Source organism: Ruditapes philippinarum, unplaced genomic scaffold (assembly GCF_026571515.1).
Source record: "Ruditapes philippinarum isolate M1 unplaced genomic scaffold, ASM2657151v2 ctg3803_1_1_1_1, whole genome shotgun sequence".
NCBI classification, from domain to species: Eukaryota; Metazoa; Mollusca; class Bivalvia; order Venerida; family Veneridae; genus Ruditapes; species Ruditapes philippinarum.
In genome coordinates, this window is record NW_026851545.1 from 1 (window position 1) to 72089 (window position 72089).

General features: G+C 31.5%; 4 protein-coding genes across 4 annotated transcripts; all 4 read left to right on the forward strand.

The window, feature by feature from the left end:
* The first annotated feature begins 6 nt into the window (after positions 1-6).
* LOC132742146 (neurogenic locus notch homolog protein 1-like) lies at positions 7-7883 on the forward strand. Its single transcript, XM_060730501.1, has 9 exons — positions 7-116; positions 482-607; positions 3376-3504; positions 3946-4004; positions 5167-5277; positions 5845-5958; positions 6467-6495; positions 6813-6907; positions 7676-7883. The coding sequence occupies exons 1-9, from the start codon at positions 37-39 to the stop codon at positions 7866-7868; spliced, it is 936 nt and encodes a 311-aa protein (XP_060586484.1). The 5' UTR covers positions 7-36; the 3' UTR covers positions 7869-7883.
* Positions 7884-8101: 218 nt separating this feature from the next.
* LOC132742394 (uncharacterized) lies at positions 8102-25210 on the forward strand. Its single transcript, XM_060730839.1, has 21 exons — positions 8102-8149; positions 8388-8413; positions 9545-9663; positions 10048-10227; positions 10805-10866; positions 11176-11286; positions 12005-12042; positions 12452-12549; positions 15574-15732; positions 15974-16014; positions 16310-16335; positions 16522-16646; positions 16916-17068; positions 17274-17332; positions 18123-18248; positions 19349-19446; positions 20692-20763; positions 21502-21598; positions 22216-22316; positions 24266-24334; positions 24828-25210. The coding sequence occupies exons 9-21, from the start codon at positions 15578-15580 to the stop codon at positions 24975-24977; spliced, it is 1272 nt and encodes a 423-aa protein (XP_060586822.1). The 5' UTR covers positions 8102-8149; positions 8388-8413; positions 9545-9663; positions 10048-10227; positions 10805-10866; positions 11176-11286; positions 12005-12042; positions 12452-12549; positions 15574-15577; the 3' UTR covers positions 24978-25210.
* Positions 25211-38652: 13442 nt separating this feature from the next.
* On the forward strand, positions 38653-49783 carry LOC132742236 (uncharacterized). The gene is made up of 5 exons (XM_060730617.1): positions 38653-38817; positions 40708-40857; positions 41039-41352; positions 42374-42523; positions 49636-49783. Exons 2-5 carry the CDS (start codon positions 40717-40719, stop codon positions 49781-49783), a joined length of 753 nt encoding a protein of 250 aa, XP_060586600.1. The 5' UTR covers positions 38653-38817; positions 40708-40716.
* Positions 49784-62002: 12219 nt separating this feature from the next.
* Positions 62003-67401, forward strand: LOC132742316 (protein jagged-2-like). The gene is made up of 7 exons (XM_060730718.1): positions 62003-62048; positions 62954-62988; positions 63156-63253; positions 64548-64715; positions 65346-65392; positions 65870-65983; positions 67277-67401. Exons 2-7 carry the CDS (start codon positions 62986-62988, stop codon positions 67399-67401), a joined length of 555 nt encoding a protein of 184 aa, XP_060586701.1. The 5' UTR covers positions 62003-62048; positions 62954-62985.
* Positions 67402-72089: the final 4688 nt, after the last annotated feature.

Here is a 72089-nt window from a genome sequence, read left to right on the forward strand (position 1 = left end):
TTTGTACAGGCAAAGATTAAGTTCGTTCAACCAACGATGAAAGACGGAAGTCGAATAATATGTAGGACTTGGGAGAGATGTCAAATATTATTGTACACAGGTTTTGCATCAAACCGGTAAGAATGGGTTCATAAAAAAGCATTACCACGAAGATTTCAGTTGTTTTTGATAATAGATAATTTTACAGTTTATGTACTAAAATAACATAAATTGTATTAAATACGGTATAATATTGTATTAGCATCATTGTCTTGCTTAGAATGAATAAAATACATTTAACAACTATCCATATTTTTTCACAAATTTAGCATTAAACTGAAATACAACTTCTCTAAATCTTTTATCGGACGTGTTCATCTTAATTTTAAACAAGTATACAACATTAATTAATCATTAGCATTGACTTATGCTGAATAGAATGGATATCAATGTGCGATAAGAAATAAGTTTGAAGGGTGTATGATGTATATATTGTTCTAAGGTCTTCTTGTCATGCGAGAAACACAACTGCTCCAACTGGTACTGTAAATGGCAATTGTGACACAACTGATAGAGATAACGATGACGATGATTTTGACTTAGCAAGAAGAATTGCTTCGCCATGCTGGTAATTAATTTCCTATCTTTATTTTAAAAAAGACCCATCTTATGAAATTTGATTATCTTAATTTCTAAAGATTTAATTTATACATTAGTGATCTGTTGAGCAATTTATAAAGTATGTAAGACAGGCATTTAAGATATATTTAAGTTTTCTTATTCTGTATAATGGATACTTGATTCATTTTCACTGGTGTGCGTTTTATGTTGAAATGCATTCAGAATAACGAAAGGAAGGAAATTTAGAGCGAAAACAAGAAAATCAGAATTTCAAGGCGAATCCTACAGTCACATATACACATTTAGGCAAAATGAAAATTTTACTTGCAACCTACACTTTTAAAATTTCATTTTAATTTGTGCATATAAGTTAATATGATGAAAGTAAGCCTCCTTGCAAATATTGTCAGGGCCGTCTAATTTGATTTTGTTGGCGAAATTATGGCCCTTTGTTTACCCTACATATGCAGTATATAGAGAAATACTCTTCTGTGAGCAATTTCTCATTATAAATGGATTCCAAAAAAACTATTATTACTACTATTATTGTGTGTGTAGGTGTTCTAGCACATATTGTAAGGGTTTTATTAATTGATAATGTCCTATTTTGTATTGCTGCTTTTTAGCATTACAATATGTAAAGAATTACTCTTTTTATGTACATTTCTCAAGAAATTGCAATCAAATTGTCACCCTTCTAATGTAATGTAATCCCTTACTGTTGGATTTCTTACAGATATACTCTCATGTACACAAGGTCCACTTGTTGACTTTATGACACTTTATATGCTTTTTATCATATATCGTATAAGTTAAAGTAGTCGGTCTAATAATTTTTGCATAAGGGAAAAATTGAATCAATAGCAAAGTTGAACATTAAGAAGATACCTTGAGAAACAAAAACAAAACGAGAATGAACACACTTAATGAAACCGAGTCTGAAGTTCTCTTTTAATTTTGTTGTGATTAATGCTTCCGATGGATCACTTTGTTTCCAGATTTTAATATTCAATGACAAATCAAGAAGACATGTATTTGCCAAATGATTGAAATGAATGCGGACGTATATATTTAACACACTTTTTTACATTTTTATGCTCCTCTAGAGTTTAACATATAGTCGCCGCTAATTCCGTCCGTCCGGTCATCCGTCCGTCCGCTATTCTTGTCCGGGTCTCGGTTACAAAAGAGTTATAAACATGAAACTTTGTAGGTATAGATAGATCTGATTGAGTAGAAGTGCAGTGCAAAAGAACTATAACTCTGCCTCTCCTTATTTGGAGTTATTCCTCTTTGTTCCTTTTTTTACTTTAAACTTTGTCATGGACATAAATCTAAAACTATGAGATATATCAACATGAAACATTGTAGGTCAATGGATCCTTTTGGGTAGAAGTGCAGTGCAAAAGAACCATTACTCTACCATGCCTATTTTTTTAGTAATTGCCTCTTGTCCATTTTTACACTTTGAACGTTGTCCAGGACATAACTCTAAAACTATACGAGATATCAACATGAAATTAGGTAGATAGATCTTATAGGATAGAAGTGCAGTGCAAAAGAACCATAACTCTACCTAGCTTAATTTTGGAGTAATTGCCCCTTGTTCATATTTACATTTTGAACTTTGTCCGGGACATACCTCTGACAATATAAGAGATATGAACAATAAACTTTGTAGTTAGATAGATATCATTGGATAGATGAGCAGTGCAAAGAACAGTAACTCTGTCTTGCCTAATTTTGGAATAATTGCACCTTGAAGTTTGAAACTACAAGAGGTATGCTTTTCTGTGTCCAAAACTTATTCCGGAAACATCACCCGGTTCAACCCGTTCTTGTTGAAAATATTGCGAAATGCATTCAAATACCAGTATTTTCTGCTTAAGCCGGTGCTAGGGGGCGTGGACGGTAGTTTGCACTTGACAGTACCGTCCATGAACAGGCTGAATCAAACCGAGTCTGCAGCATTTTCAATTTTGCCGTGTTGGGCTTTCTTTAGGGATTCTTTTTTTCTCTATTTTATTGCCACATCAGCGTTGTTTGTGCCTTGTGGCGGCTGTAAAAAGTCGCCTCGTACATTCAGTCAGAGATGTTATATTTCCGATCCTTAAAGATCGTTCAGCACGACATTTTGTTGGGCTTGTAATTTAGTTCTTTCTATTCGGCTATTTTTTGTTGGGTGGTTCCAGTATTCCTCACTTGAATACTGTTTAATCACCCTTAGGATATGTGGTCTGCTTTTTAAATTTGTCTGTTGACGTTTTATCTGTGATATGCAGGATTCATAACCTCTAATCCCCTTTCAAAATTCCATTTGATTTAGTCTCGCCCATTGTTTTCTCGTTTAGGGCACACGCATTTTTTACTTGTGGACCTTATGCCGCTTTTCATGGAATGACACTAATTGTCACATTGAAGGTTCCATGATAAACGCCATATGAACACATCTGCGGATGTTTAAAAATTCCAAATTGTACCAGTTCATGTTAAATGTTGAATTCTGCTTAAGCCGGTGCTAGGCGGCGTGGACGGTAGTTTGCACTTGACAGTATCGTCCATGAACAGGCTCATTCAAACCGAGCATGCAACATTTTCAATTTTGCAGTGTTGTGCTTTCTTTAGGGATTCTTTTTTTCTCTATTTGATTTTTTCATCAGAGATATATATATCAAATATCGCGCTTGTTTGTACTGGCTTTGAAATTTTGATTTGTTGAACACATTTTTATCTATATTTGATTTCTTGTTTATAATACCGTTTATTTGGTTAAAGTGAAAATATTATCACATTATCGGCTGAAGTTAAAGTATTTCCCGCCCACGCACGAGGACCAAGCTGTGTAACAGAAGTATCCGCCATATTTGATAGTGTAGGGGAAAAAGAAATTTGCTTCCATTCAGCGTATGCTTTTTAAAGTTTTAATTTTGTTACATAATTCTCCATAAAATAATAAAAATTTCAATTATGGAATGTTTACTTTTATTTTATATAGTATATAATATTTTAATAGAATTTTGTGACCATTGTTGAGATAGTCACGTTTATTTAATACAACGTTGTCTATTTCGAACTGAAAAAAGAAATGACAATTTTTATTCTTACTTTTGTCAAGCTGTTTTCTCAACCACTTCTCGTATTACGTCATATAGAATGACTTTTTATAAAACACATTTTCGAAAAGTATTTTGTTAAAACTGATACATTTTTACTTAAATACATTGTCGGAAAATCGCCCCAAAACAAAACATTTACCTAGAACACTTTCATGTAATTTTGCTGCTTTTAATGCTCCCGAGGGATCACTTTTTAAGATATTTTCAGCGTATATCTTTTATTTTTCAGCACGTTTGAATACCAAAAACTTTGTTACACATTTCTTGTGTATACCAATGACAAACGAGGTATTCTTATATTCACTCAATCATATTTATTTGTTACTTTGTTATTTTTAACCAGCAATATTTGAAAGAAGATGCCATTTTTGTATTGTATTTAATTTTAAAAAAGTATTCCTGTTGTTTAAAGGGACTCCACTGAGGTTTTTGGACATAACGGGATTGGAAGTATTTTTTGAGATAATTGCTCCATTTGATGTAGATCTATACTAATGACTTATGTGCAAACTTTCAGATCATTAGCTCGCTCCGTGTTTCCAGAATAATTATTATAATAGTTTAAAATGACCCAAAATTGAAAAGCGTTTAAACGCTTTTCAATCAAATCGGACTGAGAATAGCACAAATATACGATTTCCAATGTATTTCTTGTATATTTCTTAGTTATCTATTTAATTTATATTTCTGTTAAAAGCGCTCGTGTTTATCTATGTGAAAAATTAAAATGTTATGTTTTCAGGCTTATAAACCTCAATGGAGTTCCTTTAACTGTAATTTTATTGCCGAACTTCTCTGAAACAAAACAATTTGCCAAACATTGTCCATTTATCTAACTGTTATGATTTTAACATTTCTATAAAACATCAGTAAATCATCAAACACATTAACCTAGAATAAACATGGTTGCTATATTTGACACTCGAGCATTTCTTAAGAAAATCCTTCTCTTTGTGAGTTGAAGAATAGTATGAAGAAAATGTCAATTACATTGCTGTCAGTCCGGTTCTTTAAGAATTTTTGTAACATGTCTTATAATTTGATTTAAAAAAAATCGATCATACTATTTTTTTGTTTGAAAATAAAATTGTTGCATACCTTTATTTTGAGGATGAATTAAAAATAAACAAATCCTTCAAAGCTGCATGCTCGTAAGTTTTCTTTTCTGTTCTTTTCAATATTTCTGTAACGAGTAGATTAAAGGTTAGTTATTTCTTAAATCGATCAAACCCATAATGGAAGGCTCAGATATCTGTTAAATTTTTATATTATATATATAAATTTCTCGATATGTAAAGGTTTCTATATTTCTCTAAATTAAACACTAAAAGGTAATGGAATCTCCGGAGCACAGGAAATGCTTTATTACCAATTAAACATAATCAAATCAAAAATAAGGTCATTTTACATTAAAACATTTTTCTCTGTCATTGTGCTTTTCTTAACACAGATCCCTGTTCTAGCTCACCATGTCAGAACAATGGGCATTGCTTTCGCACAGATCAAGATAACTATAAGTGCGCTTGTCAAGACAATTATGTTGGTGATTTTTGCCAAACAGGTAAAAACGTTTCTAAACTTCCTACGTTTTCATGTGTCAAAGCTCTTCTTGCATTATGAACATCTTATTTATTCGCTCTTTACATTATTTCCATTCATACCCCGAGGTAATTTTTACTCAAAGCATCCAGATGTCTACCAAGTATGTGATTATAATTCAACTGAATATATTCTGTTCAACACATCCATATGTGTAGTTCGATTGCAATTCATGTGTCTTAAAATCTATTGTTACCTTTATAATAAATACATTTTTACAGACATTACAAATTGCAAATTTTCTGATAAGATACTTTCATATTCACGATGCAGTAATTTGCTGACAATTAAATTAATTGATAAATTTTCATTTTCATGTGTGCATTTTCTTTAATTTGAGTACTCTGTAACATAGATACTTTGTTGAAGTATAACTTAAAGCTTTTTGTTTTATAAAATACTATCTTTAAACAGATTTTGCTCGCTTCTTTTTTCTGGGGTCATACAATTTCATTTTCAGTTTATTTTATTACTCTAGGTTAAATCGTGTTTTGATTAATTACAGTTACTAAAAATACATTTTATTCAGGTCCTTGCCAGTCAGCTGACAATCGTTGCCAGAATGATGCTTACTGTCAAGTACACGATGGTGTTACAACATGTATTTGCAAAGCCGGATTCTTTGGACCTGAATGCAGTAAAGGTGTTTTTGAATATCTTTTATTACTGTTTAGTCTGTCCACTAAGCTCATTTGGGACACAATTGAATCAGTCGCGCAGGAATTGCTGTTTGTATCTTAGAGCCAGGAGTAATTTCTTAGTGACAATTGATCTCGAACATTGAGTCTTATTGTCATTTGTTCTTCATTGCTGATCCGAACATTATGTGGGATTTGTAGTCAGTCACTTGCCCAGAAATTAATAAGTACTCGTCTGGTAAGTTAAAAAAGTAAGTCCGACAGGTGGGTCGTTCACGAAGATATGACCATAATGTGTTTTAAAATCAGGGTACAATCAGAAATTAAATGTGATTATTATAAAAAGCACTGATTTCTTTGATGTACAGTTTATATTTAAAACTCTAAGTAAAACATAACACAATACTTTTAGATGTTTACGCTGTCTTTTTAAGTTTTGTTCATGTTTACACATTTCAACTGTGCAGTGTAAAATATATTCAAGCTAACACGTTTTTTTATATAACTTTTCAGGTCCTTCAAGTTTACAAAGTTCCTTTCCTGTAAGTTTTAGAACAATATTCAAGTTCCTTGTTAAATAAGGATATGCAACTCAACGTGGTGTGTTTTCGAATTGTTTTCAATATGTATCAGGGTATATCAATAATCACGAACTTGTCCGACTTAGCAAGTAGATGACGTTTCTTGGTCATGTATCTGTATATGTGTCTTTACATTGCACCATTTCTTGATATATTTTATTGATTTGACAATTTTTTATGTAGCTACGATATCATTCAAATAATAAAACCGGTGCAAATTTCTTTTATTCTATTTGTAAATATTTGTACCCAAACCGTGTATCATTTGTATGTTTCAGAAATTCACTGATACGGCAGAGCCTACCTCTTTCTTCTGTGTAATAAATCAAATCTGTAGTTTTTCTCTAGTACTCACCAGTCTGGCAAATATGATGTACGTTTATTTTTATATTTTGCTTGTCAACATTTGAACAAAATAAAGCTTGATTTATATAACTATATTCCTGTCAAATATTATTAGATTATCATGCATTTAACAAATATGTATGAGAGTACATGCAAAAGTCCAACAGGATTTATCGTTTTTCTTTGCATATCTATAGGAGTGCAAAATGAAAATATTAGTTTTCCATATTTCCTTTCGAAATATAATGTAAATGTAATATGCAAGAGAGGAATGAAACGCCAGCTGTCGCCACAGACGGTACTATCTAGCGCATAGGTAACTGTTTAGAGGAAACACTGTAGAGTTTTGGTACCGCCCAATACAGTAACCCTCGTGCTAGATATTCCTGAAAAGAAAATAAGTAAGGACGAAAAAAGTTAAATTGTTATGTTTAAATTGAATAGTTATTCTAAATGCATTGTTTTACATGACTTTATTCCCAAACCTTTGGTGTTGATGATTGAATACCGCTAAAGCCGATGGTAGGGGATGTAACCAAAAATGCACATTTTATTTCATTAACACACTTACTCAAAACGAGCCTGCTATTTCTTATAATTTTGTTGTTTTCGGTGCTTCCGTTTTCCATATTTTTATATCCATAACTAGTTCTTCCAATGATTTATATACTTATTACCAGGCCCATTTTACCATTCAAATAATTTTTAAACAACGTTGAATTTCGTTCTTGGTTTCTTAAAACTAAAACAAATAATTACAGTGTTAAGACCTGAACTAATAATAGTAAACTTTTAGACCTAGAGTATCTCCGGGTTATGTCGAGTCTACAATGTTATTGGAAGAAATGAAGACTTTTGCCAGAAAACCAATTCCAGACAGTTTTCAAACAGATGTGTTTTTGAGAGGCTTACAGCTCGGAGTAAAAGATTTTTGCATTCAGACAATAAATACAAATAAGTATGTGCCATTTCAAGTTGATATTAATTAAGGGTTATTTAAGTTAGTAATAGATTAAATAAAAATGCTTTATGAGATGTGTTATCTTAATCTATAAAAATATTATTCACTATATGAGTTATTCATTCATTTATTCATTCATTCATTCATTCATTCATTTTTTTATTTATTTATTTTGAAATATCTTTGTTTCATTCCTTACATTGAATATTTATGTACATAACATTGCTGTTCTGATTTTTTTAATTCCTTTTCGATATTTTAACAGTGTGAATAAAGACGAGTTATGTATAAAAGTACATGTGGTTTCAGGTATGTTAATTTAATTGTTTTAAAGCAAGAAGAAAAATAGTAATCAGTATTAAAGCTATTGAATCGAGCGTTTTATTAGAATTGAAATCTCAGTTATTTTCTTGATATTTTGAAATATTACTTTCGAATCTGTTCACGAAAAACAATATCTAATTAAATATGTTTTCCACTCGTTACAAAAAAAAAAACAAACAATTTGATTGCCCGGCGTCACAATGCTTTAATTTTCTTGTTTCAGATGTCAGTCTACTGTATAGTTATGAGGTAAATTATTCCCTGCTTATTATCAAGATATTAATGCTTTAATGAAAAATTTGAAGCGACAATACTTTTTTATAAACGAGACATCCGTTATTTCAACAACTCTGTCGGACTTTAACAAATGTTTCCATTCTCTTTTTTTCGTTGACATTCATCGGTTTATGATTACATGCCTTAATGAAAATTCTAAGTTTAGACTCATTTTGTTTGCTTCTTACTTTCTTTATAACAATATTATAACCTATGGGTTAGAGGAAGCACGTTCGCTTAAGATTCAATAGGTCCGGTGTTCAACTCACTTATTTTTTTAATTAATAATTTTTGATGTTGTTCTTTCAGTTATTTTAGCCTTTTTCATAAATTCTATAAGACAACAACGGATTTCATAGATTATTCCTGATTCTAATATTTGAAAAATAAATGTTTTATACGTACCTTGAATTTGACGTCATATTTGCAACACAAAATTTACACACCTTCTTTGCCCATCACTGTTGATAACAAGCTGTTTATTTGCGTATGATGTCATTATTTTCACTAAATATCATGCAATAGTATCCTTTGATGTCACAAAATTAAAACAAGAGTTTGCGTTAAAATTACAACTTTTAGCAACTTATTATTTGTGTAGTTATCGTCATGAAATCAAAGTGCTCCGTAATTCGTTGATCATGTTGCCATGGTATTAGTGCTTTGCGTATATTACTTTTATCATGTTATTTAATTTAGAAATTTGTAGCAGATAAATAGTTAAGCACACTTTGATCATCACATTGATATGACTGCTTATAATAATTTTATAGACTTGTCTTCGAACTTTCTGGACAGCCCTCGTGTCATATATTATACATACTTTTTATTAACTATTTCGATCTTTGAAGGGATTTTTAACGCAAGTAGAACAAATTTATACTTTTACTATGATTTTTATGTTGAGATATCTCTTTTGAATATATTTGGATCATACTATTTTCGAGTAGCTTACTATGCCCATGTGTGTTTCATGTTTAGACCAACAAAACAATGATTAAATAATGAAACAATAGTTGATGATAAATTCCATTTTGTAATCAAAATGTTGCTTACACTATTTATATATTTCTTTACGAAATAAGACATGTTTTGATATGTTAGGATCGACCACACTTCTTGCATCCTAGTCTACCTAATGATGCTGAGGTCAAGTGTTTAGCTGGTGGCCCATGTCATGTTCTTTATGATGTAACACCTGGCAATGGAAATGAAAATGAATGGCAAGTATATGCTACATTTTGTTTATTTACTCAATAAAACATTATTGAGTCAAATATACATCCTAAAAAATTTTATTTTTATATATATCCTCATTTAAAAGTTAGCAAACAAGATTTTCGTCAGCTATGTTGTTTTTTATTAAGTAAAAGCGAAAAGAGTTAAGTCTTAACATGCAGGAATATATTGGTATGCACCTTTGCTTACCTTATTTGTGTTCTTTATAAATGATTTTCTTGTTGTACTTATGCATGTATCATTGTTGATTTTATCGAAGAGTTTTCTACTAAAAAACACAACAAATAATGCTGATTTCGAATTATCTCTAAATGTATATGTGATAAAAAAAAATATGCATCAGTATTATTTGTATTTTTGCCTTCTAGTGTAACATTTCAAACCAACCCACCTGCTGGTTTTGTCAACTATCACCTGTATTCTTCATGTGATTATTGTACTCCCGGCAAGCCTCACAACGGTTATTGTACTGTCGACATCTCAGTGATAAATAATATCACTGATAACAACACCATAAGAAGATTTTGTTTATCTGTTGGACTTAAAAGGTAACATATCTAGGAATAATTGGTAATTAACATGATGATTTCGCATGATGCAATTTGTAAAGACAAATATTACATATAACATTAAAACAATATAGATAACTTTAACAGATTGCTTTTCTTCCTTATAAGATTACTGATTTATGCAAGGCCGCATAGGTAAAATGATGAAAGGTAACAAACATTTAATAGATCGGCGTAGGCAAGTTGGCAGTTATTGAAAGTTTTGTGGTGCATTTGGTCTATTGTAAAGAAACAAGATTAAACTTTTAAAATAAATATATGTTTATAAAAATACATTAAATGTTGGTTATAACCTGATAAGACTGCAGTCTGACGTGGACTGCATTGGGAAATCACACATTATATCTAGATAATGGTTATTATAACGGGACGGCTCTTCATGCTCATAGATCATTCCAGACATTAATAAGGCGAAAACGATAACCCCTTAAATGCTCCGTGTTTATGTCACGTTAGTGTTGCAGTTTTGCCTTTTCAAATTTTGCTTGAATCTGTTTTGCTCAGATAAACATTATGAAGCATTCATTAGCCACCATTTCACTTTTTATCAATTTAGTTATTCAACAGAGGGTGAAGAGCGATGTTTTAACATCCATGTGATTGATCCAAATACTGACGGTAAATATCTAAAGAATTTATATGTTAATTTCGGCAATATGTTCGAAAAATATTAGTTGAACCTCGATTCCGTTCAAGAATGAACACATTAAGCCTAAATTTATAAAATAAAATGAAAATACGTTATATTCAATTTTTATATAGCAATTAAGACCTTTTTAATAGGTTTTGAATATATAAATTATCATTTTAACAAAAAATACAATCTATCTTTGCTTATGTATTAAATGAAAGGACATTTTAGTATAGATTTATTGTACAAGTTTGCATTACTTAAGTTTGCATTACTTAAAATGAAGCATTTTACAGTTCAGAAAGGTTGTCAGACGCTCGAGTGTATAAATGGTGGGTTTTGTGATGGCCATGATACGGCTAATCCTATTTGCTTTTGTGGATTTACAGGACAACATTGTGAACAAGGTGACACCAATTCCTAATTTCCCTACTAACGTAACATAAAGTTGTTCAAGATACTCCTACCTTGGCAATTCATATTTACATTATTGAAACCAGCATTCTTGCATAGCAGACTGGCGTTTCCGCGACTTTCCGTGAGTTTCATCCATGGCGGAAATTTCATCTGGCATGGGGGTGCCAGATGAGTCTCGTGCCAAACAACAACATCATTTTAGCGCACTTTATAAATGAACCGCGTTGAAATGTCGTTTTAGAAGAGCAATATGTGCTTAGGATGACGTCTTTTCGCCGTTGTTATTAAAGTTGTAAATTCATACGCTATTGTAAGAAAATAGTTATGGATAAAATGACATATATTTCCATGAACAAACATGTTATTGAGTTAAACCATTTTTAATATCAAATAATATGGCAGAATATGAAAGAAAAAATATCTTACATATGTTTGCGGTTCGGATCGGAATATCCGTCCCTCTGGTGTCCGCCCATGGGCGGTAACTCGGCAAGCCTCGTTACCACCCAATGGGCGGGGTCCCCTCGGGACGTATATTCCGATCTGAACCGCAACACATGACAGATATTATTAATATTGATGTTAGATAATGTGTATTTTGTATATTTCTTATTTGATATGAAGCTTCGATGTTTAAAATGCGCCTTGCTTATTCATGCATTCATATGTAAGGTACAATATAAATGAATATTCCTTTTTATCCCAAAGCTCAAGTCGACAGTCCCTTTGCACAGAACCAGACACAGGTAGGGGAGGATTCTACAATTTTGAATTACCACTTTGTGCATGTTGTACTACATTGACGATTAAACATACCTTTTCTCATTTTGTTGAACTTATGCTAATTTCCCGCTTTTAAGTTTAGATGAAATTTCATAATATATATTGTTTCAAAGTTGCCTTTTAATCCGAGTACCCAATTAGATATTTTCGAAAAAATACCAAATACTGCCCTAGTAGTTTTGGACTCAAACGTAATCGATAGGTTCTACAAAATGTACACGGAAATCATTAGTCACTTGTGCCATTTGATTATTCATTCATGGTAGAATGCAAATATCAAAACAATATTATCGTGTTTTCGCGTTGCTTACGTGATGATTGTTTTGTTTTTATTTTAAATCTGATATGACTAAAATAGTTTTGTACTTTAAGAGCTTAATTGGAGACCTTGCACTGCCGTCTGAAATTAAATGTGTGATCGGAAAAACATGTGGTATACCATTCCAAATTGTTACAAAGACAGGAATAATGTGAGTAATCTTTTTACAGTTTATTGAGATATTAATTATAAATATTCTTTTCTTTGTTGGTGGAGTACATTACTAAAAACAAGTTTTAAATTTTAAAGGGAGATTACTCAAAACATACATCATAATTAGATTTCGGAAGTATTAGATCAAAATCCTTCCTTGTTATAGCATATAATCATATTGACTTTAAGTATATTCTAATATACCATTTGGAAAAAAACTGTTATTGCTCCGCGCCCACAGGCGCGGAGCTATTTGTGTTTACTATTTTTTTGTCCATGGGCCCGGATTTGAGCAATAAATCCTTTCGATTAACAGCTAAAAGTAAATCCGCATTCAAGAACTCCTTTCGATTTCTATATTGGTTTCCCCGTCGGTGATTCGCAGCATGTCATATTAATGAATGAGAACCGGAATGCAGTTCTGCTGTTACATAAATTCGAAAGCTATAAATAGCTATAAATGTTTTGATTTTTGACACTTAGGTTATAAATTTGTTATTTCCCTTTTTTAGTAGTACAGTACATGAAATTATAATTTGTTACATTTTGAAATACATTTACACACAGCATATCAAGTATACTATTAGTGATTGAATTTGTCAATATAAAGAAGATTTCAGGCAAAATATTTTAACAATTTTGCTTTTGATAATTATTCTTAATTTATATTTATGAAATTAAATGTTTAATAATAACATGTTGATATATTGGTTGTTTTGAAATAATTAAACTTTAGTATATAAGGTTACATTTCATTAGCGTCATTGGTACAGCATACCACTTTGTGATAATGGTATGACTGGTGACATGTTCGGGGGGTCTGTACTCGACAGCGAAAGCTGCATTTTGTAACCTTAAGAGCGGATGGACCCTCATTTAGGTGATTCCGCTTTGTCAGCCAAGTTTGTTTTCACAAAGTCTGTGCAAAGTGAAAGTAGGCCAAAATTTATATAACAACAAAGCTCTTATTGTAAAATGATGAACCATTTGAAAATACACTTTCAGGTTTATATTTGAAGGACAATTATAAACAGGTAAATATTCTTATTGTTATCATTTTTATTTTTGTTTATAATTGTCCTTAAAATATAGCGGAATCACCTTAAGCATAGGCTATAGATAGATATAATGACAACAACAGAAACTTTGATCTGCAGTTTGAACATGAAGTGTTATGTTTTTTATGAATGGTTTTAAAGCAATTCAACAAAAATATATATTGATATCCCTAAAATTAATTAACAATAGTTTTTTTTTATATATTACCAATGTCAATTAGCTTTCATATCTTTGTCTCGCACGAATATGATATTAGTGAATTTCCTCATACCTACCTAAAATTCAGGTTACAGTCTTCTATTATATTGATAAATACTGTATCAACATGTAACGCGTGTATAACAAACAAAAAAAAATCCTGAATTTGGTCTTTTGGAAATTCATCCCATTTTTTCATTCCAGAGTGTGTTCTACTTTCAGTATTGAAAGAAACCTTTTTTTTTAATTTGACATGAAAAAATATGCATGTAATATTACTATATTATAATATTAGTCCCTTTTGTTACTATTTGTATATTTGTTACAATTATAACAGACTTTGATATTTCTATCATCTATCTTCTATTACTGAAACAGAACACAGTACAGTCATGTCACATAACATTTACAAGTCTTGTAAGTCTTTTTTGTATTCAGTGAAATTACTTTCCTTACCAGGTAGGCATCAGTAAAAGCATTTTATATTAAAAAATGTCCCCTCTTTTTAATTATGGACAGTGCATAAGATAAGTATAATTATGCAAAAAAATGGTTTACAAAACATTCGGAAAAAATCTACAATAGTACTTAACCTGAATATAACATGACCTGTGCGTAGGAATAATTTGGTAAGGTATCTGTAATGAGCACATTTTTTTTGCGCGGAGCTTCTCAATTGCTGCATTGCAGCAACATTTGTACTTGTTTGGTATTGAATTGCCCGAGTATTTAAAATACCAAAGGGTCATAATAAAACAGATTTACAGGGATGTTGCACATATTCATAATCTCTCATGTACAGACTCAATCAAACCGAGTCTGCAATTCTCTTGTAATTTTGTTATGATTAATGCTTTCGAGGAATCACTTTGTTTCCAGATTTTTATATATAAACAATAATTAAAACGCACTATATCCTTTCTGTTTTCTACATTCATGCTAGGAGGTTCATTTCAATTTATTACACTTTTATAACAATATGGCTCAAAATGGTAAATGTCTTTTAAAAAGGGCCATAAATATTTTTTGTAATGATTTTGATAATATTTGGTGACCATGACATTTAAAATGTTATACATAAATACTGAGTTTCAATACAACCACTTGTAAAATGTTGCTCAATATCACAATTTTTCTTTAAAAGCCAATTTTTAAGTAACAAAAGGCCATATCTTAAGCAACCCTAAATTGACAAAAGTGATACTCATAATCCTATCTAAGCCCCGTAAAAAAATCCTATATCAATAAACTATGTTCCACAATTGTTTAAAAAAACTTTTGATGAAATGAATACAATTTAATGATCCATTAAAGATTGTGAATTGTCAATTGTTAAGTAACAAAAGGTCATATCTAAAGCAACCCTTAATGGACTAAAATAAAACTCATAATCCTGACTAATCCCCGCTGAAAATAAATGCCTATATCAATAAACTATGTTCCACAATTGTTCAAAATAACTTTTGATAAAATGAATACAATTTAATGATCCATTAAAGATTGTTTTAATAATGGCCTTTTGTTACTTAAAAGAGGGCATATTATCAGTTATAATCTAATAGCTGATTTATTCTTAAAAAACACACACTTAAAACAACTTATAGTGAGAGATATATGATGATCCTATTAATGTAAGCATTCGAACTTACGTTTTGGTTGAAGTTGCAAACCTATTTGGATACTTTTAGAATTGTAACAGTCTTAACTGCAAAATTTAGAAATTTGAAGATTTTTTATATCAGTTTTTTAAACATTAATTTTATAGTCCAATGACATCAGTTGGTTATAACGATCCACATTTGAATTTGGACATACCAATGGTTAAAGCTCTTGGGAAATCCACAACCATATATCAAGGACAAGTTATTGCAAATCCGGATGCTGTTGGGAATTTTAAGTTTTGTTTGCAAGTTATTACAAAAAGGTTTGAATATTTACCTGCATTATTCCAAGTTTTACATACGTATTCTAACGAAAATATAAACTTTTAATACATCCTTTGGAAAATATCGGACTTTCGAACCTAAACAATATTTCATTATTCATTTATGTACCATTGATTGAGATGTACTATTAAACCTGATCTTTAGTAAATGATATAATTAATATCTCTAAATAAAAAAGGCATGTTTCCTTGATAGATGTGTATATTTTATTTTTATTAGCAAAACAGATGATGAAATATGTGTCAACGTGAATGTTTTGAGTACGTATTCCCCTATATTTACTAATTTTCAAAATATTTTACTTAATTTGTATGACCTGAGTTTTATAAATTGTTTCTTTGTGAACTTCATGTAAACTTTGATTTGATATGAAATATTAGTATTTCTAATGCAGAATTCTATATATTGCCAGCTTAACTGAAATAAAAACAACAACAGATACTGAAAGACATATATTGAGAGGGAAAAAATATGATTTGTGCGAATGAATATTTTCAGTCATTTCTGTTCAATTACAAAACTTATATAGTATATTTTATAATTGCAAATTTTCAGGTACAGCTGCAGAGAAAATCAACAAGGTATTTAAACTGATTCATATAAAACGTAAAATAAAAATGTTGACTTAGAACCTTACTTTTTTAATACAATTGATGATTCATTTCATACTCACAATGTTTATTTCAATATTCAACGAACAAATTTGATGTACTTATATAATTTTTGATGTCAAAATATTAATCTATGCTGGTTGATCATATTTGCAGTACTTTCCTTATTTTCTTCCACCAACTTTGTCATCAGATGGTACTGTTCTGTGTTCGACTGGAAAACCTTGTCATTTTGATATGCATTTTACTTCTGGAGATCAATTTGGCTATGTTGGGAGATGGTAATTAAGATTTGTTACAATTTAGCAATCAGAGATATTTTTTTAATAATAATATCTATACGTCAAAACCAATAAATAACAGAAATGCAAATATGAACAAAAGATTTTAATAATGCTAAAATATAAGAATACAAAATCATTGTCATCAAATAACAAATTCCAAATTGACAAGTTAAAAAAGTAACGTTACTAAGGACTAACAAATTACAAAACATTAGAGAAAATTATATTTGTAAATAACCGTTTTCGATGTTTCTATGCTAATGCAGCCCTAGTTTGAGTGTCACAAGTGAAAACGTAGCCAAGAGTGTTCATGTATTTGATATTAAAAGACAAACTACCGAGTGTTATGCTGATGTGGCTTATTTAACACCGTCGAAAGTTGGCGAACATCAAATTTGTCTCCAGGTGTCTTTACCAGGGTATATGCATATTCACTTTATTATTGTATAAACGTTTTAAGTAATACTTCTTATACTTATCTATAACACACACTTTAAATTGTAAATTTTTTAAAGCTTTTAAGTGATTTGTGTATATACATGTATTAAACTATGCTAATGTAATATAAGGTTTCGACATAGCAATTCTTAAATCTGACAAAATTTGTTTAATATCTTCCAACAGGAAAAAGGGTGAAATAATTTGCTACAACGTCAAAGTGGTTACAGACATTAGAGGAGAAGGTAATTCCTGTTACTTTTTTTGCTTTACTTACTTCACGACGAAGGTTATGTTTATTTAGCACACTCCTTTTAAGTTCTTTATTATTATATTAACTTATCGTAAAAGACATATGCATACTGTGAACATCATTTTACTTTTAGTATTTGCCCATATCCTTTAACGTAAATTGAAACAATATTCTTTTTCTATTTTATGTTGTATGAAGAACTATCAGAGAAAGTTATATCCAATCAAATATACGTAAATTCTCACTTTTTATGATATATTATATTCATGTTATATTCAAACAATGAACTTACTTTACTACTATATATAATGCCCTTTTCCATGCTGAGAATGTCGTTTATTAGATTTATGTATAAATTATGACTAAGAAATGCGTTTATTTTCCCCCTAAAATCTTCTAATTTTTCAGTTTCCAAAAAGTTACTCATTGACCGTTTACCTGAACCATCTTTAGCTTCTGTTCCTTTTTCGCAAATAATATAGTGATTTGGTATTTCGTATTGAAGTCAAAATACTAATTTGATTACATTTTGCTATTTCAAATTATTAAAAGAAATTATTTCAAATTCAGTGCTACTTTCTACACAAGATAAATATCTTATATTTCTAAAACAATAATTAAAACATTACAAAACACATGTTTGTTCTTAAAATTAAAATGTGTATTCGATTTAGGGCGTCATGTGCCTTTTTACAAATTCTAACTCCCATAAGATTGTTTATGTAGTCATATATCGGGAAGGCATGCGCAATAGATGCACTTGTTATTTTCTTTTCATAAAGTTTTCTCACCATGTCGTGAAGAGATTTGTGCAAACAGTGGGAATTGTGTAGCGGATTTAAAATTGGCGCCTTTTAAAACGTCTTGTCGTTGCAAACCAGGTTTTTCAGGACCAAAATGTGAAACAGGTAGATATTTAGTAGAGTTAAACATATCTTGATATTGCTGACGTATGATATTGATCTGTGTCCATGAAAAGTAAAATGAGGAAATAATATCGGCCTCAGTGGCTATTCGGCTATTTAACACCGGTTTAAAATTTGTTGTGAAGGAATTGACTTCGTCAAACCGGCGTTAAACAGCCGATAAACACCCCTCAGGCCAAAATAAAGTCGATTCTAAGAAAACAAGATAAGACAATTTACAATAGCTATTTTTCAAACAGAGAATATTATCGCTGCCGATTTTCGTATCTGCACCCCCTACCGTTACTAAGACCAAAACAGAAACGAAATTATAAGAAAGGTTTCCCTTAATATATCTTTCTTATAACAATTTTAGCTTACCTGTCAGACTGGTTGTATAGTGTTTACATCGGTGCTAAATAACCTCATCAATTTGAGTTTATTTGACGTGTATTTTGGGTCGAGGCCTTATTTACAAAATAAAATGGTGTCGTTATTTATCCATATTTTCGGAGGGAGTGCATGTTAACAAGAACTGCCGGTAATTGTACGCATGTTATTTTCCCCAAATCACAAATCTTGTTTAAATGAATGATTAATTTGCATCGTGACTTTTAAGAATTGCCCAAACCAAACATTTCAAGAATTTACAAACTGAACCTTCTTTGTAATATTTTAAATTATGCAGTTTCAATATATGTTTACATCCATTTAAAAAACATGATAGGCCCAGATATGTTTATGTGTAATTGAAAAATAATAATTACGTTAATTAACAATGAATTTGCAAGAAATATTCCATACATGGTGGTTTTGTTTGTTTGTGTGTTTGTTTCATTTTACGCCTTATTCCAACAGTATTTCAGTCATATAATAAATCCTCAACAGGTCTTACAAAGACGACGAGGTGAGGAAAGAATAGACACATCTAAACACTTAATTGTTCAGCATTTTTTTAATGTTAAGTACTTGATGAATTTAATCTTCATATGTAAGGTACCTGTTTAACTGTATTTCAAATTGGATTTTTAACTTGTAGCCAGTTCTGTAAAATGAAATTACCAATTTCCAATATTAATCCTTGCATATATACTTATTTCTAGATGAACTAACAAACAGTACAGATATTGTATGTTTTTCATGCAAGGACCTTATAGATCCTTCATTCTGTGACTTTATTGAACGCTGCCATGGTAACCAGGTATTCATTTCTTTATATTATGAAATTTAATATGTTTATATAATAAAGTTAGGTGTATAGATAAATAAATGACAAAAATGTTGGATCGTTACAATTGTAAACAATTTCATAGTTAATGCAAATAAAACATACACGTTTTATATTTCTATAAATCTTCATATAAATTGCCTACGAGATATTAAAATGTCTCTTTTTACATTTCGGTAAAATCCAATCAAATTCAAATTATTGATTTAATTTTCTCAAAGACATAATCTTAAGTTTTTCACTATACCAGCAAAAAGGTCCTTTCAAACATTTGTCAACAGCATAATTATAAGTATTACAATTAGCAAGGTGAGTGACCTTATACGCAAGTTTTATTCAAATCTATGTTCTTTGTAGTTATAGACAGTTCTATAAGTATTGCCTCGTACCTTTTTATAGTATACTATGTATTATGCAAATATATCATGTATACCATGAGAAGTCTAAATGGCGTGCTAAAATTAACAAAAGTATGAAGATAGTGAGTACCTTTAGCCATTTAGACACAAGCTTCAATAATAATTACCCATGCTGGGACAATATTTTCTGTACGCCCGAAAAGAATTTCGGCGTATAATATTATGCACTTGGTTGTCCGTCCGTCCGTCTTAGAACCGGTGAAAGGAAACTGAACTTCTTTGCAGAAATGTTAACCATAAAACGATGATGTGCAGAGCGCAGGTTTGACCTATCTCACGTCAATGGCACACTTAATCATTTTGTAGCAATTTCAAAATGTTGTGTCCTCTCTGCATCTTTTGAACCAATGGAAAGAAATTTGTACATTTTTGGAAGAAATATTACTTGTAGTAAGTCGGTGTGCAGACTTAGATAGGAAATATAATATGGATATAACATGACCGTGACCAAAGTATGTCTCGAACCCATTATCACTAGGCCAACGCTTCACATTAAACATTGCTTAGTAAACATTTTTTTTTCAGAAAAGTTTCTTGATTTGGTCTTTACTTTGATTACGCAGACAAATTTACATTCGGGCATATATTGTCCTGCCTTTCAGGTGCTTTTGATTTATATGTATTTGCATGTTGTTGAACGTTTTGTAATTGACAATATTATATAAAATATGTTACTAGTATTACAGACAATGTTTCATCCAGAGTTAAATTTCTAAAATAATTTTTTTTTAAATATTTCTTTGTTTGCAATTTTGAAAACTAAAACCATCTATCAAAATTAGCATCACATAAATTACAGGCATGTTTTGTCGAGAGCTATACTTTGGGTAATGGTAAAAAATACTACAGGTCTGGATGTAAAGATAAACAGGTATGCCGTCACTTTATCAATCATAAAGTCTTTTTGTGTAAAATCGACAAAAAGTATATTGAAAAAATGGAACAAATTTATGTAAGGCATTTATTTCCATTTCCTTATGCTGGTTGTAAGCCAAGCGAAAAATGAATCGTTAGACAATGTTGCAAATCGTGTTTGCTTGTTTATGTAAATGTACTAGGTGTTTGATCTATAACTTGAAATTGTCTCTTAACTTTTGAAAAGAATATTTTTCTTATGAATTTTCACCTATGTTTTTGTGTAGGCAACCTGACAATTAATCTGACGAGCATTGCAATACTTGCTTTAGGTCATTTCCCAACACCTAATAACCTTACTATCAATATAAAATAATGATTTTTATCACACACGCGTGCCGATTTTGCGACTCCGTAAATATGGTATTGCACGGCCGTGAATATATTTTGACATGACGTCATTAGTGTTCTACAAACATAGTGTAAAGAAGCGTTATACTATAGGCGCGTCAATGAAGAAATGACTCTTATTTCACTTTAAACGGTCTTTATTTTGGGTATGTGATAAAAAGAATATTTAATTCGTGTAAGTTCATTTATGAATTTATTGCACTCGTTAAATAAATAATATTATGCCCGCCAGAGGCTCGCATAATATAATTTTATTCAACTCGTGCAATAAATTCAGTATTGAACTTACATTCATTCAATATCCTTTATAACTTATATCACACCTTCTCATATAACTTTTAAGATATGTAACCAACACAGCGTGGCATTCAATGGAACAAATAGCTGTCTTCAGTGCTGTGACAACAGTTTTTGTAATGCTCAAGGTTGTGGTGGATTAGGTAAATAAAGTAATGGTGTATTTACAAATACCATTATACAATTTAATTAAAAGATACATTTAAGTGGTTATAATATGGTTATATATCAGTTACAGCAATAAATTGCGTATTCAATTCAATAAAAACTTATTGGAATGGCAAGATTTTGCTGTGATATATTTTTCAACAGGACAGTATTAATTTATAATTTACCGGAATTCAATAAATTTCTGTATAATCAGACGGAATTAGTGGTAAGACTAGCGAAGAAAGTATCAACTTAGAATTAACTTATTTTCTTTTATTTTTTTCAGTTTAATAACACCTTTATTGAAATAACATATGTAGGTTTTAAAGTAACACTTTTCGTTTGTGATACATTTCCAATCTCTCCTTCAATGTCTTGTTACAGATATACCTATCATCTAGTTTTGATGCTAGATATTCTTCACAAGCATGTACTTTATAAGAATAAGTAACAAAGCATAATAGAGTATATGTTCAAACAGTTTATTGTAATGAACTAATGTAAGATTTAAGGCTATGTAAAATAGTATTTATTGTAACAAATGTTGAATGTCTAGTATAAATTCTTGAAAACAATATATTACATTTTTTATTATTATTGTTATAAAAAGCGTTGCCGCCTCGTCAGTCACGAGGTCCACTATGTCTCGACTGTGCTCGTGTAAAAGATCCGGTAGATTGTGAGAAAATAGCATTTTGCTCTTCTGGTGAGGTAGTGTACTTTTATTTCAAATCTAGAATCTATTATTTAAGATCCATGTTAAGCGTAGAGAATCATAATAATAAAACAAGACCGGTTTTACTTTGACCTTAATGTTTATACTCACACGTAAAAGGGCAAATTTAAAATTGTTGCAGGCTCAGTTTGGGCGCAATTAAAATAAGTCTGTTGAAGGATTTTAGTGAAGAATGCAAACTACCATCATACACACAAGGACCCACTTATGCAGAAAACAGCATTTAAATGAGAATATTAAAGTTATTCTTTGATATTTAATTGAAACATTAATATTCCTAAATCGCATTTGTAAGTAAACGATATTCTCAAATGCACCTCAGAAATATTTCGTAATGTCGTTTCTTTCATTTTTTTCATTTAAAAAGTCCGTATTATATAAATAACACTTAGGTTTGTTGGTAACAGAAAAAATATCATCCCAAGGAAAATACTGTTACCCGACGCAGCAGTATTTTTTACAAGGGATGATATTTTTTTTGTTACTCACAAACCTACTGTATAGCGCATTATATCTGCGGTGTCAAATGTTGGCGTTTTTTAAAGTGTTTTGAATTGGCGGGGTCATAAATTGGCGCAAACGCTTTTAGACCGCCAAATTAAAACACTTGTTGGCATAAATATGGGGTCATGAATTGGCGATTACAAATAAAGAATAAAAAAAATAAATAAAAATAACACCGGTCACGCAGTAGTTGACTGTCCTCGTTTATTTTACGGCATACGGTATACCTATGCTTGGTCACCTTTGTATGCCCTATTATCCTGCAGTCTTTAAAGCGTGAACAATTGTTCACGGTCACCACAACTGATTGCTATATAATTACAGTTATCATTAGTTTTATTTCAAATTATGAAACATAACAGTGAAAACGAAACAAATACTAGTTTACTTAAATTCGATAATAAATGACATTTAGATTTGTTTCTATATATAATTAAATGAGTTTCGTACCAAGACTTAAAAATAAACAAATTCTTTTCAGCTTACTTGTAATGTTTATTTTTATTACAAATAATCAAGGGAGATTACTCGGACAAACCAAAGCTATTTTACCATGAGTTGTCTACCTTTCAAAGAATAATGGCGATGATCTAAAATGGCGGTGCTTTAAATTGGCGGTGTTTTGAATTGGCGCTACTGACCCTGACCGCCAATATAGCCAAATATAAACCAAACATATATATACAAACCCCCGCCAAAATAAGTACTTATACAGTATTTGTTATTATTTTATTACCCTGAACAAATACTGTAATGATCTGAAATTTTCAACTTAATGTAATTGTAACAAACTCGAACCAAGAATAACAATAACTCAGCTATCCTTACATTCCAAGCTGTACTTGCCCTTGAGAAAATATTTTACCTTTATTCAATTATATTATACAAGTCATAAAGCATACAATAAATAAGCTGTGTTTGATTTTAAGAAAAATCAAAACACAAACCCATTCTACGTTTATGATCTGAGAAATTTGATCCTGCCCGCCTTTTTATATACTCATCATCATGGACAGTGAAATATCTTTATAGTGTTTAAGATCTGTCTACCATTTGTTTTGTGTTTTATTGATTTAATTCGTTTTCGTTAAATATGCCTTTTTTGCATGCATTTATCGTCTGTTTGCTTCATTTTGACACAAATTCATATGCAATAAATTCCAATAAAAACGGATGTTTACTTTATGACCATTCAACCAAAATATATTTAAGACGCGATAATCTAAGTCACAAGCAACTAAATTCTCTGGCTATTAGTTCAACATGAAGAAACCATGATCGTCAGAAATATACTCACAAAAAGATTTTGTCATTTTCTTAATCACTAAATGAATATAACGTGGTTGAGTTCAACGTGTTTAAATACCTTTTATGTTTATATATAAGAGACAATTGATGCATTTTCCAATCTTCTTTCTAGTCATGTAGTATCGAAAAACTAAAATGGGGCGATGCATATCTGTACCACCTCGGATGTGAAAGTACACCTGTAAGTACATCATCTTTTTTGTAATCATATCACATTTCCATGAAACATTTTTAACACGTCTCATTTTTGTAGTTCATTTTATTCCTTTATGAATAAAATGTGACACAAATTTATTGAAACATGTTTTACGATACATTTTATTTTAATGTATTATTGCTGCTCGATTAACAACGAAGGTAACACTTGAAAGGTGTTTCAGTACATATTAATATCGGTAACTGCAATTTGTTGTGGTTAATTATATATCGTGATTAAATGTTTTATACGAAGTATTCCAAACATACTTTCATTTAACTGAACTTGCAACTTACCTATTTTTATCAATAAAATGAGCATGTTGTTACTGAATAAATCTGTTGCCAATCGGTGCAAGGGTAGATTTGTAACCACAGAAAAGATATGTAGCCACAACGACAACAGATATTCTTAAAAAACATTTGAAAATGTAACATTTGAAAACAAAATTTGATTGTTTAAAACTTTATGTTTACAGCAATGTTCCTTTGAAACTAACAGTAGGGCAAGTGATGTACAGTTTGAGACGAGGTCTATGTCTGTATGCCATAGTTGCTGTCACGATGATTTTTGCAACCGGAATTGTACGACAAAACAAACAGACACACAGCAAATATTTGTTGGATAAACTATGACATATAATGAATAATCACATGTTATTTATGCAGTTAAAGGTCTTTTTTACGTTTTAATCAGATTTAATCGGGTAATGTTTGAATTCATGCAGTACTATTAACTGGTAAATGGCGCTCAAAAAGGTAAAAAATTATATGATTTGTATGTATTCTTTTATTCAAGTTAAATTTCAAATGAAGTATTTTAGTTTTCATGAGCATAGAATTGTAGTGTTAAGACAGAAAACGCCCTCATAGTATAATGAACATTGTAAGAGCACTTTAAAGATACTAGTCGGTTACAAAGCGTTTCTCTTTCTTAGTTGTCTTATGCCCGTCTTTTACAGGTACATTGTATCTGATTTGTAACTGAAAGGTTCTATGTTTAAAACACGTGAATAGAACACAATACGTGAAGAGTACTATCATTTATAATCAGTGTATGTATAAATGTAATCCCGATGATATAGGATTCAAAACATTTAGCAAATTAAAAGGATAAAAACATAACCTCCAAAAAACATTTTTTCATCTCTTGAATGTCTGAAAACGTTGCCAATGGCCATAAAAACATTTAATTTACTCAGTGACAAATATACTTTGCGACAATACCTAATGACGGTTCATGACATATTAAAAAAAATGTGCAAGAGTATAAAAATACAAGGCATAGCTACATTCATATCTACATTCAATGCACACAGCCTTGTTCAATAAATAAAGCGAACAAAAACAAAATCGAAAAAAATGGCTGCAATATGCTATGTATTCTGAGTTGATAAGTACTGTTTCATTTTAGCGTCTGGCAATATTTATATATAGTCTTCCCATAAAGCATAGCAATGTAAGAACATATTAAAATTAGTTTATTTGGACTCTTTGGAACATACTGAAACTAAAAGTATATTTATGTACAAAGAATACAATACAAGTTGCACCTCTTTCTTATTCGGCGTTGTGATATATCAATGTCCAAATATCTGTAAAAGTTGTGGTATAAAGTTTGAATAGTTAAGTACAACAACTACATGTGCAGTTATCAAAGAAAATATGGAACGCTAAATTTATTATTTCTAATGATAGTTATTAGAATTAATGTTTTTTCTCCAAAGGATAAATCATACAAAATTACATCCTGTTGATGATAATTCTAGCAAGGAAGTGTTTAAAAATGGATGATTCAATTCTAGCAATTCTAGAACGAGTTTACGTGTATGAATGTTTATACACTTGGCACGTTAAAGAACCAGGAGTAGTTTCTGGAATTACCCGTATCTTGCACTATCATACACAATCTAAAATTACTAGTACTCTTCTGAAGGACTCCAGTGGTGAGTATTATAAACTCAAATTCATTCAAGTAGATTTTTACCAGATTTCTATATAGAAACTGAATGAAAAAGAACATATTTGTGCTCAGTTTCGATAAGTCGATGTTCTTGATTTGTCGGGAGCAAACTGAAAGTTCAGATATTTTATCCTAAATATGAATGAGCAGAATTCTTATATTAATTATGTGACCGATTTCAATGTCAATTTTAATCGTTAGAAAGTCCGTATATAATAACTCGAGTACATTTAACAATAAACAAGTCGGAGTCCCCCAATTATCTTGATATTTTCCATAGAGATATATTTCACAACTTTTGTTTAGCTGCTATGAGCATTTCTGATCAACTTTTTTATAAAAGTTTTTTTTTTCTAAACACAGTCGAGTCTTTTAACAGCTTTCGGATGCTTATATCTGCGTAAAAATAAATTTTAGCCGTAAACCTTAATTACTATATGATTCAAAAGACCGTGAGAGATTACAGATTGATACTTCTTACTCAACATTCAAGCAGTATATTGTTCATTCCTGACATAACATGATTGTAATTCATTCATGTGTCTTAATATGATACTATGTTGCATGAAGTTCACAATGATCTCTTTTGCAAGATATTATTAATTTACCTCCAGTTTTAGTTATAACGTCATTTGTTATATAAACGTCTGATTTGACGACTGTCATTCAGTAAGATACGTGAGTTACAATATACCTGAAAGAAAGGGAACCCCCCCCCCGGAAGCATTAAAACCAGCAAAATTACATGAAGATTGCAGACTCGGTTTGACTGAGTCTGAACATGAGGGATACTGTAATGCAAAAGTGCAACATCCCTCACGCCAAACACGCTTTTATTGTATATCCTAAATAATTACCATACATTTACAAAAACAGCATGATTTCATCAATTGTTTCTTGAGTTTAACTGAACCAGCTGTTACCTGTAACATATTATTCTTCACTTATCTCGTTTCCTCTTTAAGTATAATAGTTTTTCATGTAAGACAATGGATGTTCAGGAACTTAGCTAGACAGCGGGAGCAGCCGAAACAGCCGCAACACATTTTTGTCCGGCTGTTTCAGCTTCTCCGGCTAGCAGAAATCCAGTTCCGGCTGATTCAGCTAGCTAAAACCTGTGAAAAAAATTGGTTTATTCAAATTACGTATCACCTCGATCTCTGGCTCTTCAGGCTGATCAGAATAACCAAAATCAACGCTACTGAAGATGAAAAAGATATGAAGACAGATTTACGAATATTCGTGTCCTGCAAGGTGTGACTATGTGTCAGCTGGTATAGGTTTGTCCGTCGGGAATGCTTTGGTATTTTGCCGACGTTGAGCCGAAAATCATGCTATAAGTGACCATTTCAGATCATATTCCGCCAATTCCGGCTGGCCTCTGTGAGCCCCAGCCTAAATCCACACAACCCATAGTTAGCGGGGTCTGATCGTGTGTCCGATGGTATAGGTGTGTTCGTCGGGAATAATCTGTTATCCTGCCTATTTTTGAAAAAAAAATCATTTTCATTCCAGCATAGTTTGCCTTTTTTTCCATTGGGTTCAAGTCTATATTATTTAACCTTGAGTAAATAGAATTCACATAAAACACGATATTACAACATATTAAAATAATATTAACATCCATTTTGTATCATAAGCATACTTTGAAAATAATGACCGTTACGTTTATTATATCGTGGATTGAGTGTAGATACACGTGCAATACACGTGCAATGAAAATATCACGAAAAGAGGCTGTTTCGCACCTATCTTTTCACTATTCAGATTGCCCCGTAAACTGTTTTTAATTCCAGAGCAAATTTCTATATCGAAACATGCATTAATCACAGGCTTTCTTTCAAATTATAAAAAACACCATCATTTTCCCAAATTATTTTATAGACGATTCTAACCACAGGCACTTGAAATATAGCATGCATAGATATTTAGAAGCTTAGATATCTAATTTCATTTCAGATCAGTTTCTTATTTGCAAATTCGACACTGGCCAATTTAATAATGCTAGAAAACATGTAGTATAAGTTATTATATTATTCAAAGGGAGATGACAACTTTGCTACCAGGATATAAAAAAGCCAAGCAACCCGCCGGTGGGTCATGATTGAATAGAACAATCACAATGCCTATATATTAAATGACCCAAATAACCATCAATAGAAAGGAGACTGTTTGGAGAGAGCATGCAATTCTCTAGAAGAACATTTGAATATTATACTGTCGTTGTTCAAAATGCCCAGCTATCCGAAGTAAATTATTTTTCAGTATAATTTTGGATATTTTGTTTCCATTTTCCCCTATTGTCATGTATCAAAATTCTATTTAATTATGAAAAACTCGGTTTTGTATTCTTGATTTTCCGTTATTACTTTGTTCATGTTTGCTCTTCACTTCGACAAAATTCTAATAAACCGCAAACTTTTTAAAAAATAAATAAAATAGTTGCTGTTAAAATACATTAACAACAATATGCATATTTAATACATGATTGTATTTAAATTTATTTATTAATCTAAAAACAAAAGAAAATAGCAACTTATTAAATTGAAAAGCCTAACAGAGAAGGTTATCATGGTCACCTTAAAAAATATAAAAAATAACGTCGTTCATGGATTGATTTTATTTGAATAGTTTATAACTTCATCTCTTAAGCGGCAATCCAATTGATATAATTTTACAAATCATATACTGACTGTCCTCCACCCGATAAATAACATGCCTTTAGTCACTAATCGGCTGTTATACAATTGAATGTTTTATAATGAGAGTGATTGCCAGATTATTGGTCTTTATGTTATGTTGACTTGTTCTCAGACATTTCCTATATGAAGATTCAGTTGAATGTCCTTCATAGTAAAAAAGGGACAACATGATTAAACACAATATATAAGTCGATTGTAGCAAATGATTGTAAAATGACACAATGACGTTTTGCTTAAAGGTCGACAAAATAATAAACTTTATCATATGATCAAAAATAGCTGCTATCATTGGTTAAAACAGTAGTCAACAGCACATTTTATAAAATCATGTTAACGGGGTGAAGTATCATATTCACTGGTTGAATTGGATTTTCACAGTCTCAAAATGGATTGCTTATAGACGCGTGCTTATTAAAAAATAATTGTTTCCTTTTGTTCTTTATGGCATATTTCTCGATTAAAGTATCATTACTTTACTATAGTAGTTAAGGTGCATCAAACGGCAGCCATATTGTTTTGTTGAAAATTTTAGGATAAAAATTAAAACTTTCAACTGAAGTATTCTGAGGTACATTTGAAAAGGAAACTGTTGAGGCATTAATCCTTTACCTATAAAGAAACTGTTACATTACCTAAAAAGAAAAAGAAAATTAAAATAAAAACAAAAGCCTTACCTGAAACAGTTTGCAGCACATGTAGCTTGTATGTCAAAATAAAGTTCTTTCCAATGATAAATATTTGATATGATGAATGAAAACTATTAAAGTAACATCTATTTTAGTGACACTATATCTCCATTACCTGAAAAAATTATTTATCAAGTGAAAATTTATATTCTAATAAGGCCAGTAAATACAGCATTATCTAAGTCCAATGTTTACATAGCATGCATACAAAAGTAGTGCAAGGTTAAGTATGGTGTACTATTATGGACATGGGTTACTGATAAAATAAGTTACTGCAATAATCCTTAAGATAAACAGGATAATATTCCTATTGTAATTTGCCATTAAAATGAATTAAAACATGACCTTCTTGCACAATTAATTAATTCAGAAAATAACATTATAATAGTATTAATAATTGCATTCAAAAGCTGTTTTGTAATATGATTTTAATATAACAAAAATAATGTGCATAATGATATTTATATAATTTTTAAATACAATTTTTTTCAATATAAAAACATACAGTACATGGTATAAAATAAAGTGGAAGAGAAATAAAGTATACCATTACAAATCTATGAAAGTTAAGGTGCCTTCATTATAGTCTTTGATCAAGGAATCGACCTCATATACTGCGTCAGGATTTCCGTCTTTTCCAGAAGATACAGAAAGTACGGTGCCTTTGTACCAACTTAGGTAGCCATCTGATTCTGTCCACTGGTGGTTTATTCTCCTTCCAAGGAATTTTAATTTTCTCAAACGTGTTGATCTGCAAATTTGTATAAAAATATTAATTATCCCTTTCAATTACATGTTAAAGGCAATTAAAATATGAAATAAATATTACTAATCAGTGTGCGACTTAAAATAAAGTTGCAAGTTCAAATTGCTCATTTATTTGGATGTTATGCAAAAGAAATCTTTCAAAATAGTAAATCAAAGTTACTTTGACAACACCTTACAGGTGTTTATAGTCTATAAAGGCAATAATATAAGTTTATAATCATCATGATAAGAAAGGATTGCATGTACTGCACCATATCTTGTAAACATTTGTCAATTGTGTTACAGTGCATGGTAAAAAAGTACATGAACATAAATTAACATAACAGCTACATTGAAAAAATATAAAATTAAAGTAAGGGTATATTGAAAATTCTAAACATCATTTAAAATACTTATTTATACATGTATTCAGTGCAATGTAAACAATAATACTGTTATATACCAACTGTACTTAAAAAACACATTTAAATTGTACCTTTCCATGTTTTAAGAAAAAAAAACCTGTTAATTAAGACCACCTGGCTTTCAACAACACTTTTTATGTTTTCTCCATAGTGGTATTTCCTAAACAAGTTTACAGCTCTTAAAAGAGTAAAAATTGGTGACATTTCCTATGTAACAAAATTCTTTAAAAATCTTAACTAAACATAGTTATATACATTAAAATAAATAACCTTTTACTTGATTCTCTTGGTATTAAAGGCGTTTCAATGTAAATATCTGTGTCTGTCTTAATCTGAGTATGCGAGTCTTTTTGGTCCAATTTGTCACATTCACTTCTTAGAGTTCTTTTTCTCTGATCTCTTGCACGATGTACCACAAAACTGTAAAATATAAAAATGAAGGATTAGACAAAAGATACAGGTTACAATAAATATATATTTATTATTATACAAGGTAATTTATTACATATGATGATATATATGTAAGCATATGTAAATATGCTGAACAAAACCAAAACATTACTACTATAAGAAATGAGTAGTACATTTATTGGGAACATACCCATGGTAATTCAGGTTTTCTTATTCCAGATAGAGTACTATGTCTTGGAACTGCTAATTCAGGTAGCATGTGGGTGAAATAGAAAGCCTTTAATATGGGAATTATAACTTTACTCCATCATTCTGTATCACAGTATATGCGCTGAATAAACATATCATGTGGATTTACTCTTCGAATTATTAGATCACACCATTTGTAATTCATAATATTCATCTGACCTTGTATTTTATAAAAATATTTATGATTTTTTTCAGTTGAATAATGCCATTCTGCACTGACAAACAAAAGGCTTTATCATTTTCTGCTGATTCTTTGATCATTGCTTTTTTGTTCTGTTTTTTTAATAAAGTCTTAATTTCAATGAGACTTCAGGACCTTTGGATCCAACCACTACACCATTGCTGGAGGCTGCTAAAAAAGGATTCTCTTTGTCAACAATAAGACCCGGAATATCAATTTTGTATTTAAGATTTTCTTCTTTTTCTTTTAAATTAATGTACTCAATTCTTGCAATATCCTCTTCACTTAACCCTTTCAAAGTATACATGTTTCCTTTAAAGTTGGAATAGAGAAGCCTTTTCACTAAATTGGGACTGTTATTATTTTGAGATCTTGACATCACTTCTCCAAATACAGATCTTGTGAGTCTTTTCTTTCTTTCAGCAAACCAGTTAAGATTACTTGACTGACCACGTTTATGCTGTTCAATTAATTTTTTATTGCATGTAGATATGGTTGATTTATAAAACATATCACATTCCTTTTTTAATTGTGATGGACTGATATCAGCTGTATCTTGCAGCACAGTTTTGCCATATTCTTTTCTTGCTTTCTTACTGCTGCTTTCAACAGATGATTTGCCTTTTCAGATAGACGATTCAGAAATAGAAAAATGTCTCTTAACAACTCATCAATATTAAAAATTTTCTGTGATATTGTCTTACCGCCCTTTCTTAACATTTCAATTTCACTTTCAGAATATTTTTTTACAGAAACAGTCCAGTACTCGCATTGGCTTATTATAATATCTTCTTCATCATTATTGCTATTTTCCATTTTGTTATCATTTGATTGTGTTATGTCTGTATCTTTTTCCTTATTTTTACAAAAATCTGTAGAACATAAATCATGTAAGCCAAGGACATGTCTCCCGGCATTTCGTATATCCTGTTTAAGTTTTTTTTAATTGCTGTCATTTTATTGGTTTCAGAACTTCGCATTACAATAGCGCATCTTACTCAAGAACAAATTCTTCTAATGTTATTTCTCGTGAGTTTACCTTTTCCTTTATAATGGGGCTTTTCAGATATTAAACGTTCTTAATTGGATCTAAGGCATTTAGTGGCATGGTTAGCAAATTCAATTTTTTCTACATATTGCCCCAAACAGGTACATTCTTTATAATATTTGCATAGACGGAAGTGTCTCCATCAGCTATTACATGCATGTATCTCACTCCATGTTGTTTTCATAATTTAAAAAACCTTCTAAAATTATGTCACTCTCCATTGCCTGGGCAGATTCAATCCAGTTTTTAAAGCACTCATGCTGTACTGGTTCTTCATTTACAGTTTCAGCACGGCTACATATGTAACAAATTTTATTTCTGATACCTACATGCAGAAGTTTCTTTGTTCTAGCCCCAAAAATGACGGCAACTCAAGCCATGGCATTGTAGCTATGTTTGTGACTTCGCTTACTCCAGCCTCCATCACATATGACAGTTATTGCTGGAATACCTTCAAAATATTCGTCATTTTCCTCTGCCAATGCACGCTCTTCCTGACCTGCTTTCACAAGTTCTTCATCAAGAAGGGACTTCCACATATGTCCATTCTCATTCTCAATTGAATAGTACTTTTTTCAGTAATGCCCGGAATTCCTATACTTCCAAAACATTCATTGAGCGAAGGGCAACCTCCTCCTGTTACCATGCTACCCCAAACTGATCGAACATTGATATATACCATATTTGTATAACAAACTTATCACTATTTTCCAGTTCAAATGTCTTACCATATCCTTGGCATTTGCAGGTGATGATAGTATAAAAACCATTCCTTTTTTTCTCTTTCCAGGACAACAACATGGTCATTTGAAAGGGCTTTCATGTGAGCTTCAGTGCAAAGAGCGGCATGTGAAGTTATTTCTAAAATGTGATCTTTCAGTTTATGCATGTTAATGATTCTACTACCTTCTAAATTATCTTTCAATGATGTTATATACAGTCTTTCTTTTTCTATATCGAGCAAACATTTGAATTTTCTAGCTCTCTGAAAAATTATTTTATTAAGTGTAAATTTCAAACCTTGTTTTTTCTGCCTAATATAGAATGGGACCACATGTTTAAGATTCCTAAATTTTCTTCTCAATTTTTCAACTTTTATGACAATTTGCCTTCTATATTTCAAACTATGAATTCCAGTGGCCTTATTAAAAACTTGTCTTTTCCCTTTCTTATTTCTTTTTTACCCATCCTGATGGATAAAACTTTCTGGTGCCACTACAATATTTCCTTAAATTTCAAGCGATATGTTCACCACAAGTTATCCAAGTAGTAAATATTTCCAAATTAATGAATACACTGACACAAAATTTAAAATAAATTCCATAATTGATATATCAAAGTAAATTCCAGTAATTTTGAGCACATCAGTACACCATAGCAAGTTACTTGTATATCCACTTTCATTAATGTCATTTCACGCTTCATGAGTTTGAAAATTATTTTTGTAAAACAATATAAATTTCTGGCTTATTTACATTCAAAGCTAAATTAAACTAATACAAATGCAGAAATGTTCCAAAGAAATTAAATAGAATTAATAAAATCGTTTTCCCAGGACATTCGATAACCTGTTGTTTTTGTTTACATTTTTTTGAAAGGAAACGAAAGATACTTTTTTGTAAATGGTAAATCATCGTACAACATGGTTTGATAATTTATGGAATAAAGAAATAGAAGAAAGTACCAGTATATAAATTTTACTAAATACATCTGATTTTACCGGTACTAAGTTAAAAGAAGTTTAAAAGAAGATTTTCCGCCACAACGTGTCTACATCCCCGCAATGTTTGATTACTTGGTACCCATTCTAACAAACTATAGTTATCGTTACGCGTACGACATTGGGGTAACCATAAGAAATCCATATCCGCCTAATTGTACGGAATTAAAAGAACGTACGCGATTGTTCAAAGTTCCATGATATAATACGTTTATTTGAAATACGTTTGTTATATTGATATTTTTCAACAAAGACGAAAACAAAATGATAAAAGAAATGTCACTTTCCTTGATATGCGCCAAAATTACCCGATCATTCAGGTGAGGTCTACTTCAGTGTATGAATATTTTTTACTTCCTTCCGTTATGCGGTCAACAGAAAGCCGAAAAAAGTAAATAAATACAAGAAAGATATTACTATGTCAGGTATAAAGCGATCGAAATGAAATTCTGTGTATTTATGTATGGTCTATGAATATTTTTGTTCATGGGAATATTAATCAGTTAATTTATTTAAAAAAGCGAAGCATAAAAAGAATATCCTTTGGGGAAAAACGACGTAAAAACAGACACATTTGATAAAATGGCGGGTCAAAAATATATGCCGAAGCACGTGAAAAGTTTTGAAAACGTAAAGGAGGTTATTTAACAGAAATTTATCATTCGGGTGCACTAATTTGATATATTGACTAAATGTTTATGAAAATATTTGTATAATTAAACCGAATTTTGACATAGCATAGTGTGTAATTTTCAGTTTCAAACTTGTGCAACACTGTCATATTTTGATTTTTGAATAAATAAGTTACTCCAATGATGACATATTCCTATATATTTATTAAATTTAAACTTTTTTTACTCAATACTCTTCTCTATTTTGCAATTCAGCAACTGCCATTTAATGTCGAGGAGTAGCACATTCACAAGTTTAATGTACCTTAAAAAGTACACCGCAATGATGCGCAGCGTTCGCGAAGTTGTTACACGCTGACACGTGCATCTTTTTTTCCGCTCTTGATTACGGTTGTACCTTTTGTTATTTTCTTAATTCTGATAGTCTATACATATAATAAAACAATTATTTATTAGTGAGCCATTGAATATGATGTGATATTCACCGGCAGAAAATCATATTGACCTCGGCTGTCGCCTCGCTCAACATGTCATATGCCGGTAAATATCACATCTTATTCAATGGCACACTAGTCAATAATTGTATAATATCTAACGGTTTAAGTAAAAGGCTAGTTATCTTTTCAAATAACTCTATAACTCTTCCGGCTGAATAAAGCCTAAGGCTCACAAGACCCAGACGAAAATTCCAAGATTCGTGATAAAATGACATTGCAATTGATTTTCGGCTAAAAGTCGTAAAAATATCGAAGTATTCCCAACCAAACAAATTTAATCAGCAGACACAAGAACAGTCTTATTAAGCATACCGCTAACACTTTTCTGTGGAATTGAGCATTAAGCTCACGTTTGCCAGCCAGATTTTCCAAGATTTGAGGTAAAATGATCTTTTTCGGCCGGTATCGGCTTAATATCAACAAAATACAAGAGTATCCCTGCAAACACATATATATTTACAGATAGATAGTAATCTAAGCATGCCTATCGTGGCATATTACTGGCAACAGTTAAACATATAAATATCGCGTTAACTATCTGACTCACTAGTTGGTTCTTGTGTTTACACAATAAATAAAATAATCAGACTACCTAGATATTTGTCAGTTAGGTAATTAAATAAAGAATAAATATCTAACATCCAAAATCTTTAAAAGTGCCAAGAACATTAAACAGTTCAGTAAATAAATAATGCGAAATATTTCGGAAACATCCAAGTAGTTGTAAAAACAACAACATTCCTCTTTAAACTGTTAATATATATAGTAACAAAAAGTATTTTAAGGCCATCATGCTAAGGTCTAGGTCATTATGTAAAACAATCTGCCGCCATGCTACTCGGTATTATTTTTTAATAATAGGTGAGTGAAAGAGCGCACATGCAAAATGACATGACTTTCAAGATGACTTCCAATGTTACGTAAACTGGAGTCACTTTCAAACAAAACTTTAGATAAGATTCAGATGACATGATCCAGCGGCATCGGGACAGTTTAACATTGAAAATTCTAAATTGAAGGAAAAATCCAATAACTGTGTAATAGCCAAAATGTGACTTGCGGAAATTCCTAAAATAACTTCATATTGAGATTAGATCTGTAGAAAAGAAGACAGCAAATGTAAAAAAATAAATATTCATTAGCCAAATAATTTGTCATGTATATATCTAGACCTAGAGCTACACAATGTAAAACGTGAAACAAATGTAAGAATAAAATCATTTACATAACAGGGAAATACGACGGTTGTCCAATATATATTGAGACTGTGTTCACATCTTTTATTTGATAATTCAACGGTTATACATAATAACAAAATTTATTTATATCTGAATGCAGTATAAAAATATTAAAGTAATCTATAAAACTGTTTTAAAGTTACAGAATTTATAAGAAAGTCATGTTTGCACTATGGCCCCGCACAACAATATGTCGCGACGTCAGCGACATCGTTCGTGCAGTAAACGTCGCTATGATGTCTTATCATATTCAAGGCTTTTCAAAATATGCTTCCGAATGCAGAACACATTTGTGGTGGCCTGCAACCCACTGATTGATGGTAATGTCTTTATATCACTCACTTGTTGTTGACTTTATAATACCATTAACGCCTATCCGTTTCAAGCGCTGACTGAATCAACGCAAAGCTTGACGTTTTCAAGGACTTTTTTCTGCCGGACCTATGTTCGTGTTTCAGGGATGTGTGTCCCTCAGAAAGCTTTTTGTGCCACCTAAATACTAACGTATGAAACACATGTCTTTCTCCTTAACCTCTAGCAACATTGTAAATGTTTCCGTCGCCGGTTTTCCTAAATGCAAGCACAACTTAATGTTCGCCCGCACTTCAAGACGTTCTTGCGTCATAATCTTAACATGACCTCATGTCAAGGTAACCGTGAACAACTGTTGATAACATAAACGTTTTACGACCAAATGACGTAAGTTTTTCACATGACGTCACTGATATAACGTACAAAATATTACGTTATTGCAAAAATTGTTTCTTAGTTTACTTTATATTATAAGTTACGTCGTTGTAAGAAACAACAGGCGGGGCGATAACGCGTTACTATGAATATTGAAAGTATTATAATTTCTATGTCGCGTTATATTTTTTTCTACCAATGCCGGTAATCTGGCCTTGAAAAAGTTATATTTAATAATGATACCACATTTTGTTATATTTCATGTTAGAATGAAAATATATGAGGACAGTCTTATTATATATTGAACAGCCCTCGTATCTATATCCGGGGGAGGGGACTTCTAGAGCTAGTTGGTTGGTTTGTGACACACTTTATCCAAATATTGACAGATCCGTTCAAGCACACAACTTTACAAGAAAAAATAGCACATAACTGTATTCGTACCAATGAAGACCATACACGGTTTGTTTACTTGAATGACAGATATTTCGTTTTTCAAGGCGCTCTGTGACAGATACAATTCACGAGATTCAACTATTTCTACCCGAACACCACCAGCCTTAAGCAAATTAAAACGCAAAATACAACATGATAACAAAATGGACGCCAAACTACCTGCAAAAGGGGAGACGTTTCTTAGAAAGGATGTAAACCAATGTTAGCGACGATTTCTAACGCTGTATTTCATTGCAGACCCGGCATAGGTACTGATCTGTATTTAAAAGTTATTGTATGGTTTCTGCTCGCCATTATGCGATAATTGTCCGAAAATGTCCATAATGGCCTTAAGGCCTAAGTATAGTCATCTTCAGTTCGTTATCGCATAATGCCGAACAGATACCAAATATTACCCTCTAAATATAGATCAGTTTTATATTATTTGCACACCGTGAACTTAAAAACACGGTTAGATATGAAACTGTCATTTTGTTTATTTTTTATTACTTGTCAAATGTATATTGGCTGTATATCTTAAACGATCCTTTTGCGTCTAGATCTTTTAAAATGTGATACCAAAAATGATTTGAAAACTTGACAACAACGTCTTTTTTTGGATTGAATAATCCCCATATGTAAACAATCATCTGATAAGACAGGCATTAGTGCGATGACTACATAATAACTTTAACTCAGACATAGTATAGGTATAATGGTATAAGTTAATGATATTGTGTAGATATCTGATTAGAATAAAAGTTAATAAAAACACATCATTGATGGAGAAAAAATTGTGATTATAGTTTATCATCTTCTACAAGGTCTTTACAAAACGGCAAAACAAGGTTAGTACAAATTTTCAGAATAACAGAACATAAATTTATTTTGTCGAAAGCGTTGTTCAGCATTAAGACATATACAAACAAGTGTTCATGGATTGATTGATACATGCATTCACATACAAACTGTGTATCAGATATTGACGGAGTACGAGGTATTTCCTTAACAGAAAGATCGATGTAAGAGGTCGATAGCCAACCAACAAATCGTCATACTATTGGCAAAAGCAATGATATCGAGTTCAGATACAATTTTTATATAATGTGAAGTGTCTAGAACATTTAACATGTTGTGGAATATGTCATAACGATCACAGCTTTATAGAAGCAAGCTTCAAGCATCAATTGTTGTCATATTGTGAACGTATTTAATGCATATAAAGATACATAGATATAGATACACATTTAACTCTATGCCCTTTCTCGGTCACTTAACAAAAATAAACTTTGGCTTTTATCCATTTCCATTTGACTTCTGCATTCCTTTATAAAACTGTCAACCAGTCAATTTTTAAGTGCGTGCTGAAAACAAGTTAACCTCCGCTAGCCATTTCTGAGTCAGTAACATTTTTAAATCATATAATCAATTCTTTTCACCATTTTTACAATCAAACAACAATTTCAATAAAATATTCAATAGAATATAATTTTCACTTTTTACTATATTAAACCACTATTTAACAATACACATTTTCCAGTTTACAAACAATTGGTATTGGCCTGTTTCAATATACACAGCAGCATTACAAGTTGACATATTTACATTAAACGTTCTATAAAGGAATTTTCTGCGAAAACATTCCTCATTACTAAGTTCCATATATCACATAAATTACTTGATATAGATGTAACAAAAGTGTCAAATAAATTTAACTAATGATTCACCGATATTTCCATACTCTTTGTTAACGTATGCTAGGAGTGAATAACTTACCGTGCTTTGTCCGGCAAGGTGTCTATAACACGTTTGAATGGTCATAGATAACATTCCCTGACACCACCCAAATAGACCGGCTGGGTGCCAAGGACTTCGAGAGGGCACAATGATAGAAAAATGAGTCATGCAAGTATATTTTAGAATTATGTGTTTAAGACAACAAAGAAAACAATAAGGTCCGATACGAGAATAAAATAAAAGGGATAAAAATGGATGCAGAAGAAAAAGAGGGTGGGGGAGAATAAAACGATAAAGTACGTCGATAATTTAGTGGTTTTATTCAAATGATTTGTCCGGTAATGAAGTTGTAGGACGTAAGCCTACAATCAGCCCTTTGCCTTGCTTTTCCTTTATATGAATCAATTAAATAACGAGGTTTCCTACAACTTCATTACCGGACAAATCATTTAACTAAAACCACTTAAATATCGAGGAATGATTTATTCTATTATATGATCATGAAATTCCTGAAAAATCAAAGATAATATTGACTTTTTGGCAATTTTTGCTAATGTGCACTACTACTTCACTGACATAAGAAAGTTGTTTTTCGATTCCAACTGAATTAAAAACCGTAAACAAACCTTATAAAGGTTTATATGAATTCCTTAAACATTGCAATGTTCCGAGCAAGTAGGATATTCGAAGACTAACAGCTGTAAATATGTTTTTATTATATTTTCTTACCTTGTCAAGCTCAAAATCCAATTTATCTTAATTAATCCGGTGAAATAAATCCAAATCAGTTTAGGAACAGGAAATATTCCAAATTAGCCCGAAACGATTAAGCACCGTGAGAATTGTCTTCTCTATAGAAGATGAATGTATGTGTTTTGTGGCTTAATGTGCCTTTAAAAAAACGATCATACATTTGTGATTCCATTGAGTCATAATTTTGAAAACTACATTTGGAACATAACTTTACACCACATGATCATTTTATTTATGAATTTCTGCAGGATTTGATTATGGTAAAATCCGGGCGACGAGTTTGGATAATTGTTCTCCTATCTATTATTGTGTGTCAACATGCATACGCACGTGAAGGACAATTCTATGGTGGATCAATGAGTCATAGACAAGAACAACAAGCAGATGGTAGCTCCTTGGTAATCTTACATTTATTTAACGGTTTCGGTAAATCAAAACAACAAACAAACAATTAATATGAACATTTACCATTTTATGGTCTTATTGTAACCACAATAAACTTTTATTATTTTTTTTAGACATTATAGCGTTTTACGTAGAGATTGTTAAAATATCTTTTGTATGTATTTCATTAATTAGGTCATCATTGAACTTATAACTGGATGGGTACTCGGGAAAGGGCCATGCGGAGCAGCATGTAGCAGAACTGACATTGGTAGATCAACACGCTCAACACGACAAATGATCTCATCATTAGATCCAGGATACCTCGGCCACTTTATATTAGAGTATAAGAGGGCAGATCATCGGTTAGAAACAAGAGATATAGATGCGACTGTGAACAAAACATACAATGAAACAGTTATTGACGTTGATGAGTATACACAATGGGAGCAGGAAAAAATGCATTTCGGCGTTCTTATGGAGAAGGATAAACGAGAAATAGATATCAGGTTTATTTCTGAAATTTTTACTTTCCTTACTTTAAATTAAAAATGAAACTGAAAATAGTGAATCAGATAATATTTGTAAGTCGTCAGCATTGCTCAATTAAATAATCATTATTGTCATATATGTGCAATGTTTCCGCCATTACATAAACATACTGAGAATAATGTCTACAATAAAATCCTTTGCAATTCCCGTCGATTGCCAATAAAAATTCCCGAAAAGTTACTGTTTAAGAATAGTTCTACCATGTGAGTGTGATGCAAACAGACCCTGCTAATGGTATTAATAGTGCACCAAAGGGAAAATAAAATGTATTTCGATATTACATGTAATGTATAATGATTGAAAATGATGTCCACAAATCGGAATCAATTATACTTGAACCTCTTACCATGCAATTTTAAATCAAACCAGCCACGCTATTAATATTTTCGGTTCAACTAATAAATCAGGTACACTTTACTTTGATATCTTTTCTTTTAACACCATAAAAAGGCCGAAAAGATGTGATTTTTATAGAATCACCTCATTTTTGTAAGAATGTCTGCTTGGTTTTTTCTTTGTTCAGTGACGAGATTCAGTGCATTCTTTTAAAAAGATATTTATGAAGAAGCTTTACATAATGTATTTTATAGCCATTCTAGATAAAATAGCAAAATAAATTTAAAACCGGACTAAGCGCATAAGTCGAATATATTTATCACTTTACCATCTTTAGTTTACTCAGAAGATAATTTATCAGTTCTTAAAGTAAATAAAAAAGAATAAAAAAAACAACAACATTATATAGTTTTCATAAGTCCAATGAGATTTATTTTCGTCTTATTTTGGACTAACTTAAATAATTGTGTTAATGAAATAATCATAATTATAATGTATACTACGTTAAAATAACGTACACGTAAATGAATTGTTGTTTACCTAAATTTAAATAAAATATTTTTTGGAATAACAATGATATGTTTTATATTGATTTAAACATGCTAAAATCCACATAATATCGTAATACAACGGCTTTTTCAGTTTTAAAGGGCATTCTTGGCGTCATATCTCATTTCAATCATCTACAAGTAACCTAAGTTGGCATTTCCAAACCAAGATATCATCTTTTATTCGAAGTGATACGAACAGAACAAACAGCAGCCCAAGATCTCTAAGTAGACCCATTTACAGGTAAAACTAGAATGTTTCTAATTTTTCGGAAGAGTTTGCAATATGCTTTTGGTGTCTTTTTATCATTAGTTTTACGTCTTTGATTTCCTTTGCTGACCAGGGTTCTGTACTGATTAAGTTGAAAACACTGCGTTGAATCATGAAACTAGTATGAAATTGGCCTATTGGTTTATGAGGAGATGTCGTTTAAAGTAAAAGTTTACGGACGGACGGACGACGGACGGACGGACGCCGGACGAAAAGCGATCACAAAAGCTCACCATGTCACTTTGTGACAGGTGAGCTAAAAATAGTTCAAAATACTACATCAACCACTCTAAAGAATGAGCGAAGGAAGTACAATAATAAATTAAGGTACAGTTAAACCCATTATGAAACACCGGAAGTTCCAATATTGAAAACTTGGTATCTCTACACGTGTCTGGCATAACTGTAATTGAAAGGACGTAAAAACCCTCAATTTATTCAAAATGGTGAAGTTATAAATTTTAAATCTTAGAAAACAACCAATAAAAAGGCTGTTATATTAAAAAGTTAAATGGAGAGGCCAGGACTGAAAAAAAAACGTTCGTAACACAACACTCACGAGACGAAATAAAATTATATCTTACATAAAACAACAAGAAAAGCATTGATGCAAAGCATCAAAGGGCGACGCCAAAAGAATTTGATCCAGATTTGCACCTAAATACTTAACAAAAGATGTGTACTTTATAGCAGTACCATTACATGTGACCTGGAGGCTAGGGCCAGGTTAAGTTGAAACTTAAACCAAAAAAGAATAGACTCTGTCTTGCCAAGATGCAAAGGCAATTTATAGTCAATTAAGCAATCTTATAAGACTCATGTTATAAGAAAGAATTTCTTCAGATTTAATTTATGAGACACAAGGATTCCTGAGTCATCAGCATATAATCACTGGCACGAGTATCGGACCTGGGAAGAAAAAATATGACCAGATGACCAGATTGATAAAAAAAAAACTGTGTTTATAAAAACCAAAACAAAAAATGTAAATAATGATCCCCTTTAAAAATATACTTTCAACTTGAAGTATATTTTTAAAGGGGGTCATTATTTACATTTTATTTTGGTTGTTGACACTTTTAAGATGAACACAGGTTTTTTTATCAATCTGGCCATATTTTTTTATCCAAGGTCTGATACTCGTGCCTGTGCATTATAATAAAAGCTTATTGCTTAGGGTTGAAGACATGTAATTGACATATATTAGACATAAAAGAGGACCTAAAATGAACATCAGGGGGACAGCATAGGTACTCAGAGCAGTAGTAGAATAAGTACCAGCCACATCAACCAGCTACTATCAGAGATAAGACTTAAACCATGTAAGAATGTCATTATATATGGCAGATGCTTGAAGTTTCATGAAGAAAAAGAAAAACAACTTCTTCATGTGCAGGATAGTGTGTTCAACTGTATCAAATGCCCTTTGTAGATCTAAAAGTATCATGCAATATTGCCTTTGTCCATTTCAAATAATGCAATCTGTTAAATGAATCAAACATGTGTCAATTGAAAAACCACTTCTAAACCCTGACTGAAACTGCCTGACCATGACTCAAACCCATGACTTTCAGAAGACCAACTGAGCTATCCGTCCTGCTACACATTTTCTCTTTAATAATGAAACAGTTCTAAACCACAACATATTTCCCCACTATATCGATTTGTGTTCGTGAATTTCTTATGTTACAGAGCATAGGAAATTGAACTCATGCTTATATGCAGTCATAGGATGAGAAAAACTTTGAGCTTGACCAGAACTCATTAACCTGTGACCAACATAAGAAGAAATTTTATGAAGGCTGATTTGTATTTTGCATCAAGGGCACCGGGCAAAAACATGAAAATGCAACAAACAAACCACTTTGTGGTAGATTGTATTTTCATGTTTTCATCTGGCGCCCAGTTACTTTTTGTACTATGTTGGTTTTCATGTGGCACAAATCACCCACTATAAATTTAGTGCACAAATTTATTCAAGGGCAAGTAACAATCTACTCTATGTACAGTCTGTTGTCGCGTTGACTCAGGAGACCTGGAGGTTGAGACCGGTGTCTCTTCATTACATATAGATAAGACAGAAGCTGTCCTTTTCAAACTATGCACATGTTAGAAAAAAATAGAATAACTATTCAGAATATGATTTTTTGAGACTTTATTAATTATATTGCTTGATCCAAGTTTAAGGACATTTTCAATCAATACATGTTTTATCATTTATAACTTTAAATGAAAGTCTCATCCCTTTAATAATAATGACATAACTGTATCTCTTTAAATGCAGAAAAATTATAAGTCTCAACATACCAATATACTACTGTCTAAGATATACATGTACATGCACATAACATTAATAATTCCCAGTTTATATTAAATAAATATGAAATCCTAACATTAACATGCTTTTGATGACCTTACAACTGGTGAATTATATACAACAAAAATAGTATTATAAGTAATACCTAAGATAGACAGAAAAGAACAAATAATTTAGTAAACATAAGTTACTTCCCCTTAAAATAAAGAAAACCTGAAACCCAAAAGAACACGATAAACAGCAAAATTATGAAATGTTGCAGGTTCAATTTTATCAAGCCATGCAAATTAATGGTAAAGTATTCATAAAAAAATAGATGGCCATGTGTCAGCAGTAATTGCAGAAAATCGGATAGCTTTCAACATCCGGATACTGGTACACTTTGTAAAAACAACCATTCTGCGCAACAGATAAATGTAATAAGGATAAAATCAATAGGATAATCGTTTACAACAGTTTCATTACCTATCCTTATACTCAATTGCAGGTGAACTTTCTTCTTGTAGGAAAATTTTGAAAATGTATAAATGATACGGCCTCAATCTAGACCACAACGATATTCGAAATCCGGGTTTTAGTATTGTCATTAAAACTAAGGGACAAGCTGTTAAACTTAACCCGCAATTTCGTGAAAATAATATCACAATGCACATGCTTTTTACATAAAGTTATTAAATACAAATATAACAACACATTTGTTTACTTGATTTTTACGAATCAAAATAAAACTAATTTACACAACATGAAATTAACTGCTAATAATAACAGCTCCTTCCATAGGCAAAAATAAAAAGCGTTCCATAATAGACGACGCCGCTCACCGGCGTCGCCAATAAGGTTATTTTCTCCCAACGGAAGCATCATTTTCAAACGAATCTCTAAAAACTAGAGCTTAGAAAAATAAAAGTTCAACAAGAGCTGTCGTGCAAGTGACGAATATCCCCGAAAAGGTTTCTTAAGCATGCAAGTATTATGAAAAGAAAAGAGAATGAAAGTAACTAACTGCTTAATATTGTTCTTGTGAAATGAAAGGGTATTTATAGCAAACTTAATACATTGGGACAACGGTCTATTCTCTGGATTATTCTCTCCCCCTCCCCTTCCCCGGGTCTCCTGTCCCCTTCCCCTGTGCCCTTTGACTTTATGGGCCTATTTTTCAATCATTTATTTGTTTTCTTTTAGTTCCTTATCAGTTACTAATTATTTTTTCTTATGTATGATTTAAACAAGGTTATCGCTGTCATAAATTGCGTAAATATTTTACTAAGTTCCCCCTTACCCTGTGCCTTTGACTTTATGAGCCTATTATTCAATCATTCATTTGTTTTTAGTTCCTTATCAGTTACTAATTATTTATGATTTTAGTGGTAAGCCTTCTCATGTCCTGTCCTGTTTTTGTTTGGGGTCCTCCTGGGCTCCATGCCACTGGCTCTTGTTGCTGGGCCGGGTGAGGGTTGCGTTCATTGAGCGCCGCCTTTCCTTGTTGATCTTGTTTATCATATTATATTGGATGCGATACAACATCTTGATGTGGTAGACATGTATGTCAAGTTATTTTAAAATCCTCAATGCATGACAATGTTACAGTTTGGAAACTAATGTGTTCCCTCAAACTCTTCTTATGAGCATAAATACCTTCAAACTATTTGTGTGGCCTTGCCCATTGAGGTTGGAGCTTGGGTCTCACACACAACACATCATCATCAAACTCTTCTAGAGAGAAGGAATACCTTCAAACTATAAGTGTGACCTTGACCTTGAAGGTAGGGACAGGGGACTAGAACACGACATGTCGTCTTAGTGTGGTTGACATTTATGCAAAGATATCATAAAATTCTTCAATTTTGAACGCTGCCTTTCCTTGTTGATCTTGTTTATCATATTCAATGCATGACAAAGTTACAGACCGGACACGAAAGTGTGTATCTATTAAAAAGAGAATATCAAAATTCCGTAAATCAAGCACAACACGGCAAAATTGTAAAATGTTGCAGGCTCGGATTGATTGAGCCTGTTCATGGAGGTACTGGAAAGTGCAAGTTACCGTCCACGCCCCCTAGCACCGGCTTAAGCAGAATTTAACATTCATTTAAACACAAAAATGGTGAAATTTTGAATTTAGAAACATTCGCAGATGTGTTCACACGGCGGTTATTACGGAACCTTCAATGTGACACAGTAGTGTCATTCCATGAAAAGCGACGTAAGGTCCCCAAGTAAAAGAATGCGTGTGCCCTAAACGAGAAAACAATGGGCGGAACTAAATAAAGTGGAATTTTAGAAGGGGATCTGAGGTTATGAAGCCCGCATATCACAGACAAGACGTCAAAAGACAAATTTCAAAAGCAGGCATCATATTCTAAGGGTGATTATACAGTATTCAAGTAGGAATACTGGAACCACCAAAGTTGAAACAGGCCAAATACAAGAAACTAAAAATACCATCTAAAATGTATACACAACACGAATGTCTTCTTGAACGATCTTCAAAGATCAAAAATAGAACATCATTAAACTCTTAGTGTGATAAAGTGAACTTCAAAATGGTATTGTGGCCTCGACCTTTGAGGTAGGTACAGGATTCTTGGACGCGACACATCGTCTTTATGCGGTAGACATTTATGCCAAGTTATTGTCCCCGCCTTTTGGAAGAAAAAAGGGGGATATAGAAATAGGCTCCGTCCGTCTGTCCGTCCGTCTGTCCATCCGTATGTCCGTCCGTCCGTCACACTTTCGTGTCCGGTCCATAACTTTGTCATTTATCAAAGGAATTTGAAATAACTTGGCACAAATGTTTGTTATAATAAGGCAATGTGTCATGCGCAACAATCTGACCCCTACCTCCAAGGTCAAGGTCGCACTTGCTCATATAAGGTCAACATTGTCTATTTGAGGGTATATGTCGTGTCCGGTCTATAACTTTCTTACCTTTGAAGGGATTTTGTAAATACTTGCCACAATTGTTCACAATAATAAGATAATGTGTCATGTGTAACAACAGGTCACCTACCTTCAAGGTCAAGGTCACATTTGGAGGTCCAAAATTGATATAGTCTGTTATATTTTGTGTTCGGTCCATAACTTTTTCATATATCAAAGGATTTTGAAAATACTTGGCAAAAATAGTCACTATAATAAGACGATGTGTCATGCAAAACCTACATCCCTACATCCAAGGTCAAGGTCACATTTGAGGTCAAAATTAACATTGTCTGTTAAAGGGTATATATTGTGTCCGATCTAGAACTTCCTCATAGTTCAAGGGATTTTGAAATAACTTGGCACAAATAGTCACAATAATAAGAAAATATATCAAGTACAACACCTGCTCCCCTACCTCCAAAGTCAAGGTCAAACATAGAGATCAAAAGTTAACAGAGTCTGTTATATGGTATACTTTGTGTCCTGTCCATAACTTCTTCATAGATCAAGGGATTTTGAAAATACTTGGAATAAATAATCACAATTATAAGATGATATGTCATGTGTAACACCAGTGTCCCTACCTCCAAAGTCAAGGTCACATGTAGAGGTCAAAGATTTACATAGTCTGTTATAGGGTATATTATGTGTCCAGTCCATAACTTTTTCATAGATCAAGGGATTTTAAAAATACTTTGCACAAATAATCAAATAATAAGACGATATGTCAGGTCTAAATCATAGGTCCATACCTTCAAGGTCACCTAAAGAGGTCAAAGATTAACATAGTCTGTTAGAGGGTATATTTTGTGTCCCATCTATAACTTCTTCATAGTTCAAGGGATTTTGAAAATAGTAACAATAATAAGACGATATGTCATGTACAACACCTGGACCCTACCTCCCAGGTCAAGATCACACTAAGATGTCAAAGCTTAACATTCATTTTATTTCTTTAATACATTTATTGTTGCATTTTCAGATCTAGCATTGATCATAATTTTGAACTGAAAATCCTTAGATCCATATAGCACAATTGTATGCTTCATATAAAATTTTCCCGAGGCGGGGGACGTTGGTAACTCTGTTACAAAATCTTGTTCTAAAATCCTTCGATGCATGACATAGTTACACTCCGGACACAAATGTGTATACCTATGAACTCTTATTGTGATAAAGGGAAGCTTCAAAATGTTAGTGTGACCTTGTCCTTTGAGGTAGGAACGTGATTCTTGGATATACTGTGGTAGACATTTATTCCAAGTTATAGTAAAATCCTAACAAAAAAGTGTGATGAAGTGAATGGTAGTGAGACCTTGACCTTTGAGGGAGGGACGTAATTCTTGGACGCGACACATCGTCTTCATGTGGTAGACATTTATGCCTAGTTATCTTGAAATCCTTCAATGCATTACAAAGTTACAGTCCGGACACGAATGTGTGTACCTATTAACTCTATTTGTTGTAATGTGAAACTTCAAAATGTTGACTTTTGAGGTAGGGACGTGGTTCTTGTATGCGACAGATCGTCTTGATGCGATATACATTTCCAAAATAAACATTTACTTGGAAAAGCAGTCCTAAATAAAATTGTATTTTTCGGTATATATTCAGCCTGATATTTGTATGCAACAATTTATTAAAATGTTATAATAAACTTAGACATGGATATTTATGCGAAATATCTGATGAATTAGTTAATATCCATATTATAAACTTTGATTGCATGTAAACCTTTAGATACTGCTGATTAAAGTAACATCTGTAAAAATTATTCAAAACTTGTAATTTCAATCAATTCTTAATCAATTATGTTATATTTTATTTTATTTTACAATACTGACAGGATAGCACTAGACAGGGTATCAACTATTTACATCCAAGTAGTAGATGCCGAGGGAGATTTTATTATATGTGAGCTAGCAAGGTATATAGAAGCTGGAATAATATCTTTCCACCCGCCAACAAACGTAATTGTTTATGAGGTTGGTTAATATACTTTTACAAATTGTTATTTTTTATTTAAATTGTGCAGTGCATTCAGTACTTTCGCTGTGTGTACACCATTTACAAGGACATTTGAAAAAAGACAAACTAAAATAACAAAATAGGTGATACAATTGACTTCAGTTTAAAAAGTGATTGGACAAAATAGGTGTTATATTCCTAATTAATAGGTTATCAAATAGAGAAAAACAGAATTCCTAAAGAAAGCCCAAACGACAAAACTGAAAATATTGCAGGCTCGGTTTCATTGAGCCTGTTCATGGACGGTACTGGAAAGTGCAGCTTACCTTCCATGCCCCTGGCACCGGCGTAAGAAAAAAACGAAAAATTGTGAAATTTTGAATTTAGAAACATCCGCATATGTTTTATACTGTTAATTGTTAATTTCTTTATACTATGAACAAACAACCGTAAGTGTGTCGACATCGATAGGTATGTGTAAGGGCTTGACATTGCAGCCATCCCATGAAAAATATAGCTTATATGCACATATTTTAAATATATAATTCAAAAGTGATTTAACGTTCATTTAATAATTTTATGATGAAGAACTGCACAATTACTATCAACGCATCACAAGCTGCAGGATACACCGACAACAGTTTTATTGCAGTGGCAGTCAGTGTCCGAGATTACAACAGAAGGAATATACGTTACGGTACAGGTGGATTTTATCCTGGAAAATATTCACTAAGTACAACCCCTGTTCAGGTATATTTCCTAGTGAATTTATTTTTAGCTCACCTGACCACGAAGTGGTCATGGTGAGGTATAGTGATGGGGCTATGTCCGGCGTCTGTCGTCGTGCGTCGTGCGTTGTGCGTCGTTCGTCGTCAACAATTGGGTTGTTAACAGTGTAGCAGTCACAGTTTTGATTGGATCATCATCAAACTTTGTCAGAATGTTTGTCTCAATGAAATACAGATCGAGTTCGAAGATGGATTATCTCGGGTCAAAAACTAGGTCACAGGAGCTAAAAATAGAAAAGCTTGTTTAACACTCTAGAGGCTGCAGTTTTCATCAAATATTCTGGAAATTGGTCAGGAAGGTTGTTTTGATGATATCTAGGTCAAGTTCGAAGATGGGTCATCACCGGTCAAAAACTAGGTCACAGGAGCTAAAAATAGAAAAAGCTTGTTAACACTAACAATTGGGTTGTATACAGTCTAGCAGTCACAGTTTTGATTGGATCATCGTCAAACTTTGTCAGAATGTTTGTCTCAATGAAATACAGATCGAGTTCGAAAATGGGTTATCTCGGGTCAAAAACTAGGTCACAGGCGCTAAAAATAGAAAAAGCTTGTTAACACTCTAGAGGCTGCAGTTTTCATCCAAATATTCTGGAAATTTGTTAGGAAGGTTGTTTTAATAATATCTGGGTCATGTTCGAAGATGGGTCATCTCGGGTCAAAAACTAGGTCACAGGAGCTAAAATAGAAAAAGCTTGTTAACACTCTAGTGGCTGCAGTTTTCATCCAAATATTCTGGAAATTTGTCAGGAAGGTTGTTTTGATGATATCTAGGTCAAGTTCGAAGATGGGTCATCTCCGGTCAAAAACTAAGTCACAGGAGCTAAAAATAGAAAAAGCTTGTTAACACTCTGGTGGCTACAGTTTTCATCCAAATATTCTGGAAATTTGTCAGGAAAGTTGTTTTGATGATTTCTAGGTCAAGTTCGAAGATGGATCATCTATGGTCAAAAACTAGGTCACAGGAGCTAAAAAAAGAAAAAGCTTGTTAACACTCTAGTGGCTGCAGTTTTCATCCAAATATTCTGGAAATTTGTCAGGAAAGTTGTTTCGATGATTTCTAGGTCAAGTTCGAAGATGTGTCATCTCCGGTCAAAAACTAGGTCACAGGAGCTAAAAATAGAAAAAGCTTGTTAACACTCTAGTGGCTGCAGTTTTCATCTAAATATTCTGGAAATTTGTCAAGGTTGTTTTGATGATTTCTAGGTCATGTTCAAAGATGGGTTATCTCCGGTCAAAAACTAGGTCACAGGAGTTAAAAATAGAAAAAGCTTGTTAACACTCTAGTGGCTGCAGTATTGAGTCAAATATTCTGGAAATTTGTCAGGAACCTGAAGGTTGTTTTGATGATTTCTGGGTCAAGTTCGAAGATGGGTCATCTTAGGTCAAAAACTCGGTCACAGGAACTAAAAATAGAAAAAGCTTGTTTACACTCTAGTGGCTGCAGTTTTAATTCAAATATTCTGGAAATTTTTCAGGAAGGTTGTTTTGATGATTTCTGGGTCAAGTGCTAAGATTGGTCATGTCCGGTCAAAAACTAGGTCACAGGAGCTAAAAATAGAAAAATCTTTTTAACACTCTAATGGCTGCAGTTTTGATCCAAATTTCCTGGAAATTGGTCAGGAAGGTTGTTTTGATGATTTCTATGTCAAGTTTAAATATGGGTCGTGTCCGGTCAAAAATTAGATCACATTGCCCAAATATGTAAAAATCTTTATGACACACTTGAGGTCACATGTTTGACTCAGTTGTCATCAAACTTGGCCATGATGCTTGTTTAAGACATTGCTTGGATGCGGTTGTGTCAGGTGAGCGATCCAGGGCCATCATGGCCCTCTTGTTATTATTCTTATTATTGATATCCAGTTAAATAGATTATAATTAATATCAAACGATATTCGGTTTCTTGTTTTAATATTTATATAGTATATCGTAGACAATAGCATGTATATGAACCGTATTTTATAGACAATATTTGTAATTAAATCTTGCAGTTTAATGCTGTTAATGTTAACAAAATTACAAACAATCTTTATCTTTATAGTTTACTGTGCAAGTGTTTCAAAATATAGCGGTCCCAAAATTTGTAGAACCTACCTTGGAAAGCGGACATACGTTTATTATATATGCGGACTCGACATGGTCGACAGAAATATACGCAAAAGCTACTGCGAATACGTTAGTATTGATCATATTTTATTTTATCAATTGTCAATGTCCTTGATTTATCAAATGCTTAACATTTTCCCTACATCTCATATACAATACTTTGTTGGAGTTCTTACGGTTAATAATACCAATTCTATAGTATCAAAGTTATTCCGTATCGAAGTTATTTAATTTATATGTTTAAAGTTTATCTAAATTAAACGCACTTAATTCTAAAAATTAGACTGATGGTCGTCTATATTCTCAACTGTATCACGTATTTGTAAGTTAAATTCTCCATAGAATAAACCCTTAATGCTGCTGCAAACAAATTCTACCTCTCTTAATGAAAAGCAAACAATTGTAGTTATGAAAATGTTGATTGAATATATATTAAATCATATACGGTATGTCGTGCACATTTCTTTCTTTTTTTTTTTTTTTTTTTTTTTTTTTTTTTTTATAAAAAGATAATTCTCCCCTGTTAAATCTCAATTCAATTAACATTGAAAATCCAAGATGACGTCAAAGATGGCCGCCAAATCCTAAATATTCTAGAATATTAACGTTGGCTCATATTTATTTCCACTTTTGTATTTCAAGTGAGATTTTGCACGAAATATATCATTTAAAGCGTTTTATACGAAAATATTTAACTTCATTTGAGAAAACAGATTGTTTTTGTTTTTGTTTTGCTTTTTTATACATAAATTAACAAAATAATTCTTAACTTTTGGGTTCTTGTCATGATACTCTTGTCTTTGCTTAAACAGAGAAATATTTATTACTTATTTTGTTATTTCACTATTGTAATTTATTTATGGGAGTATTGCTTTAATGAATTCATATTATATCTGAAGAAATATTTGTTCGTAATTAAGCAGTAAGACATATAATATGGGAGGCGCTACAATAAATAGTTTTAAAATGTAATGTTGTAATTCGTACTTATTTGTTCTATCAATTATTTTCCGCTATTTTGTGTTTCTGTTTTAATTATAGCTTCTTTGGTGCAGTCAAAGTAACATATTAACATAATTCACAAGAAATATGATTATCGGCGTTCCTGGACGGCGATATATACAATTAACAAGATTTAAACAGTTCTACCTGTACACCGATTGACTTTAGCAAATCAAACCAAATAATGTTATACTGCATAATAAAATGGACATCAAAAAAAAACTTCAACAAGGGATGCGAAAATGGACTCATCCAACCACCATGTTTGTCGGGTTACCTATTTGTACTACTGAAAAATATCATGAGCACTATATAAGTCTTTAGGCTTTTGCAGGATAAACACAGATAATTGCAATACTTTTTTCTACATGTCATGTCAGATAAGAGAATGTAGTCTAAAAAAAGAGTATATTTTTTGTCTTTCCAAAACTTGCACTTAAAGAAAAGATCTTTATAAAATAATGCTTTCTTCCGGGCGAGTTTGATACTATGAGTGTAATCAGTAATAGTCTGTTTAAGAAAATAAAACTTCGCAAAGCAGTTCACAGAGTATATAACGTAAATTCCATTTACAGAATGTTCACAGACATCAATTTTTATGTGTAGCAAGTAACTGTTGTTAATTACACAAGAAGCTAATTCTTATTGCCGATTGATGCACTTTTTAAGTAGCGCATGTAATCTAACTAATTGTACTATACGAGTCAGGTTCTTGTGATATTTTTCTCATGGGCAATACTGAGTATCTCCTACATACTGACCCAGCAGAATCTAACTTAGCGCGTCAAAATATTTTGACAAGAACGGAATGGTAGAGTAAAGCAAGTGTTTTTGTTGGCTTTATGTGTTGACCACATGCAATAAAGTATAAGCCAATAAATGAAATATTATTTCTATATTCATGGCTGAACGGCGGTTCCAAGCATTTTTGGAAAATAATGCTAATACTTGTAATTTGCTTCTGGTTATTTAAGGAATTACTGGTCAAATCGTACCCACCCACTATTTTTAGTAGATGCGAATAATAAAAGGCTGGAGAAAGACCGATCCCTCGATAGCTTAAGGTCTTCAGCGTACCCGTTTATATAATGTTGCATGACGTGCACGCTGGGGGAAAGTCCACCAATAATCGTGCCAGGAGTCTGACACGCTCGTATTTATACATCGAACATGCCATGAAGTAAAGTGAAGCATACTTTGATAAAACTATATAAAATCTGTTGATAAGCCAAGGATTGACAAATGAAAATCTTGGTACGAACATAAACTACCTTATACTTTACGGCAGGTAAAAAATTTCAGTATTCGGCCGCAATATTGCCAAAATGTTTGACACGTGATTACGAGACTGACCTTTACGAACCCATGTGCTCCCAACATTTTTATAAATTGCTTTTTAAAGATATTGAATAGGGTGATTTACTGACTTTGTCATATTTGAGTACTAAAAAATTAATGAAAATAAAAAAAAAACATTATCTTGATTTATAAATATCGATATCATGTCAACAAAGATGTTCTAAATATAGTACACGATTCTACTTAAATCGGTTCCCGCGAATGACGTCATACGAGGTCTCGCGTGGCACCTAAATGTCATGGCCGACTGTATTCGGCGTTATTGATGTTTTACAGTTAAAAAGGCAATTTTAATGACGGTGTTAATAGTTTGATACCTTAAATGGTATAGAAAGATATTAAAAAAATAGTTTATCGCAAAATTCACAAAAAATGATTGGGACAAGGGTATTTGCAAGTGAAAAATAAGGTAAAATTAACTTAGGTTTCGTAACAAGTCTAATCCAAAACTTTAATGCCACATCAGATGAAAAACAAAAATATTAAAAAGCGGCTTATAAAGTTTTGGAAGCCGGAAGTAATCCCTTGATTATACTGATTATGTGGAATGACAATATTTACGTCAGTAAATAAACATAAGTTGATTTTAAAAGAGTGATATCATTAGACTTGTGTGTTAATAATAAATTAAAAATGTGTTACCAATTTAAGAAGCATGATTTTGCTGTAAGTTCTCCTAAGGATTTGAATAGTATGCAAAAAAACTGTTCATATGTGTATATGTTAGACAACATTTATGTGTCAAATAAAGTGGAATTTGTTTGTTTAAGTCGACAGTTATTTAAAAAGTTTACTTTTTTCTACATGTATCATTACTCTGTTGACCATCGGTTTTAAGAAACATGCATAGGAGTCGGATAAAACATAATGTTTATATGAGAATCGTTCTGCTTGGCAATATTATTGTGTTTGTGGTAATTTTAATTCCATCTATTTGATCCAATTGCGTTGTTCTAGTATTCCTATTTGAATAATGTATAATAACAATTAAGATATGTTGCCTGCTTTTAAAGATTGTCTTTTGACCTTTGATCCCGTTTTATAAATCTGTTTTATATAGTTTCGCCCATTGTTTTCTCGTTTCAAGCATTCTTTTATTTGGGGGACAATACGCTGTATGTCTTGAAATTAAACGAACATTTTACATTGAAGATACCATGATCACTGTCGTATAAAATACATATTTGGATGTTTCTGCACTTCCTTTAAAATTGTACCAGTACCAGTTTATGTTAAATTGAGAATTCTGCCGGTGCTTGAGGGTGTGGAAGGTAGCTTCCAATTACCACTACCGGTATGTTCTTCCACTGACGAGACAGTGTTAATAAAATAAATCCCCGACAAGTGAAATTCTAATAATTGTTATGGAAATAGATAAAATAAATAAAACACATAAATGGTCATGTTAATATGTTTAAAAAGGTACAGTAACAAAAGTACTTGATGCCTTAAAGGAAGGCAAATCAACAATAAAATCAGCTACAAGGGCCGACATAGCAAGACAGAAAACGAAAATTTAAACAATTCAGTTCGAAATACCTTAAGAGCTGCTTAAAATAGAGTCTTCCACTTCGTCCATTTGATGCAATCATTTGATAAAAGCGTAGTGTACAATCGTAAAAGGGTTAAACACCAAGCTTGCGGTACGCCATAAAATAACTGGGACATAACATCTTTCAAAAAAAGCTATTAAAATTACTATGACCCATGATCTTAGAAAGTTTGTAAACCACATCTTCATAAAAATCAGGGTCGTAAAGAGTTTTTTTAAGTACAATTAAATTTTAAAATATCATCTAAATTACGAAGGTAGAACTTTGTAAAATATTAATGTAATTTATGATAACGATAGTCTTTTTGAAGTTTGCCAGTAATAAATAAATTGTGTTTATGCGTTGTTTAAAAATCCACACGCAGCAGGCCCAGGAAAATCTAATTAACTTAGAAATATGTACCCCAAATGATGTTGCATGAAATACATGTGAATAGTTAACAATATCTAAAAATCAAAATCATCTCTTTTGTCACAGATTTTTTTTATAGTTTCTATGATATTGTTAATAATAGAAATGTTAAAAACTAAAAAAGATGAAGAGTTTGTTTTATTCATTTTTATTCAAGTTCACTTTGATATATTTATAGGATTTCATTTGATCTAAATTGATCAAAATAAGAATTATTCATGATAAGGATATCATCTGGCTAGTGGGAAATGTTAGTATAACTTCCTGCTGAGAGACTTGAGAATTAGGAGACTTAACACAAAATCCCTCTCGTAACAATATAAAAGTAAATCAGCTATCAGGTGCCACTAACATGACATTGGATTATAAAATTCAGGAAAAGAGAAGACCTTTTAAGAGCAATAAAACAAGACAAAGTTGATAATTCAGACTAGGTTTGGTAGGGTATGTTCATGAGAGACAGCATCTCCCACGCCTCTTAGTAGTATTCAGTCCTCAACTATAAAAAGTTTTGCAATCAATGATCCCAAATAACCTATAAATATAACACTGAAATTAGGAAAGGTACACCGCTTTACGGTTGCCACACAACACTTGAAACATGTTGTTGCAAGCTCGGTTTGATTGAGCCTATTCATGGACGGTACTGGAAAGAGCAAGCTACCGTCTACGCCCCCTAGCACTTATTACTATCAAGTATCCGCCAGTGAAAAGTTAAGCTATTGTCGTCCAAATGAAAGCTCTTTTTAATTCATCCCATGAAAACAAACTTGAAAAAAATACATCTCTAAATCATGTACAAGAGCTGTCAGTAGGACAGCGTGCTCGAATATTCTCAGTACTTGATAGTAAAAAATGTATAATATTGTAAAAAAAGCTTCATAAAGTGACCTGTCAACAGGTTAAGATTAGGAAGAAGTAATTCACAAATTGTAAATCGTAAAAGGGGCAAATTTCTGTCAAAATGCTTGATAGAGTTACCTCCTTCTGTGTACATGTTGAGGGCATGATGGTAAGCAAGATTGCAAAGTTTCAAAGCCATAGTTTTAAGCCGTATGTCAATGGACTTTGTAAATATTTCAGTTGGTAATTGGCTAATTTTCAAATAACTGAGCTAGAAATAAAACTAATATATATTTTCAATTCACTCACCATATTATTTTATTCATATTTCAGATCCAGTTTAGCAGGAAAGTATTTTACTGCAAAATGAATTCCCAACCCATTTCAAATGATCCACCAAATTAATTTTTACATTTATTTCAATGTATACACTGTATATTATACACGTTATCCAGAATAACAAAACTCTAAATATGATTCATTTGTAAATTATCATAAGATTAGCCAATGCCTTAGAACAAGAACTGCAAGTCGGATAGCACGCTCGAATATTCCAATTCAACAGCCTGCATAATGAAGGAATTCTCTTATTACACAAAGTAGTAAAATTCTTTAAAAAAAACATGTTAAAGGGAAGAAGCCCACAATATGATCTCGAAGGTGTGTTTAGTTTCAAGTGAATTACCTCCGAGAAATTCTTTAAATTAATAAAGGGATATATTTATTTTCAAATCAATGCTTGGGTTATGGGTTTTGAACAGTGACCTACAAGTATAATCCAAAACTCACATTTGAAGTCTAACAATGAATGTTTATGGCTAAGGAGAAACAAAAATGCAAACATAACTTTAATCAAAAGCTAGCACAAGGTCACCGCAAATACCGAAATACAGGTCTGTGAATTAGTTCCTTAATCTGTGCATAAAAAAGTAGAAAGAGATACTCGTATTTCAACATTTAGACACATATGCAGGGCATTATCTATGAAAAGCAAGATGTATCATTTCTAACCAATTCAAAATATTTAAATTTGGTAATATCACTTTAAAATATATAAATACAAAACAAAGAAGTATATTATTTACAGCTAAACCCCGTTCGTAATACAACACCCACTTTGTATATGGGTTTAGATTCATATAATACATACATGACATAGTTCACTTATTCTAAAAATGTATAAATACATTTTAAAGCTGTATTAAACGAAATCATGAATGTTATTTAGTTTAAACGATGCAAACTAGAAAAAATGTATTTAAGTAAAAATTTAAGGCATGAGTAGGTTAAAAATAATAGATTTCATGTAAAATTTCAATTGATTTACAAAACTTAAAACAGAAATAAACCAACATTTACATTCTAGAATATTTAGGGATAAGGCGGCCATCTTTGACGGGGTTTGGTCAAATAAATATCCGTTCCAGAAACTACAGACACAGACGAACATTTTGGTATATGAAGCTTGCAGTTAGTTACCCCTCTAAATAGGCTTGTAAAATAGGCTTATTTGCATTACTTTAAACCATTCTTTGATTGTTTAATCGTAACATAGCATAATTTTTAATCGTTCTTTACCAATAACAAAACACTTTTTATGATACAAACTGTTAAATCGTAGTTCGGCAATAAATATAACAATTATTTGATAAATAGATATTTATCAATAAATGAATATAGGCAGTTACAAAATGAAAGACATCGCTTCACCGCTTCATTTTGACTAGGCCGTTGATATGGAATTGAGTCGTTTCAAACGAAACGTATTTCAACACTGTTATATTGTCACTGATATATTGTTGATTTGATGAATCAATTTTGTTGTTGAACACAAGGATTCAATAATGTATAAATGAATGTAGAAACAAATGTTACCTTTAAAGCATTTACACTATTTATAACATTCATGCCATAGCCGTGATTTTCCTATGAATTGCTCTTCTTCACCTCACACTTTAAATAAACAAGCAAATGCGTCATGTACATTTGTAGAAACAAATGTAACATTTCAAGCATTTACAATATTTATAAACACAATAAAACTTTGATGGATAATTGCATTGCAAGCTGGAAAAAGACTTGTAATTATATCTTATACTTTAGCTTATCAGTAATAATTAATTTATGTGGTCAAGATGTTGTGTATTCCTTCATTCTCTATAGTAAATTGTAGAATTTATTTCAGCAGTGCTTGTGTTTGTTTACCCATTTTAGTCACCTGGCGGGCTTGTCAATACAGAGTATTAAACTGTTAAATAAAAAAGATTTTGTAATTATTTATACAAAATTACTATGATTTGCATTTTATCATCCGTCATATCTTTTGCTTACCATTCACAATGTACATGTACTCGTATGTCTTATCAGCAAAGTGTTACTAATAATATATTTCATAACTCTAGAACAGGGTGATACTGTTCATAATTAAACAAAAATAATGAAATAAAATAAGTCTCATAAGATATTTACAAAAATGGTTTAACAGTGTCGCTCAAATATCATTCATAATCTATTTATCATAATATAGCAACACAAGAATAATTAAAAATAAATGTGGTCTTATCTGTTCAATTATTGACTTTTTTCAGATTTTAAGGTCTTCTTCTATCATAGATATTCTATGAAACTGTTACAAATATAGTCGCCGTTTTCTACCAAAATTTAATACGAAACCACTTTCCTTTGCTTAAATTACAGAATTTGTCTGTGCAAAACTGGAAAGAATGCTCTTTCGTGTAGGGTTTGCATACAGAATACATGTGTCAGGTACCAGTACGAGTTGCATAACCGTATCAGTTATAATAAGCTCGCCCAAATGATATGATCATTCATTTTGCCACAACGATTCATTTTTCTCTTTCCTCCATGATGCATATAATGGTCTCATTGGCCTCCCTCGCATCAAAATAGTAAACATCACAAAAATCGACTTGCATGCATATTTAGTATCATTCAGTGAATTACTGAATTCAAAATTTTAAGGTCATCTTTTGGTAAACTTTAAGGACATGACGTGGTCCGTACTCTCAGTACATGAAAGGGCGGATCATTTTTAAGTCTAGAATGCATACAAACATACATGTAATTGAAATGGCTTGAGAACTTTATGTATTCACGCTGTATTAGATCGCAAATTGTTCAAGCATTCTGTTAATAGCATCACATACTTTTGTGTTACAGTACAATTGTTGCATTTAAAACCTTTGGAATACTTAAGGATAGAATATTGAACAATAAAATTCAACAGGATCCTAAACGGCAAGAAAATGTTTTTACCAAAGTGTCATGGAAACCTACAATTGCAGATATTAGGGAGCATATTGCATGTTTTAGAGTCATTGACAGTACCGGGTAAGCAATGTTGAGCTTAACTAAGATTGAGCTTAGGTTCGTTAGTGTTGTTTTAATTATAAGTATTTTTACGTGTTTACAAATTTTATATGGTTATCGGTTCTGTCTTCATCTACTAAGCTTTCATGCTGTCCTATAATATTCTTTCGTTTCCCGTTTTACCTAGTCATTTAATAACCAAAATTAAAATTATAGTTTCCGAGCATTTAATATGATATAAAATACATAAAATTTACCACCCAAAAGAAAATTAAAATTTGCGGACTCAGTTTTACTGACGTTGTTCGTGGATGGTTCAAGCACACTTGGGTCGTCCTTATTTTAAACTGAAATGTTGTTTTATTTATTGTAACATACTTATCTTTTATAAAAGAATGCATCGCAAAGTTGTTTCAAGATAACTTAATTATCGATTTTAAAGATAAACTTTGCTCATCTTTGAGTCAAATGTTCTATATCACAGAAATTGATGGAAATCCATTATATCCTTACTGAATGTTTTCAATTTGAGTAAAAATTCAAATTTTGTATTGGAAGCATGCATTTCTTATTAAAGGTCAAGTGATGTTGGTCTTGTCTTAAAAAAGACTGCCAGTTTCTTTTAAAGACAATATATAATTATTTATATTGTGATCACTAATAGTGTTTAGAGTTTAAAACATAACATGCATGTATCTACTTTAAATGAAGCCAAAGCATGTTTATTTCTTATTTACAAAGAGACTGAGTAGTGGTTTTCAATATTTTTTAAAGAAACATAGAATCAACAGAAACATAGAGACAGTAAAATCTCTGTGTTAAGCGACTTTTTTATTTGATTTTTAATTCCAGAGAAAATTCCATAGATGATAGATGTTTCTTGCTACATGTCCGACGTACGTAACAATTATATATTTTGTATTCATTGTAAAACATTCTATCATGATTTGTTTTATTACACGAGGAGTTTTCGAGAATGAATGTAAATTGATTCTTCATAGGTTTCAATAGTTTTAATGTTGTTCTCTCAAAGTATTTACTTGCGACAGTTTCAGTTTTCGTTCCAATATTTGAAGGCATTTTTATTGTCCTTTTATTTTTACTGTGAAGACACTGGACTATTGCAGAACCTAGGCATTTTCGTTGAACTAATTTGCGACCTGAAAGGTGATTTGTTTTAGTTTTTGAAACAAAACAAAGTCAAAAGGGGCCAGATCTGGTGAATGCTGAGGAATACGACTTTTTCTGATTCAGAAAGTCTCACACTATAGTCCCCTTGTGCGTTATTTAAGGCCGCCGACGGGCGGGGAGTCGAAGTCATGTTCATAAACATGTTATATATCTATCCGATAACCTTCATATCCTCCTGTTTTTCGCAATATTTAACATTATAATGATCCAGATGCATTCATATTTGACATTCCTCTTATGTAAAACTATCATCAGTAATCGTTTGAAATTGATACGGTTTTATATATTGTATCATTTAAATTAAGAAATGTACTAAATCAAAAGAAACTGTCGTTTTAGACATAGAATATTGTCTTCTTTATTAACAACGCGTTTTCCATTATTTTTTATTAGTATTCATATCTTAAACTGATGAAAGAAGAATGTCAAATGCCATTTTTATGTACATTGTATTTTCATCCTTTTCTAAAGATGACAACCACGAAAAGAACGTGTGTTTGAGACAAGAAGAACTCTTCTTAATTTACAAATTTATATTAATTCAAATTCACCCCAAAAAACTTTCAATATAAATGAATTCAAAGAAATCGTATTTGTTTTCTTTCTACAGCTGACGTTTACAATTACTCTTCTAATTCTGTAATGGTATGTATTATAACAGATATTATACTCACAAGCGATTTTCAATTTCAATTTAACCATTATAATTATGTAAGTCGAATTCTTCCATACTTGTTCTTTGGAATTATGATTTATCTCTGAAGAACTAAGTTGCAAAATTCAGTTAAAGTTATTTATATTTACCATTATAGGGGAAACCATATTTCGTAGATATACCTTCTCCACATCAGATGGTCAACTGCACAATTCATACTACATGTTTACTTCCTATATACATCGTTTCATCTGTGTGAGTATAATTATATCTCAATTATCTCAATTATTGAAGATAAGTTTGCACATTAATTTTTGGTCTTTTATTACCGAGTTATATACAGTAATTTTGTAAAAAGAAATATCAGTTATGATATGAATTTCGAAAGAATATATTGCTACGAGTTACATAAACAGAGAAGATAACACAGCAACAAATTTTACAAGTTTTAATTAAAGAAAAACAGTTATTTACAATAATACAAACAAAATATGAAAGTTTAACTTACAATTATTTACGATATAAATTTAACAAATAATTTAAAGTTTAACTTACAGCACGAAATTTATTTTTTTACAACGTACATTTAATTAATAGTTAATGTTTACAGCAGAATATTACAATATGTTTAAAATACATTTCACACAGAATAACAGAATTTAAACTTATATATCTTTATGTTAGCTTTACGATATTATAAGTCAAATAGCACACACTTAGTATATTAACATTATACAATATTACAAATTAGAACACACACTTTGAAGTAAACACATTTATTTGCTATTAATGAACAATTTAGAAGATAAAACTGCTTAGAGAAAGAAAATTTTAGAATGAAAATGAAAGCACTTTTTTGAAAAAAAATGAATGAAAATGAAAAATTATATAAACATTAAATAAATCAAATTATTAAAAATTAAATGACAAGAGTAGGTATTAAAATAGAAAAAATATGAATCCCTAATGAAAGACCAAAACGGCAAAATTAAAAAATGTTGCAGGCTCGGTTTGATTGAGCCTGTTTATGGACGGTACTGTAATGTGCAAAGCACGATCCACGCCCCTTAGCACCGAACTAAGCAGAACTCAACATTTCATCATAGTAATGGTGAAATTTTAATTTAGAAACATCCGCAGATGCGTTCATACGGCGGTAATCATGAAACCTTCAATGTGACACTTACGTGCCATTCCCTGAAAAGCGGCATATGGTCCCTTAGTAAAAGAATGCGTGTGCCCTAAACGTGAAAACAATGGGCGGAACTAAATAAACTGGAATTTTGAAAGGGGATTAGAGGTTATGAAGCCTGCATATCACAGATAAGACGTCAAAAAGATAATTAAAAAGCAGGCAACATATCCTAAGGGTGGTTTAGGAATACTGGAACCATTCAACTAGAAAATGCCAAAAAGTGAAAACTAAAAATTAAACCCACGACTTTGAGATCTTTACCCACTGAGATATTTAGGAAATAGATACTTAACACATTTATAATAAAGCCTATATACAGAACAATATCAAAAAAGATATAACAATTCATTGCAGAAAAGTGAATGACATACAGGTGACTGAAAGCTTCATTGATAAGTACCAGATCAGCAAGATCAAGAATGTTACACATAAAGGTCAGCCAGTTTACCAAGCAGAGCTTCAATTTAAATCTTTTGTGCTGGGAAACAAGAAAATTTGCTTGATAGCAAAAGATATCATTGGGTAATTTCTAGATGCATTTATTTCATTATGAATCATTTTATAACCGATACGACAGAATTGTAATTTTTTTTCTTAACCAGTTAACATTTACGTGTTAAATGTAAAGATGTTAAATAAAGATTAATAAATCCTCAGTTCCTGAAAATCCACAGTTAACTTGTGTATGGTTTTCATATTTACTATGTATTATGAACATTAAATATAGCAGAACATAGAACACATTATTATATTATATAATTTGATTGAACTAAAATAGAGTTATGAAATATCATTTTATTGTAACAGCAGTGATATGACCGAAGTTGACCTCAGGCTAGTTATAGATATTATAATTCAAAAAAGAAGTGGTTTGATAAAAAAACTATCAAAATAATATTGTTTCCAAATATTTGAATATATATTATCCTTCGTTTTTTGTCTGCAAACTCTATTTGATAAAACATACATCAATGACAGTCTATTGTCCGATTGCTTATATTTGATTTTGTAATTGACCTATCTATATATCAAAGTATACATCTGTTAACGTACATCAAAGCTCAATGAAAAACAATGCAAAGGTATACACCTCAGCATCTCAACACTCTTTTACCAACAAAATTGTACTTGCTAAATTGTTCATCTTTACAGAGCTGAAAGTGAAAAAGTTTGCATCACCAGCCATATAGACCCTACAGGTAATTATTTTATATTATTAAGAAAAAAGATTTGTCAAAATGAAATCGTACGAAAGCTTCGATCGGCTACTTGGCTGTAACTAGAACTTTGCAAAAAAATAATATTTCAGATTTTTGTGAAAAAGCCTAATAGAAAGGAGATGAAATTGATCCTTATTCATTGTATCTGTCACGTAGGTATATTAGAAAAAAGCTTTATAACTTAGTGTTGCAGTCTTCCCTTAAACGTGAGGGATTTCTACATTTTCATTGCTGAACTTTACATAAGTCCAATTGGTGAAGTTGTTTATTTGTTTGTTTGTTTTTTATTCTTACAATATCTCGAAAATATTTTTTTGTCAAATGAACAATTTTAAAGACAATTATGTACACGCTATAATTAATATTTTGATATCCTCGGATATTAAGCTACTAATAATTGTTGTGAATGTCCAGAAAAATATTTCTTAAATGTGTAGCAAAATTGATATTTAACAGATGCGTGCATGTCAGCACCGTGTAAAAACTACGCCACCTGCGTCACTGATAGTAGGACCGGGAATTTTAAATGCATTTGCCGACCTGGATCAACTGGCAAAATTTGCGAGATATGTAAGTATTAGCAAAAGGAACAATATCCGTGACATTGTGGCTGTAGCATTCCAAGCTGTAGAATAAACCAGCGGTTTTCTATGTATCTCGTAGTATCCTAGAAATAAAGCAATTTCTTACAATGTCGATGATTATCTAAAAATATCCAGCTTCGTAATAAAATACTTGTCACTCATCATATTTAATAAAATAATGTACTTATCATATTTCATCTTTCTTGCACCTTTTTTGTTAACATAAAACATATTTGTTTATGTGTACATACCTCCCGTATAAATTCAATCCTAAAATTGGTTTAAAATCTGGAAACAAACATTTCTCACTAACCAGATAGAAAAATCCTTAAAGTTTACTAAAAAAGCGGTGTTGGAAAATCTCATTTCACATAGGCTTATATTACACTTCACTTGCAGCACTTTTTTATGTTTTCTTACACATTCGCGATATTTACCTCTATTTTGACAACACACTTTGGCGCACTTTAAAATTTCGCGAAATTCTTCTTAAAATCGGATATTATGAAACTTTGCCTGGAAATCATCCATGTTTTCTTTAAAGATAACGATTCTTTTTGATGACAAATCTCATTTTAATCGAATATTTGGCAAAAAGAAAATGAATCAGTAGGAAATCTTCGCAAACGGTAAAACAATTTTTAATTGTTTGAAGTATGGACTGAATTCTTAATAAACACTAATATTATGACATTTTCCACTTTAAATATTGAAGGTTTAATCATGATCACCTTGCTTTTTTATCTTATCTGAATTTATTTTCATTGAACTTTAAGACACATAAACTGGATCAGTATATTTTGTGTGGACAGTAAAACGCTTTTTGTCAACCATAGAAAGTAAGGCGCCTAATCCCGCCCGCCTTTTAAACTATGTTGTAATGCACATAGGAAGTAGTTTCACTGATATTTACATTTTGTTTCTTGTGTGTCCCGGTGATTGAGAAAAATAATCAATCATTTGGTTAGATAGAGGATAGGACAATCGGTTTCCATCGGGAACCAAACATCCTCGGGTTGGGATTTCCCTATCCTCTATCTATCCCAATAATAGATTCTATTAATCTGTATGCTATCTATGCTATATTTACTACACTTTTGCCTTTTTTATTTTTTTGACACACATGTATATGATGTATAAAAAGGACGGCAAAAAGACGAGTGGCACAGTGTCATTAAAGTCTACTTCGTCGTTAGATTCAATTAAATAATGTTATATTTTGTTTAAATAAAATATTTTAGGTTTATACATTGAAAATGTCAATGAAATATATCTTCAGGGACAGACCCGTGTGTTCCAGATCCATGTGTACGTAATACTACGTATGCTTGTTTACATGGAGTATGTTATTGTAAACCTGGATTTACTGGAAGAACATGCGAAATAAGTGAGTTAAATAAATGAAATGAATAATATATTGTATAAAAGCAGTTAAAGATCCTGTATGTTGTACTTGAGGTTGTATACATCTTAAGGGAAATTATATATATTTATATGATAATGCTTATAAAACAATTTTCAAACATCGAAGAATATGTAAATATGTACTGAAAATATTTGTATAATTATATTATATGTAATCATTAAAATATATGCATTCATTTCTTATTGAAAAATTTGACTTAGACTTTATAGAAAATATTTGTTTATTATCTCCCTTTGTTAATATGAAATGTTAAATTCGGTTATATCTTTATAAAAAATGCTTTTTGGAACTTACAAAATTGATAAATCTTAATTCAAGCATCGAATTTATGATACAAATCTGGAAACAAAGTGATTTCTCGGAAGCATAAATCACAACAAAATTACTTGAAAATTGCAGACTCGGTTTGATTGATTCTGTACATGAGGAATAATGAATAAGTGCAATATCCCTCACGCCCTCTAGCACAGGCTTGAGCTGTACTCAATTCTCAACACTTAATTGTGCTGGCATCAATGATCCCGAATGAACAGAAAAACACAACAGCACTTAAGTGAAGTACGGGGCAACTTTTTACAGCTGCTACACGGCACTTGACACCTGCCGTTGTGACTACAAAACCATAAAAAAATTGTGTTATAGGATCTTATTTTTGTAGCATTCAATAGACTTATTAAAGTTAACAAGGAAAAGTCCCAAACTGGGTAAGCAGTTGTCTTATTGTTAGTGTACGTTCTTGTCGTTTCTTTTTTAGATAAGATTATAACCATGCAAATGATGATTTGATAATTCAGATATGAATGACTGCCCTCTAAGTGCTTGTAATGATCATGGAATGTGTAAAGACGGTGTTGGAAATTATACATGCGAATGTTTTGAACGTTTTGCTGGAGTTAACTGTACGATAGGTAGATTACTTATTATAACATTTGAATTGATATATGGAAGATGGTTTTAAACATCGTGCATACTAGTATTCGTCATATTAAGCATATTGAATAGTTATTTGTTATGTCTTGCCGGTGACAATAAATAAGTATTTATAACTATTAATTAATATTTTGATTACATTCTTTTGTCTCCGTTAAAACACAGTTGTCTTTTCGATTGCACATTCCTAGATGAACATTAATCGTCGACTTCTAACTAAATTAATCTCTGTTTTATAATAATTGATTTTTTTTACCTCCATTTGTTTCATTTTTCTTTTGCATTTTTTTTCTCATGACCTTTTGGTTTAGTTTTTATTAATTGCAAAATAACCTTTTTTATGAAAATGTCTTTGATATATTTTTAGCTAAATGAATTTTGTACATGATAATGCCATGAACTGTATACATGTATATGTAAATTGTTTAAACTGGGGCAGGACACTCATAAGCTTTCATAGCTTTCTGCCCAATCCAGAATGTATTGTGTAAATATTGTTCATCAAAATGTAAATATATCGAATAAAATATGTTTAAACCAAATAAGTATTTAATTCAAATTTTCAAATGGAAAGTTTTGTAAAACGACCGACAAAAACATATGGAAATATGATAAATTTCTTTTAAACCAGCTGATTTAACATGTCATTTAGAAAATAAAAATCGTCTAAATTTTGGGTTGATTGTGTTGCTGTAGATAATAGCTCCGACTCAAGCAGAAGTCAACATCTATATTTACAATATGTCGTCCCACGCCAACAGTTCCGGCTTAAGCAGAATTTACAAATATCGTCCCACGCCCATAGTTCCGGCTTAAGCAGAATTTACAATATGTCGTCCCACGCCCATAGTTCCGGCTTAAGCAGAATTTACAATATGTCGTCCCTCGCCCATAGCTCCGGCTTAAGCAGAATTAACAATATGTCGTCCCACGCCCATAGCTCCAGCTTAAGCAGAATTTACAATATGTCGTTCCACGCCCATAGTTCCGGCTTAAGCAGAATTTACAATATGTCGTTACACACCAACAGCTCCAGCTTCAGCAGAATTTAACATTTATATTAACAATATGTCGTCCCTCGCCCATAGCTCCGGCTCAAGCAGAATATAACATTTATATTAACAATATGTCGTCACACAACAATAGCTCCAGCTTGAGCAGCATTCAACATTTATATTAACGATATGTCGTCACACACCCATAGCTCCAGCTTTAGCAGAATTTCACATTTATATTAACAAAATGTTGTCCCTCGCCCATAGCTCCGGCTCAAGCAGAATTTAACATTTACATTAACAATATCTCGTCACACACGCATAGCTCCAGCTTAAGCAGAATTCAACATTTATATTAACAATATGTCGTCACACATCCATAGCTCGGGTTTAAGCAGAATTCATTATTTATATTAACAATATGTCGTCCCTCGCCCATAGCTTCGGCTCAAGCTGAATTTAACATTTATATAAACAATATGTCGTCACACACAAATAGTTCCGGCTTAAGCAGAATTTACAATGTGTCGTCCCACGCCAATAGTTCCGGCTCAAGCAGAATTCAACATTTATATTAACAATATGTCGTCACACACATAGCTCTAGCTTAAGCAGAATTCAATATTTATATTAATAATATGTCGTCCCACGCCCATAGCTCCCGCTCAAGCAGAATTCAACATATATATTTACAATTTATCGTCGTACGCCCAAAGCTCGGGTTTAAGCAGAATTCAACATTTATATTAACAATATGTCGTCACATGCCCATATCTCCAGCTGAAGCAGAATTCAACATTTATATTAACAATATGTCGTTACACACCCATAGCTCCAGCTTAAGCAGAATTCAATATTTATATTAATAATATGTCGTCCCACGTCCATATCTTCCGCTCAAGCAGAATTCAACATTTATATTTACAATATATCGCCGTGCGACCATAGCTCTGGTTAAAACAGAATTCAACATTTATATTTACAATATATTGTCTCACGCCCTTAGATGAGGGTATAGCAGAATTCAACATATATATGGGAAATTATTGCAGGCTTTGTTGATTGTGCATGTCGGGATATAAGTGGTTTAAGCCAAAAAATGAATAATACTTTTTACATTTTATTTTTTTTTTTCAGATAAATGTCCAGCACAAAGACAAATGACTTGCCCAGAAGGTATATACGAAAAAATGTTGTTTTCTTTGGAAAGCATGTTGTACTGTTTAAGAGTAATGAAAATTCAGATTTAAAATTTGATTAACCATTTCTTATATATACATACATATATATATAAATAAAACAAAAAACACAGTCCATGAGTTAACTTATTTAATTAATTTAATTATTGCAAATAATTAAATTAATTAAATAAGTTAACTCATGGACTGTGTTTTTTTGTTTTATTTATATGTGACTTTTTTCCGGCACTTGTTTTCATTTTTTGTATATATATATATATATATATATATATATATATATATATATATATAAGATATAATTATATGTTACTTTTTTTAAAAATATTAAATATTTTTTGCAAATAATTAAATAATTAAATTAATTAAATAAGTTAACTCATGGACTGTGTTTTTTTGTTTTATTTATATGTGACTTTTTTCCGGCACTTGTTTTCATTTTTTTTGTATATATATATATTTATATATTTATGTATATTATATATATATATAAACAGGGGAAAGTATAACTGTATTGAATTTAATTATCTCCCTTTATATATACTTTATCTGTCTAAATTCATTGTATCCTACGGATCTACTTGATCTTACGTGATCCAGTTGACTTTCGGAAATAGATATATAGGTCTTAACTATACTTAATGTAAAAGATCACCCAAAAACAACCAGTCTACCATATTTTGAAATAAATGAATAAAAAACAACTCATAAATGCATTTGCCGGACGAGCATGTATTGTTTGACCACGTAGCTTTGTTAACATAACATGACAGAGGTAGGTTATAATATAATGACATTCAATAAAAGAAAAATATATATTTTACAAATTGTAATAATCCAGTATAAAGTCACTAGATCTAATGCAGACTTACGCTGCAACAATCGATTGCTAAAACCCCATGTGGTCTCTTGTAAATCAAATCAATATAATATAATATGCATAATACCATACGTCCTACGATTAATTATCATTTTTGTAAAATACAAATATGAATATACTTCTATCGCAAGAAATAAGTCGTGCTGAGCGCGAACAAGCCGGCCAGGAAAAAACAGAGATCTCTTTAGAATACTCTGAAAACCTGTGTACGTTACCATGCAAGATCGCTTAATGACGTACCTCATTTTCTTCAGCCTGGACATATGATATTATACAGAAAACAACCAAATTTTAAACTAACAGTAGAACATTGAATAGTGAAAATTCTCATGAATTATCAATACATCATCCCAGTCAAATATTAAAGTATACATCTAAAACGAAAATTTAATTTTGTACGTCTTTACTAAACGAGTGTGTCCGGTAGACTGATTCGCCTTTCGATAAACATCCCAAAAATAAAATACACCCACGATTTTCCCGTGCAATACATTTACACACTGAAATATACTTCTCACAAAAATGAACGCAACGTAAAGACAATATTTTCGCGCTATACTAGCGAAACGCGCGAAAATTTCAGTCTTAACTATACTTAATGTAAAAGTGCACCCAAAAACAACCAGTCTACCATATTTTGAAATAAATGAATAAAAAACAACTCA

Bases quoted from the DNA above. Each gene is read 5' to 3' on its own strand.
- LOC132742236 (XM_060730617.1), top strand. From the start codon at position 40,717: ATGGTAAAATCCGGGCGACGAGTTTGGATAATTGTTCTCCTATCTATT. The intron at 40,858-41,038 runs GTAATCTTACAT...TTCATTAATTAG, and splicing joins AAGCAGATGGTAGCTCCTTG to GTCATCATTGAACTTATAAC. The intron at 42,524-49,635 runs GTAAAACTAGAA...CAATACTGACAG, and splicing joins CTAAGTAGACCCATTTACAG to GATAGCACTAGACAGGGTAT.
- LOC132742146 (XM_060730501.1), top strand. From the start codon at position 37: ATGAAAGACGGAAGTCGAATAATATGTAGGACTTGGGAGAGATGTCAA. The intron at 3,505-3,945 runs GTATGCTTTTTA...TTTATTTTTCAG, and splicing joins GAAATTTGCTTCCATTCAGC to CACGTTTGAATACCAAAAAC. The intron at 5,959-6,466 runs GTGTTTTTGAAT...ATAACTTTTCAG, and splicing joins TGGACCTGAATGCAGTAAAG to GTCCTTCAAGTTTACAAAGT.
- LOC132742316 (XM_060730718.1), top strand. The intron at 64,716-65,345 runs GTAATTTCTAGA...TCATCTTTACAG, and splicing joins ATAGCAAAAGATATCATTGG to AGCTGAAAGTGAAAAAGTTT. The intron at 65,984-67,276 runs GTAAGTATTAGC...ATATATCTTCAG, and splicing joins TGGCAAAATTTGCGAGATAT to GGACAGACCCGTGTGTTCCA.
- LOC132742394 (XM_060730839.1), top strand. From the start codon at position 15,578: ATGACATCAGTTGGTTATAACGATCCACATTTGAATTTGGACATACCA. The intron at 15,733-15,973 runs GTTTGAATATTT...TATTTTTATTAG, and splicing joins TTGCAAGTTATTACAAAAAG to CAAAACAGATGATGAAATAT. The intron at 17,333-18,122 runs GTAATTCCTGTT...CTTTTCATAAAG, and splicing joins TACAGACATTAGAGGAGAAG to TTTTCTCACCATGTCGTGAA.